General features: G+C 45.6%; 1 protein-coding gene across 1 annotated transcript; it reads left to right on the top strand.

Annotated features, from left to right (window-relative positions):
• Positions 1-12073: 12073 nt before the first annotated feature.
• On the top strand, positions 12074-52318 carry RLIM (ring finger protein, LIM domain interacting). The gene is made up of 4 exons (XM_044305954.1): positions 12074-12174; positions 40954-41152; positions 46782-46862; positions 48245-52318. Exons 2-4 carry the CDS (start codon positions 40984-40986, stop codon positions 49996-49998), a joined length of 2004 nt encoding a protein of 667 aa, XP_044161889.1. The 5' UTR covers positions 12074-12174; positions 40954-40983; the 3' UTR covers positions 49999-52318.
• The last annotated feature ends 19771 nt before the right edge of the window (positions 52319-72089 follow it).

The raw sequence follows: 72089 nt of genomic DNA, 5'->3' as shown, positions 1-72089 counted from the left end.
TTCTCAAAAAATTAGCATATTGTGATAAAGTTCATTATTTTCTGTAATGTACTGATAAACATTAGACTTTCATATATTTTAGATTCATTACACACAACTGAAGTAGTTCAAGCCTTTTATTGTTTTAATATTGATGATTTTGGCATACAGCTCATGAAAACCCAAATTTCTATCTAAAAAAATTTGCATATTTCATCCGACCAATAAAAGAAAAGTGTTTTTAATACGAAAAAAGTCAACCTTCAAATAATTATGTTCAGTTATGCACTCAATACTTGGTCGGGAATCCTTTTGCAGAAATGACTGCTTCAATGCGGCGTGGCATGGAGGCAATCAGCCTGTGGCACTGCTGAGGTGTTATGGAGGCCCAGGATGCTTCGATAGCGGCCTTAAGCTCATCCAGAGTGTTGGGTCTTGCGTCTCTCAACTTTCTCTTCCCAATATCCCACAGATTCTCTATGGGGTTCAGGTCAGGAGAGTTGGCAGGCCAATTGAGCACAGTAATACCATGGTCAGTAAACCATTTACCAGTGGTTTTGGCACTGTGAGCAGGTGCCAGGTCGTGCTGAAAAATGAAGTCTTCATCTCCATAAAGCTTTTCAGCAGATGGAAGCATGAAGTGTTCCAAAATCTCCTGATGGCTAGCTGCATTGACCCTGCCCTTGATAAAACACAGTGGACCAACACCAGCAGCTGACATGGCACCCCAGACCATCACTGACTGTGGGTACTTGACACTGGACTTCAGGCATTTTGGCATTTCCCTCTCCCCAGTCTTCCTCCAGACTCTGGCACCTTGATTTCCGAATGACATGCAAAATTTGCTTTCATCTGAAAAAAGTACTTTGGACCACTGAGCAACAGTCCAGTGCTGCTTCTCTGTAGCCCAGGTCAGGTGCTTCTGCCGCTGTTTCTGGAATGCGGCACCTGTAGCCCATTTCCTGCACATGCCTGTACACGGTGGCTCTGGATGTTTCTACTCCAGACTCAGTCCACTGCTTCCGCAGGTTCCCCAAAGTCTGGAATCGGTCCTTCTCCACAATCTTCCTCAGGGTCCGGTCACCTCTTCTCGTTGTGCAGCGTTTTCTGCCACACTTTTTCCTTCCCACAGACTTCCCACTGAGGTGCCTTGATACAGCACTCTGGGAACAGCCTATTCCTTCAGAAATTTCTTTCTGTGTCTTACCCTCTTGCTTGAGGGTGTCAATGATGGCCTTCTGGACAGCAGTCAGGTCGGCAGTCTTACCCATGATTTCGGTTTTGAGTAATGAACCAGGCTGGGAGTTTTTAAACGCCTCAGGAATCTTTTGCAGGTGTTTAGAGTTAATTAGTTGATTCAGATGATTAGGTTAATAGCTTGTTTAGAGAACCTTTTCATGATATGCTAATTTTTTTAGATAGGAATTTGGGGTTTTCATGAGCTGTATGCCAAAATCATCAATATTAATACAATAAAAGGCTTGAACTACTTCAGTTGTGTGTAATGAATCTAAAATATATGAAAGTCTAATGTTTATCAGTACATTACAGAAAATAATGAACTTTATCACAATATGCTAATTTTTTTAGAAGGACCTGTATATATATATATATATATATAGCAGAAAAGAAGATTTGGCGGCACCAGTCTGTTGGCTCAGGTGCTATGTCCAAAGGAATGAGCTTTCCACCTTGTAATATATGCAGAGAATCGGACAGCACTCCAAGACTTGAAAAAAGTAGAAATCTTTATTCACCCATGTGAAAAATAATTGCAACGTTTCAGCTCACAATCGAGCCTTTCTCAAGCAATGAAACACAAGACTGTGCATGTCTTATACAGCTTTTTCAAAAATCAGACAACCAATGAATTTTACAAATCAAGACATGTGACTAGTGAACATGTGAAAGTAGTTCACCTCATTAGATCATGTGAACAATTACTTATGCAAAGTACCATACTGCTGGATACACAGGGATGTGTCCATTAGTGTTGTATCCAAGCTTGTAACATTTAAATAATGTATACTACAAAGTGCATATGTGCATAAATAAAGTGCATGAAGATACAAAAAAATTAAATCATGTATTAATGTTTAAAATCATACACCACAGAGGCTGAGGGAAAACAGTGAAGGTTTGATCATGTTCGACAAAACCGCATGTTCATGTGAATACTGGCCAAAAACAGCCCTGTTAACTAATACTGTCAAAACCACAGCATGTCAAAGACAAACCTCCACCCACAGTGTGCGCTCGCAACTGCGCTCCAATATATTCTCGGCAGCCAGATATCATACTTTTGCCGTGTGGGAGCTATTGCATACGCACAATGTGACATTATTAAAGGCATCGTCTTTGTAGCAAGGCGCTTGACACTGTATATGCTTCACTGTCAGGACCAATCAGAGAGGGATCCAACCTTCCGGGTAGATCAACCCCTCCAAAGTTATGGTCAGGTAAGGGGGACACCACATGCAAATGTAGTGCACCCCGAACCGTCCCATTATAACGGTCCATAGACAGTGTAATGGGGATCTCCCATATAAATCACTTGATAGCAGAAAATTGGTTTTGACACATCGTGGATGCAGTAACAGAAAAAATTCTATCCAGTTAAATTCATACACATAGAACATCACAAGCTGTCGCATGTATCCAAACTTCTATGTTCACTGTTTCCGCATCAGTCTGTGTGGTGTCTAAAAAACAAATAAGAGAAAATTACTCATATGCTTGTGAATCTTATCTAAATTCCATCATCACAACAGGGATCATGCCAGAAAGCATAAAAAGTAGGATATCAGGCAAACAGTAATCTAGAAGCATCCAGGATTGTATTCCACATTTAACCCTTTAGGTTTTAGGCTATCTAAAGTGTAGATCCACCACATTTCTTTGTTTTTCAATATTTTTATTCGATTGCCCCCTCTCCTGGGGGGAGGTACATGATCTACAATCCAGCATGTTAATTCACGTTCTGAATGTTTCTGCTCAGAAAAATGCTTCGGTACTGGTAAATCATGTCGTTTTTGGCGAATTGAAAATCTATGGTTATTTAACCTGGTTTTCAAATCCGTGGAGGTTTCTCCCACATACAGAATTTTACATGGGCAGGTTAACACATAGATTACAAAATTAGAATTGCACGTCAAATGAAAATTAATAGGATAAGTTTTACCAGTGGCAGGATGTATAAAGCTGCGTCCCTTGCCTATGTATTTGCAATTTACGCAGCTTAAACATGGGAAGCTGCCCAATCCATATTTTGACAATTTCATTTGACGTGCTCGCTGCCTTGAGCCACAATCTGCTCTCACCAATTGGTCTTTCAGACTGCTAGCTCTCCGGTATGAAAACAGGGGAGGCAGTCTAAATTCTTCAATATCACTAAAGGTATTGCCCAGTATACTCCAGTGTTTTCTAATAATCTTGCTGATAGCTGCACTTTCCTCCGTATGAGTAGAGATAAAAGGAATCCGACGTTGGGGATTTTCCTTATCTTTCCTCACTAAGGTCGACTCTCTATCCATCTCCAGAGCCTTATATTTATGTGTCTGTAGCAACTTTGGCGGATAACCCCTATCTTCAAACTTCCTTGACATATCCTCAAGGGCCTCCGTCAAATTGCTCTCCTCTGATGTTATTCTACGCACCCGCAAAAATTGCGAGTACGGTAAATGCCTAACCATATTTTTCGGGTGATTACTATCATACCTTAATATGGTATTCTTGTCAGTAGGTTTAGTGTATAATTTAGTAAGGAACTTTTCCCCAGACCAGACAACCGTGGTATCAAGGAACTGTACCTCAGTGTGTGAGAAAACCAAAGTGAATTGAAGATCACTATCACTGCTATTCAAATACATGTGGAAGTCAATTAGTTCCTTCTCCGTGCCAGTCCAAATGAGGAAGACGTCATCGATATAACGCCACCACCGCAGAACATGTCTGAAGTGGTGTGAAACATAGATGACGTCTTCCTCAAATTTTCGCATAAAAATATTTGCGAACGTTGGGGCCACATTCGACCCCATCGCTACTCCCCTTAATTGCTTATAAAAGGAATCTTGAAACAGAAAATAGTTCCAATGTAGAACAATGCGCAAGAGAGATAAAATGAAATGTAAAGCTGATTCAGTCATTGAGGAGAGTGCCAACATACATTCAACAGCCGTTATGCCCAACGTGTGGTCAATTGAGGTGTAGAGAGAGACTACATCGAAAGATGCAAGAATATATGTCTGCTCTCTATCCACCTCAATTGCGTTGAGTTTACACAAAAAATCGGTCGTGTCTTGAATGTATGAGGTCGCCCCTGTCGCAAAATTGCGAAGTATCTTGTCCAAAAAAATTGCAATGTTGCTGAATATTGACTCAGAGCCAGATACTATCGGCCGGCCAGGGGGATCAACCAGAGATTTGTGGACCTTGGGAAGCACATACATCACTGGTGTGACTGGATGTGTCACCACAAGGTACTCACAAAGATCCCGGTCGATCACCCCCGCCGCCAATGCATCAGTGAGACACTGTCCAATAATCCTAGCAATCTCAAATTTTGGGTCATAATTAATCAACAAATACACATTTGTGTCACCAAGCTGACGTTCTATTTCCGCAATATATTTATGTTTATCCAGGATGACTACCCCCCCACCCTTATCGGCAGGTTTAATTACCAAATGGGGATCATTCCTTAATTGATCTAAGGCGGCTATTTCAAATTTCGTCATGTTGGGACGGGTAAATCTATGAGTAACAGATGATTTCAGAGCGGACAAATCCTTTTTAACCACATTCATAAAGGCCTCCAATGCAGGGTTGTCAACCACTGGTGTGAAGGTACTTTTCCCTGGTAGACTGAGTCTCCTCATGCAAAACTCGCTCGCAGGAGGGGAGTCAGTCTGCACTTTATTGTGAAACCATATTTTTAATTTTATAGATCTAAAAAAACCACACATATCTGTCTCAAGATTAAACCAATTAACATGTGCATTTGGACAATATGATAATCCCTTAGAAAGTACACTCACTTGAAACGGTGTGAGTAACTTGGAGGATAAATTAATGACAGTCATTTCTTCCTTTGCTGCGGTTTGTTCTGTGGTCGTAGCTTGCTGTTCCGGGTTTTTATGCCGTCTGTGTCTACGTCCTCCTCTTCGGGTCCGGTTCCGTTTACAGATGCTGTTTCCTTCCCTAAAAAAGGGGCGCGAGAAGATGTGGATGTGGACAACTGTGGCAATCTCTTCTTTCTTTTATTATCATTATAATTCACATTAGGATTTCTGGTATCCGTCTGCCAGGTATAAATATTCCCTTTCTTATAATCGTCCAAATCTCTGTTCCATTTGGAACGCTTGATTTCCTCCGCCTCGACTTGGGTTTTTAGTAGCCATGCGGCTGATCTTTCAAAAAATGCAGTGGATTCTTCAGATGTCAGAAGAGTTATCAAGCGTTCCTCTGTCTCACTAATTTCTACCGACAAGATGGAAAGTTCGGTTTGTAAAAACTGTATATTCAACAAAATAAAGTCCAGTGAGTATCTGGTGGAGAGTGCCTCAAACTTTTTGCAAAAAATAGAGTCATTTGTAAACAGATTGGGGCGTAGGTTGGATCTCATGCCCCGAGGTATGCGTTTGACTTTATAATATTCGCCCAATGTAGTCATATGAAGACGTAATGCAGTAGATTTCTTTGTTAAAAGGTCATACCTTTTCTTCAGCTCCTTAGTGGAAGGGATGTTTAGAAAAGCTGCATCTCCATCAATCCCACGTATAATACTCTCGGCCTCCTCCTGTGTGAAGGTGGATCCACATGTTGGATCAAGTTCCATGGTGAAAAATTATAATATAAAAAATTTTTTGTTGTATAAATAGTTCGCTGTGCTCTGCCAAAAAAGCTGTATACGTATAGCAGAAAAGAAGATTTGGCGGCACCAGTCTGTTGGCTCAGGTGCTATGTCCAAAGGAATGAGCTTACTCACTGGACTTTATTTAGTTGAATATACAGTTTTTACAAACCGAACTTTCCATCTTGTCGGTAGAAATTAGTGAGACAGAGGAACGCTTGATAACTCTTCTGACATCTGAAGAATCCACTGCATTTTTTGAAAGATCAGCCGCATGGCTACTAAAAACCCAAGTCGAGGCGGAGGAAATCAAGCGTTCCAAATGGAACAGAGATTTGGACGATTATAAGAAAGGGAATATTTATACCTGGCAGACGGATACCAGAAATCCTAATGTGAATTATAATGATAATAAAAGAAAGAAGAGATTGCCACAGTTGTCCACATCCACATCTTCTCGCGCCCCTTTTTTAGGGAAGGAAACAGCACCTGTAAACGGAACCGGACCCGAAGAGGAGGACGTAGACACAGACGGCATAAAAACCCGGAACAGCAAGCTACGACCACAGAACAAACCGCAGCAAAGGAAGAAATGACTGTCATTAATTTATCCTCCAAGTTACTCACACCGTTTCAAGTGAGTGTACTTTCTAAGGGATTATCATATTGTCCAAATGCACATGTTAATTGGTTTAATCTTGAGACAGATATGTGTGGTTTTTTTAGATCTATAAAATTAAAAATATGGTTTCACAATAAAGTGCAGACTGACTCCCCTCCTGCGAGCGAGTTTTGCATGAGGAGACTCAGTCTACCAGGGAAAAGTACCTTCACACCAGTGGTTGACAACCCTGCATTGGAGGCCTTTATGAATGTGGTTAAAAAGGATTTGTCCGCTCTGAAATCATCTGTTACTCATAGATTTACCCGTCCCAACATGACGAAATTTGAAATAGCCGCCTTAGATCAATTAAGGAATGATCCCCATTTGGTAATTAAACCTGCCGATAAGGGTGGGGGGGTAGTCATCCTGGATAAACATAAATATATTGCGGAAATAGAACGTCAGCTTGGTGACACAAATGTGTATTTGTTGATTAATTATGACCCAAAATTTGAGATTGCTAGGATTATTGGACAGTGTCTCACTGATGCATTGGCGGCGGGGGTGATCGACCGGGATCTTTGTGAGTACCTTGTGGTGACACATCCAGTCACACCAGTGATGTATGTGCTTCCCAAGGTCCACAAATCTCTGGTTGATCCCCCTGGCCGGCCGATAGTATCTGGCTCTGAGTCAATATTCAGCAACATTGCAATTTTTTTGGACAAGATACTTCGCAATTTTGCGACAGGGGCGACCTCATACATTCAAGACACGACCGATTTTTTGTGTAAACTCAACGCAATTGAGGTGGATAGAGAGCAGACATATATTCTTGCATCTTTCGATGTAGTCTCTCTCTACACCTCAATTGACCACACGTTGGGCATAACGGCTGTTGAATGTATGTTGGCACTCTCCTCAATGACTGAATCAGCTTTACATTTCATTTTATCTCTCTTGCGCATTGTTCTACATTGGAACTATTTTCTGTTTCAAGATTCCTTTTATAAGCAATTAAGGGGAGTAGCGATGGGGTCGAATGTGGCCCCAACGTTCGCAAATATTTTTATGCGAAAATTTGAGGAAGACGTCATCTATGTTTCACACCACTTCAGACATGTTCTGCGGTGGTGGCGTTATATCGATGACGTCTTCCTCATTTGGACTGGCACGGAGAAGGAACTAATTGACTTCCACATGTATTTGAATAGCAGTGATAGTGATCTTCAATTCACTTTGGTTTTCTCACACACTGAGGTACAGTTCCTTGATACCACGGTTGTCTGGTCTGGGGAAAAGTTCCTTACTAAATTATACACTAAACCTACTGACAAGAATACCATATTAAGGTATGATAGTAATCACCCGAAAAATATGGTTAGGCATTTACCGTACTCGCAATTTTTGCGGGTGCGTAGAATAACATCAGAGGAGAGCAATTTGACGGAGGCCCTTGAGGATATGTCAAGGAAGTTTGAAGATAGGGGTTATCCGCCAAAGTTGCTACAGACACATAAATATAAGGCTCTGGAGATGGATAGAGAGTCGACCTTAGTGAGGAAAGATAAGGAAAATCCCCAACGTCGGATTCCTTTTATCTCTACTCATACGGAGGAAAGTGCAGCTATCAGCAAGATTATTAGAAAACACTGGAGTATACTGGGCAATACCTTTAGTGATATTGAAGAATTTAGACTGCCTCCCCTGTTTTCATACCGGAGAGCTAGCAGTCTGAAAGACCAATTGGTGAGAGCAGATTGTGGCTCAAGGCAGCGAGCACGTCAAATGAAATTGTCAAAATATGGATTGGGCAGCTTCCCATGTTTAAGCTGCGTAAATTGCAAATACATAGGCAAGGGACGCAGCTTTATACATCCTGCCACTGGTAAAACTTATCCTATTAATTTTCATTTGACGTGCAATTCTAATTTTGTAATCTATGTGTTAACCTGCCCATGTAAAATTCTGTATGTGGGAGAAACCTCCACGGATTTGAAAACCAGGTTAAATAACCATAGATTTTCAATTCGCCAAAAACGACATGATTTACCAGTACCGAAGCATTTTTCTGAGCAGAAACATTCAGAACGTGAATTAACATGCTGGATTGTAGATCATGTACCTCCCCCCAGGAGAGGGGGCAATCGAATAAAAATATTGAAAAACAAAGAAATGTGGTGGATCTACACTTTAGATAGCCTAAAACCTAAAGGGTTAAATGTGGAATACAATCCTGGATGCTTCTAGATTACTGTTTGCCTGATATCCTACTTTTTATGCTTTCTGGCATGATCCCTGTTGTGATGATGGAATTTAGATAAGATTCACAAGCATATGAGTAATTTTCTCTTATTTGTTTTTTAGACACCACACAGACTGATGCGGAAACAGTGAACATAGAAGTTTGGATACATGCGACAGCTTGTGATGTTCTATGTGTATGAATTTAACTGGATAGAATTTTTTCTGTTACTGCATCCACGATGTGTCAAAACCAATTTTCTGCTATCAAGTGATTTATATGGGAGATCCCCATTACACTGTCTATGGACCGTTATAATGGGACGGTTCGGGGTGCACTACATTTGCATGTGGTGTCCCCCTTACCTGACCATAACTTTGGAGGGGTTGATCTACCCGGAAGGTTGGATCCCTCTCTGATTGGTCCTGACAGTGAAGCATATACAGTGTCAAGCGCCTTGCTACAAAGACGATGCCTTTAATAATGTCACATTGTGCGTATGCAATAGCTCCCACACGGCAAAAGTATGATATCTGGCTGCCGAGAATATATTGGAGCGCAGTTGCGAGCGCACACTGTGGGTGGAGGTTTGTCTTTGACATGCTGTGGTTTTGACAGTATTAGTTAACAGGGCTGTTTTTGGCCAGTATTCACATGAACATGCGGTTTTGTCGAACATGATCAAACCTTCACTGTTTTCCCTCAGCCTCTGTGGTGTATGATTTTAAACATTAATACATGATTTAATTTTTTTGTATCTTCATGCACTTTATTTATGCACATATGCACTTTGTAGTATACATTATTTAAATGTTACAAGCTTGGATGCAACACTAATGGACACGTCCCTGTGTATCCAGCAGTATGGTACTTTGCATAAGTAATTGTTCACATGATCTAATGAGGTGAACTACTTTCACATGTTCACTAGTCACATGTCTTGATTTGTAAAATTCATTGGTTGTCTGATTTTTGAAAAAGCTGTATAAGACATGCACAGTCTTGTGTTTCATTGCTTGAGAAAGGCTCGATTGTGAGCTGAAACGTTGCAATTATTTTTCACATGGGTGAATAAAGATTTCTACTTTTTTCAAGTCTTGGAGTGCTGTCCGATTCTCTGCATATATATATATATATATATATATACATATACTATATACACACACTATATTTTTTAAGACTATTAGACGCATCGGACTATAAGATGCACCTTGGATTTGGAGGAGGAAAATCTGCAAAAAAAATAGTTTTAATCAGAACTCAAAGCAAATGCCTAATCCTCATCAGACCCCCAAATCAGACTTCCATTCTTCATCAGACCTTAGATCAGACCTCAGATCTGACCCTCAGACCCCAAGCTTCATCAGCCTCAGATCAGACCCCCAAGCTCCATCAACCTCAGATCAGACGCCCCAGCCTCCATCAGCCTTAGATCAGACCCCCATCCGCCTTAGATTAGACCCTGTCAGACCTCAGATCAGATGTTAATAAAGAAATAAATGCACTTACCTCGCTTGCTCCGGATGGCGCTGCCTCTCACTTACCGCTCCCTGGTCTTCTTCCGGCCTGGGCTGCACTGTGACCGGACGTCGCACAGCATCAGGTCATAGTGCGCGCCTACCTGCACTACGCCCTGGTGCTATATAAAGTCAGTAAATGGTGCAGAGCGTGGCCCGAAAGAAGACCAGGGAGTGCTAGTACAGCTGCACAGAGCTTCCCTCAATGCTCCCTGCAACTCCTGCATGGTGATGACCGCTTCCATAATGGAAGTTCACCTTATAGCCCCAAAAAGAAAAAAAAAATGCATATATATTTTGTTTTTTCTTTTTTTTGCCATCAATGTCCACACATAAGCCAACGCTTGAGGCTGCACTACTGAAAGATTCTGATGAGATGTCACACTGCCCGGAGAAAGACATGACGTAGATATTATATAAATGTTGCATTGGGGCCCAGGAGTCTCAAATGACTCCTCTGAGAACAGTGACACACCCTGTGTAATTGGAGGGCCACACTGCCAGCAGTGGAGTGGAGAAGGCAGCCCTCCATGCTTAGGAGACTTGCCTACACTTCTGGGCAGGCTCGGACTGGCCCACAGGGGTACAGGGGAATCCCCCGTGGGCCCCTGAGCAAGGTGGGCCCCTAGTCTCCCACCCCCTGCACAAGTGGCACATAACACAGTAGACTTACTGCACTGCACACATATATTCAGTGTACAGCACCTCCACCAGCCGACGTTCATATAAAAAACCTGATAGATTATAAGAAACTCCCCAGTTTATTACTATAGACACAATCAGATCCGAGATGACTTCTAGGTATAGAGGAAAGCTGCCAGTGTCCTCTTCTTCCCAGGACCTACCGTCTCAAAGCTGCTGCAGGGACCCCCATATTCAGTCATCCGGTAGCATCTTGCTGCTGTGTGAGCAGGTCACATCTGAATTTATCCGTACAGTGGGCCCTAGGCACCCCAGTCCGACACTGCTTCAGGGAATCTTTGAGGTTCTAAAGTGTAGTCACAGATGTGGACCTGTTCACTTGAATGGCACCGCAAATCCGGAGATGCGGTGCAGAACGGAATGGAAGCACGGAACGGAACCCCACAGAAGCACTACGGAATGCTTCTGTGGTGTTCAGTTCTGCAAAAAGATAGAACTTGTTCTATCTTTTTGTGGAACGGATGGATCGCAGACCCCATTCAAGTGAATGGGTCTGCGATCTGATGCAACCGCCCCATGGTCGGTACTCGTGCATTGAGGACTGCAATTTGCGGTCCGCAGCACGGGCACGGAGCCCTTACGTTTGTGTGAAAGAGGCCTAACTCTGATATAGATCCACCACAATATTTATTCTAAAACCCACAGGAAAAAATAATATAAAATATATTTTCTTCAAAGCAGGGAAATGGCCTCATGACCAAACCACAAATCCGTGAAATAAGGATCTGCATTATTATCACTCCCATCATTAGAAATGCCTAGGAAAAGTTCTATAATCTGCGGAACGACCACACAGATGACATGTGCTGTCCATGTTTTTGGCGGACACATAGAAATGAAAGAGTCCATGTTTGATCCATAAAAAATGCATATTGGACGTGGAACAAAACTGCAGTGGAGTTACATGAACTCTGAACGGGTTTTCTGAGACTGATGTCCAAGCACACAGGGCAGGATGCATAATTCTCTCCTATTCTTCCACATGGCGTTGTTACAGCTACACTGATGATGACTAAACACTAGATGGCGCCATACCACGTTGTCCCCCGGTTTTACTGCCACAACGAATATGGCGCCTGGAGACTGACGTGACGTAATAAATTCGAAATAATCACGCGTTCTATTGCGGTGTTCCACCATCCTGTGCTGAGGCCACGCCCCTTCCTCTCACTTCCGGGCTGCCTTCGTAACAATGGAGAAAATGGCGGAATAAGGAGAGGTCTGGGCGGAGGAGCCGGAATAGAGCGGATACCGGAGCAAGAGGGCTCTCCTTAAGGTTTGTATGTGTTGAAAATGTTTATGGCGAGCGTGGGATACCAGACAGTGGTCATTGTTCCTGTCCGGTAACGTATACCGGGCCTCCGACGTGTAGCGAACTTTCGGCCTGGAAAGTACGAGAGGCCGAGGCTTTTCCAGAGGTGACTAGGCCCAGTGTCTTCCGGGCGGGTATCCGACAGTCGAGGTCGTGTGAAGCGGCAGTATGGCGGATTATGGCGTAGGTTTTGTGTCAGGCGTTTCTTATGTAATCCCCGGCGCCTTCCCCCGCTGCATGTGCTGGAGTGTGATGTCACCCCCGGGGCCCTGTGCTGGAGTGTGATGTCACCCCCGGGGCCCTGTGCTGGAGTGTGATGTCACCCCCGGGGCCCTGTGCTGGAGTGTGATGTCACCCCCGGGGCCCTGTGCTGGAGTGTGATGTCACCCCCGGGGCCCTGTGCTGGAGTGTGATGTCACCCCCGGGGCCCTGTGCTGGAGTGTGATGTCACCCCCGGGGCCCTGTGCTGGAGTGTGATGTCACCCCCGGGGCCCTGTGCTGGAGTGTGATGTCACCCCCGGGGCCCTGTGCTGGAGTGTGATGTCACCCCCGGGGCCCTGTGCTGGAGTGTGATGTCACCCCCGGGGCCCTGTGCTGGAGTGTGATGTCACCCCCGGGGCCCTACGTAGGATTGCTGCTCTGGGGACATGCCTACTTGGGAATACATGCTGTGACCAGGTGCCCCTCCTCAGTCCTGTTCCTGCAGGCTATCATCAGGCCCATTATCTAATGGACCTTTGGGTCCAGTTCAGGATTTATCTTTTAGGTGATAATCCCTCTTCCACTTATACGTGCGCTGTACCAGATGAGTGAAGGTGTCTCCTCTCCTCCCCCCCCCCCCCCCAATCACCTTGCAGGCTTCATGTTTCCTAAACCTTTTAAAGAAATGTGAGCTGGGACCTGATTGGTTCTTCTAGGTGACCCCTGTCTGGTAGACATCCTCTTCAGTTCCTTGACGTGTTCTTTACAGAACATGTATGAGCATCTCATTAGTGTTGAGTGAACTTGTGTTTTAAGTTTGGCATCTAAGGTTCGGGTTATCGAACATTTGCGTTATGGATTCCACTACCACGGACTAAGTTATCGTCCGTGGTAGCGGAATCCATAACGCGATTCTTCGATAACCCGAACTTTAGACGCCGAACTTAAAACACAAGTTCGCTCAACACTACATGTCACCAGTCTCATGGTGGGACCTTGTTCATGTGGACTAAATAAACCCATTTGAAATTGGAAGCGGTATGTCAGTTCTTGATGTGGAAACCCCGGCTGGAATCTGTCATGGTTTCAGCGCCAAGACAGGCTGCAAATCTATGGCTGAAATCTGAGGGACAGAATTTTTGGTGTGAATTCTACGTCAGATTTTTTTCCAGCATGTAGCTTCAACCGTGTGATTGCACTGTTGGGTTCTGTTCACACTGCAGTGTAATCTCTATGGTTCATGCACACGGCCGTAACTGTTCGGTCCACAAAAGCGGATACCGGCCGCGTGCGTTCCGTATTTTACATCCTGCCCTTTGTAGAAATGTCCTTTCCTTGTCAGTAAAACTGCCAGGAATAGGATATGTTCTATATTGAAGTGAATGGGGCTGGATACGGACAAACGGTCGTGTGCATGAGCCCTCATGGATTTAATTTTTTTTTTTGTGTGTGTGCGGTTTTCAGTGTTTCCTCACAACCTGCGGATTTGGCCCAGATCTTACCTGCATTGCAAAGGGTGAAATCGGCACTGAACATCCCCATAGACATGTGATGTGGGTCAATTCCAGCACCGTGTAGACGAGATTCAGGAAATGTCATCTACTTAGTTGGTGCCGTATTATCTACACATTATTCCCATTCATAGTCAGTGGGGACAAAACGGAGCACGCCGGATGGGAGGCCGCAGAACATGTTGCGTTCCCATGCCGGACACAAAACCGCTGCAAGCATGGGAAAGTGATCAAGACCGATCCGGCATGAAACGCATGACCTCTGAGACATACAGTCCGTGAGCGGGCCATATGTCCTGGAGCAGCATACATCGTGCGCATGGGAGCGCACAGTATCGGGACGCCCATGGGACTATTGAATTGCTATAGAGAGTGCGGGGCAATAGCCCCGCGAGCGCCCCTGTGCACGCAGCATCATAGTAACCTATGATGCCGTGCGCATGATATATGCCTCTCCGGGACATATGGCCCGCTCACCGACTGTATGTCTCAGAGGGCATACGGTCGTATACATGAGCCCTAAGTCAGTGGTGCTGGAACAGTTTTTTTCGGATCTGTCTTTTTCATTTTAGAGATAATACAACCGGATACGTTTTTGCTGGTCTCCTGCTGGATCCTGCAAAAATGCAGATGTGACAGTAGACACACGCGGTGTGCTTTCCGTGCAGAAAATCTGCAGCATAATACAGTATTGACAAGCTTAAAGGGCATGTACAGCGCTAGTATATTGATGCTGCCTCCTCAGGATAGGTCACCAATATCGGATCGACGAGGGTCTGGCTCCCGGGGCCTCCACCAATCAGCTGTTTGAATATGTGGCGTTTGTACGTCTAAATTGTAGCGGCCTTGTGGATTTTAAAACCTGCAGCATGTCTGTTTGTGCTGATTATCGGTGCACATTTCACCCATGTCAGAACCCGCAACTGCGCAAAAATCCAGGTAAACCGTACTGCTGTGTCCTTGTAGCCAAAGTGCAAATGCACATGATCAGGATTGCATACGGATTTGCCTGCAGAAAATCCGCACCGTAGGTCGTGTAGATTGTATTCTTTGAGAATTTGAAATTCTCATGCACACGATGCAGATGTTTTCTGTGCGTATTTTTACCTACGGTTAAAGTCTTAAGCATGTCAATTTATTTTATTTTTCCTGACTCCATTTACTTTAATGGGGAGAGTAAAATCTGCTCAAATTGATGCGGATTGACCGTACAAGTTTACCTGCGAATACCTGCGGATTTCAGTGCATTTAGCCTCAGTGCGGATTTGCTGCGGTATTCACCACTTACAATGTAGCAGGAATGAAAGGGTCCAGTCACGCATCCGTATCCATTCTGCAATTTTGTGAAACTGGTGCGGACCCATTCATCTTCAATGAGGCAGGAATGTGCTCTTCGGATCTGCACTTCGTTCCGCCAAAAATTAGAACATGTCCTATTCTTGTCCGCAATTGAAAACAAGAAAAGGCATTTTCTATGAGAGTGCTGGCGATGTGCAGCCCGCAAAATGCGGAACGCACATTGCCGGTGTTTGTGTTTTGCAGATCCGTGTGAATGGACCCTAACGCATTCACATCTGCCTTTTTCATTTGTCATCCAGGAAAAGGACGTTGTGGATCTGTTACACGGTGGACACCAGCATTGCCTGGCGGACGCCCTTGTTCACACCCCCGTCAAGCAGATCTGGCCATGCTGTCTGCATGCAACGGTTTTTCTCCAGCCGAATATGGCGTGTTTCGACCAGATCACCGCCAGACCTCACTACAGTCAATGGGGATCCGGTAGTGAACTAGAGAATCCAGCTTGATGGAGATGTGAACGAGACCTCACTGGTTTCCATCATGTCCGTCACTGTACTGGAAAACATTTCTGAAATCTATCACTGGACCTTTTTTGAAGGGCTCCAGTGTAATGTGCCCCACACCATGAGTCCCTAGGCTGCGGGCTTACGTTAACTAGTTTAGAACTGGGCCACTCCCCCCCCCCCCCCCCCCCCCTTTATGACCAGAAACATTTATTTTTATTTCAGTATGTGCAGCTTCAAAGGCTATTTATATATTTTTTTTTTCTTCTTCTTTCTTTCTTTGATTATGGCCTCATGCACACGACTGTGTCTTGCGGTCCGCAAAACACTGATGGCGTCAGTGTGCGTTCTGTAATTTGCGGAACGGCACGGACAGCCATTGATATAACTGCCTATTCTTGTCCGCAAAACGGACAAGAATAGGACAGGTTATATTTATTTTTGGCAGACCACGCAACGGAGCAACAGATGCGGACAGCATCTTTTGTGGCCCCATTGAAATGAATGGGTCCGTATCCAAGCTGCAAAAACTGCGTATTTATTTTTGTCTCCTTTCCATTTCCATTATGGCAGTTTACTGTCGCCAGGGTCGGGCTTGAAGCTGCAGGTAGCCTGGTGGTGGCGCTCTTTTTATTTTATTTAAATATTGCTTTGTATTTTTTATTTTACATGTTGTGCCCTCTTAAAACCCAACAACATTGGGGGGGCATTTTTAACATATTGCGTCTTATATATATTTTTTTTATTGCTGTTTTCTCCTCTAATTTGGTCTGATATATTAGCCCTTGTTCAGGTCCCCGGATGAATCGCTGCCCTGCGTATACAGTGATAAACCATGTCTGCTTACTCTATGTGGGGCCTGGCTGTCAATGACTACTGGCTCCCCCACTCGTGCACGTGTTGCCGTCTTGTTGCATTTATGTGACCGCGCTGTTGTCGAGGTCCACCACATGAGCTGCGGTGGGCGCTTTTTACACTAATTGGAACCACCCTGGGCTTGTGCCAAGTACGTTTGCAAGTTATCCCCTTTCCTTAGGATTGGGGGTAACTAACTGGCCATTGGGACGGTGGGACCCACATGAACCTGAGAACAGGGATCCTTTTCCGACCCCCATCTGGAGCAGCAGGATGAGCACACGCCCAGCCGCTCCATTCATTCTCTACGGCACTGTCGGAAATAGCTGAGTGCGGTACTTGGCTATCTTCTGACCTGGGTCAATTCCTACAAGTGATTTTTCCCCACGAGATATAGGTCCATCCATTCGGAGAAAAATCCAGCAACAATTTTCACATAACTTATTCACTGAAATGGGTCTTTAAAAATAAAACCCCAAAACTTCTTGTGTGTCTGCAACCATTCTGTGGCAGGCTGCATTATTCTGGTGAAAGAGGACTCTGCCACGAGGGTGTACTTGGTCAGTGTGGCACTGCCCGTGTGATATGGCTCCTGGCTGTCATAGCCAGCATTAGGTTGTGTCTGACTTCTTGCCACAGTAAGGGCTCTTTCACACTTGCGTTCTTTTCTTCCGGCATAGAGTTCCGTCGTCGGGGCTCTATGCCGGAAGAATCCTGATCAGTTTTATCCTAATGCATTCTGAATGCAGAGAAATCCGTTCAGGATGCATCAGGATGTCTTCAGTTCTGGACCGGAACGTTTTTTGGCCGGAGAAAATACCGCAGCATGCTGTTCTTTTTGCTCCGGCCAAAAATCCTGAACACTTGCCGTAAGGCCGGATCCGGAATTAATGCCCATTGAAAGGCATTAATCCGGATCCGGCCTTAAGCTAAACGTAGTTTCCTATCCGACGTTTAGCTTTTTCTGAATAGCGTGTCCATGCAGCCATGGTAACCAAAGTCCTGGCAGCCATGGTAAAGTGTAGTGGGGAGCAGCATACTTACCGTCCGTGCGGCTCCCGGGGCGCTCCAGAGTGACGTCAGGGCGCCCCACGCGCATGGATGACGTGATCGCATGGCATGTCATTCATGCGCATGGGGTGCTCTGACGTCATTCTGGAGCGCCCCGGGAGCCGCACGGACTGTAAGTATACCGCTCCCCACTACTACTATGGCAACCAGGACTTTAATAGCGTCCTGGCTGCCATAGTAACGCTGAACGCATTTTGAAGACGGATCCGTCTTCAAATGCTTTCAGTTCACTTGCGTTTTTCCGGATCCGGCGTGTAATTCCGGCAAGTGGAGTACACGACAGATCCGGACAACCCAAGTGTGAAAGTGGCCTAAGTGAAGTACAGACACCCAGCCATCGACCTGATGTTAAAGAAAATGTGATTCATCAGACAAGGCCCCTTCTTCCAGTTCTGATGCCCTCAGAGGTGGGCAGGGCTCAGCATTGGCGCTCACACCCCAATATGTAGCCGCTGTGACCCTTCTATCATAACCAGCATTAGATTTTTTTCAGCAGTTTGTGCTATAGTATACAGGTGGCTTTATGGCAACACATGATGACTGCGTGCTGCCTTGGTCCTTCCAGTATGTTGGGAATAATCTACATCATGGAAGCACACCATGTTATTTTTATTTTTTTTCTATCAAATTTGATGGGAATGCATCTGAAAAACCTTCTTTTAAAAACCGAATTCTAGGTGACGTTGAAGCCCCCCATCATCTTCTGTGGGTCCTATATTATGGCTCCGTTCACGACTGAGCTGCATCACGTCTCTGCATGAAAGCTCTTTATACTAGAAAACCTTGATGTTGGTCAGTTCTGCTCTTGGATACAACTTATAGAACGGGTGCATTTTATAATAATTCTCCTAGAAATTGTATCAATGACAGAGAAAGGACTAAAAGCTGAATAATATTGGATGAGTATAAACTGTGGTGCCTTGAAGTTAGAAGACCTAACGGCTCGGCTGACATGTCTGCTTTACGAAAGGAATGACCATTCTGGATCGTCATGTCTCATAATTGTGGTGTTCCTGTTATACATTCACCACTGGCTGCTTCCAGTCCCATTGTCGGAGGTATTCTTACTACGTAGTCTATCTTGATCCGAATTGGATGAAGTCTGTTAAAGGAAATGCACCCAGCTGGTGACACCTACTTGTCAATTTATTTAATAAATATCTGGGAGGAATAACAGAGGAACAGCACAACACAGAGTTTGAAGAAAAGATGCTCCAGAGTTATTTATGGGTATTGGGTACTAAAGACAGACGACAGGTCCTCCCTAAAGGGGTAATACAATACTATAAAAATGTCCTCCATGTGCTGGGCCGCTCACAGGGAATATACTGGTCCCCACACAGCCGCTGCTGCTTCTCCCTTAGCACAGATGAAAACATCCGGGGGGGCTGCAATGGCAGGTGGTGATGGGGACAAGACCCCCTAGCATTGTGAGTGACACTAGGGCGGCTTGTCACCAGCTGCCCGCAACACCACCCCTGAAACCGGATATTTTCATCCGCGCATGGGAAGAAGCAGCTGTGCGGGGACCAGGAGCAGCGCAGGTTAAGTATATTTACTGTGAGGGGCCCCTTTAGCCCCTTCCTGGCCTATGATGTGTATACTCATCATGGAGCACTGCTACTTGACGCTCCATGACGAGTATACACGTCATGGCTGGCTGTTACGGATTATCACAGCTAGCTGGCCTGGGACCTGTGGGAGCGCACACACAGGTCGGCGATCACTGTGATAGGTCCATGAAGTCTCATGGACCAGTCAGCGCTAGTTTTTTGCGCAGGGAGGTGGGGCTGTATCGCAGACTGCAGCGGTTCTCCGTCCTACTGCTATAGAGGCTCTAATGGTCCCTCCAATAGACCGATCAGAGAGGGAAGGAATTGCTGCTGTCATGGCGCTTTGACAGCCATCCCAGACGCCGATGTGTATATGAACCTATCTCCATGTAGGTGGTGACAGAGCTGTGATTGGCAGCTGTCACAGACGGCTACCAATCAGTTTGCCAACCTAGGGCCAATCAAGATGGTCTTAGGTTGGCCAATCGGGAGACAGGAGTCTGGGTAGCTGACTTCACCCCCACTGGTCACCTCAGTTCTGTCAGAGGTGATCAGCGAGTTATTGTCGCTCAAGGTTGCACCAATTGCTATACACACCCCATTACTTTTCATATTTTACTGCTCCCATATTTGTTTATTTTTTTTTTATTTTTATTTTTTTTTCAGAGCAAATATTTTCCCCCCAATTATATGTATGTATATTTAGTGTTTAGTTTTATAATTTTGTTAGTGGCCCTTTATTTCCCCCATCATCATCCTCACTGGCTAGCATCCACCAGTCCCTGACCCACTGAGCCCTAGTACACCCAGTGCTCCTTCTAGTCCCACAAAGCACTACATATTAGAGTTGCAATACCAAATTTTTTATTCGATTTCGATACCACGCGAAAAAAAAAATGCTAAAAAAGCCACGTGCATTCCACATTTAAAAAAAATGGTGAATCGCGCATTATTTTTATTAATTTTTTTCCTTTTCAGGCGTTCACCGCATAGATTTTTATATTTTAATAGTTTGGACTTTTTGGACGTGGCGATATGTAATATTTTATTTATATATTATGTTTAAAATTGGGAAAGGGTGATTTATACTTATATTATATATGTATGTGTGTGTGTGTGTGTGTGTATATATATGTATATGTGTGTGTATGTATATATATATATATATATATATATATATATATATATATATATATATATATATATATATATATATATATACACTTTATTTTGATTTGATTTTTTTTATACAGTTTTTTTTTTAACTATTTTCCCCCTTAGGGGCTAGAACCTGGGATCTTTTGATCCCTTGTCCTATTTACCCTAATAGATCTCTATGAGGGTGAATAGGGCTTCACACTGTCCCTGCTGCCCTGTGCTTTGTGCACATGGTAGCCAGGGCTTCAGTAGTGTCCTGGCTGCCATGGTAACCGATCAGAGCCCCAGAATTACACTGCTGGGGCTCCGATCAGAAGCTGCCACTGCCACCAATGAGTGGGAGGGGGGGGACTCTATGGCCACTGCCACCAGTGAGAAGGGGAGGGACCTTGTGGCCACTGCCATCAATGATTTTAATACTGGGGGGTTAAGGGGGCGAGAGCACTGCGCCACCAATGATAATTAACCTTTAATACAGGAAGCGGGTACTGGCAGCAGATCAGCGGCAGTTAACTGCTCAGGTTCCGCATCTGAGGGGGTTAACTGCCGCTGATCACAGCTCCCTTTCAGAGGTAGGGTGCCGGCTATGTGATTCTGCTGCCGGCACCTGCCTCCTGTATTAAGTTAGAGAACCTTTTTATGAGCAGGCTACATAGCGCGGCGCCCATGGATGTCCCTGCAATTACTATTATTCCTGGGTGCTGCTCCGTTCGCCTGCTGTGCCCCCGTTAGTCTCCTGCTCCGTATGCTAATTACTAATATCGGAGCAATAGACAGGAGACATCAGCTTCTCTCTTGGGCGTTCCTTCTCCATGCTGTGAAGTTCTGCGCTGCGATTTTACAGAGCTACAATCAGGGAGAAGGAACGCCCAGTTGAGAAGCTGATGTCTCCTGATTGCTCCAATAGTAGTAATTAGCATACGGAGCAGGATACGGTAACGTGGGCACAGCAGGCGAACGGAATAAGGGCTCTTTCACACCTGCGTTATCGGGCCTCTATGCCGGAAGAATCCTGATCAGGATTATCCTAATGCATTCTGAATGGAGTGAAATCCGTTCAGGATGTCTTCAGTTCCGGAACGTAACGTTTTTTGGCCGGAGAAAATACCGCAGCATGCTGCGCTTTTTGCTCCGGCCCAAAAAACTGAAGACTTGCCGCAAGGCTGGATCCGGAATGAATGCCCATTGAAAGGCATTGATCCGGCCTTAAGCTAAACGTCGTTTCGGCGCATTGCCGGATACGACGTTTAGCTTTTTTAGAGTGGTTACCATGGCTGCCGGGACGCTAAAGTCCTGGCAGCCATGGTAAAGTGGAGTGGGGGAGCAGCATACTTGCCATCCGTGCGGCTCCCGGGGCGCTCCAGAGTGACGTCAGGGCGCCCCAGGCGCATGGATGACGTGATCGCATGGCACGTCATCCATGCGCATGGGGCACTCTGACGTCACTCTGGAGCGCCCCGGGAGCCGCACGGATGGTAAGTATACTGCTCCCCCGCTCCTACTATGGCAACCAGGACTTTAATAGCGTCCTGGGTGCCATAGTAACACTGAAAGCATTTTGAAGACGGATCTGTCTTCAAATGCTTTCAGTACACTTGCGTTTTTCCGGATCCGGCGTGTAATTCCGGCAAGTGGAGTACACGCCGGATCTGGACAACGCAAGTGTGAAAGTGGCCTAATAGTAAGTGCAGGGACATCCCTGGGCACGGCTCTATGTAGCCTGGTAACTTAAAGTCTGGGCCCATTTTAAATCCTCTTATCATTGACGCAGTGTGCCTGCCCCTTTCTCTCCTCACTGGTGGCAGCGGCACAGTGGGGAGGGAGACGCTGCTTCCTTCTCCCCTGTGCTGCTGAGGGAACATGAGTGCGCACTCAGCAGCGCGCTCATGTTCTGTGATACTAGACTGTGCAGCTCAGTATTGAAAAAAATGGAAATCCCGTTATCGTATCGATACCAGGACAAAAGTATCGAAATTTTGATACCCGCAACAACCCTACTCTATAACACAGTTTGTGTTTTATTTTAGTAGGTACGCCCAGCACCCTATCAGTCGCATCAAAAACGACATATTTTCTAGGGGGTCTTCCCCTCACCCCCCCTTCCCATTGACATCTACATTGGCTAATGGCCATCAGTCACTGACCCAGTGAACCATAACCCACTCCTATATAAAATCTCTTTTTAGTTAGTTTTTCAGTTATTTTCTTGGGTACACACAGACCTATTGCCAGAGTTACACCAAGCAATACATATTCTCAGTGGGCTTTTTTTTCCGCCATAGACACCAACCAGTGAGCCCAATTCCGCTCCTATTTTTTTTATTTTGGAGCAAATTTGCTTTATAAAAAATATTTCAGTTAGTACCTTTTTGAAAAACAAAAAACTTTCAGCTTCTACAGTTACTGGCCTGTTACATCGTTTACTAAAATTCAAATATGGCGCATCAGAGGCGGTTTACTGCAGAGCAGGTGTACGCCATGATTTGTTCAGACACGGAGTCTGCAAGTGAAGGTGAAATGAATTTTATTGCAGCATCATAATCTTCAAATGAATCCGATGGCGCCAAGGGGTTGATGATCAGTCATTAACCCAATCAAGTGCACCTATTTGGGCACCCCCAGATAACTGGCCCAGGTACCCGACTTTACTGCTGATGCAGGTATACATGCTAATACAACTGCGTTTAGTAAAGGTGGTTTTTTTTTCTTTTTTTTTTTTTCTTTACTGATTTTAATTTTATTGATGGTTGTGCAAACCAATTTATTGCCATGAATCCTACAACATTTCATGCCCAGATATGGGCCCCTACCGACACTGGGGAGATGCGTACATTTTAGGGCATTTTTATTAAGTATGGGCCTGGTAAAAAAAAAAAAAAAAAAATCTATAAGGGCATACTAGAGTACAGACTTGGGCCTCTTTCACACGAGCGTGGCGTGTGAGGGCCCGATAAGATGCGGATGCGTTGCGGTAAAATGCGTGATTTTTCCACGCGGGTGCAAAGCGTCTTAATGCGTTTTGCACGCGCGTGAGAGAAATTGCCATGTTTGGTACCCGGACTTCATCACTGAAGTTCAGGTTTGGGTTAGGTGTGTATAGATTTTATTATTTTCCCATAACATGGTTATAAGGGAAAATAGCATTCTTAATACAGAATGTAAAGTAAAGGGATGGAGGGGTTTAAAAAAAATAAGTTAACTTACCTGCTCCATAGCTGCCGGTCTCTGATCTATCTTCAGGATCTGGCAAAATACCTGTAGTGACGTCACTGCACATCACATGGTTCAACACCATGGTGAGGGACCATGTGATGTGACGTCACCACAGGTCCTTAGCCGACAGCTCAACATTACAGAAGACAGAGATCCGCAACTACGTGATCACAGGGCTCCAGACTAAAAAAAATACCTAGTAGCCATTGGCTCCTGAACTGAAACATTTAGGAGCCAAATTAAATTTTTAGTCGCCAAATCGAAACCGAATGAAAATTTTGGTATCGTGACAACGCTACGTCGGTCAGATCGGCGTAGGATTGTTTCAATACCAAAATTTTGATTTGCTTTCTTCACCATAAAAAAGTATTGCGATACTCAATACCATGCAAAAAAGCCGCTTGCATTTCGCATTTTATGAAACGTTCGGCCCATAATAGAACAGTCCTATTCTATTTTTCCCATATCATCACCATGACGGCCACAAGGAGAGATTGACCCATGACCTCTGTGGGGGCAGGAACAGAGAAGAGGTTAAATTGCCCCCTCCCACCACCACACCTCAGTGTTCCTGTTCCCACTGTGGCCAGGGTCAGAAGAGTCTCCCTGCGGTCGGCAGGGAGATGAAGATGGGAAATCGTCTTTTCCTTCTCCAGGAGGGTCCGAGGACGGTCTCCTGGTTACCTGAAGCTCATCGGAGCTCCCCCAGTCCGCTGGCGGCCGTGTGCTTATGTTGGGCTGGGGGGGTATCGGGAGGACTCGCTCCGGCTGGTCTGGAGCCTGCTCCCGGGCCGTCCTCCTCCCTCCTCCTCCGTCGGGCTGGTAGAGGCCGGCGTGTGCGCACGCTGACGCCGGTGACGTCACTTCCGGGTTCGGTCATGTGACGCAACCCGGAAGTAAAGCGCAGGAGGACAGAGCAGTTTGAATAAAAGGCGGGACGGCCATGGAACGCTGATCTGAGGTCTGTGAGTACTGTGATTGCCGTTCTATTTTCAGAATGTCAGGTCCTGAATTGCAAACTGTTCTGGAGCTTGATGCTCCCTCTCTGCCTCCTGTAAGTATCCCTCTGGGGGTCTGCTTTTTAATGGCACAGATTTTTCTGCTAGGCATATTTTCTGATGCCTCTATTTCATATATATATTTTCAGGCTAAAGAGGCTCAAAGGTTAAAAAAAAACCTCCTCGCTGCATCTCTTGTGCTAAAAGACTGCCTGACAAATATGGAAAGAAGCTTTGTAAGGAGTGTATTTCTGATGTGATCCAGCAAGAACAATCGTCTCTTATGGAGAATATCAGATCTGTGGTTCAGGAAAGAACTTAGGGCCGCTAGAGTTGCTCCGTCTGATTCCCAGGGCGAGCCCTCTCGCAAGCGTCCGCGTTCTAAGATCATTACCTCCGGATCTGAGGATGCTGACGATAAAGCTTCAACTTCCGTGAAGTTTTATTTTTCCTCAGAAGAGATGGGTGACTTATTAACTGCCTCCGGACCGCATAACGCAGATGTGCGGTCCGGAGGCGGCAGCCCTGCGCACGACGACTCATATACGCGTCATCTCGCGAGGGCCGGGATTTCCTGTGAACGCGCGCGCGCTCACAGGAACGGAAGGTAAGCGAGTGGATCTCCAGCCTGCCAGCGGCGATCGCTCGCTGGCAGGCTGGAGATCTGATTTTTTTTAACCCCTAACAGGTATATTAGACGCTGTTTTGATAACAGCGTCTAATATACCTGCTACCTGGTCCTCTGGTGGTCTCTTTTGTTAGGATCGACCACCAGAGGACACAGGTAGGTCAGTAAAGTCGCACCCAAACACTACACTACACTACACCCCCCCCCCCCCCCCCGTCACTTATTAACCCTTTATGAACCCATGATCACCCATGATCACCCCATATAAACTCCCTGATCACCCCCCTGTCATTGATCACCCCCCTGTCAGGCTCCGTTCAGACGTCCGTATGATTTTTACGGATCCACGGATACATGGATCGGATCCGCAAAACACATGCGGACGTCTGAATGGAGCCTTACAGGGGGGTGATCAATGACAGGCGGGTGATCACCCATATACACTCCCTGATCACCCATTGATCACCCCCCTGTAAGGCTCCATTCAGACGTCCGCATGTGTTTTGCGGATCCGATCCATAGATCCGTAAAAATCATACGGACGTCTGAATGGAGCCTTACCAGGGGGGTGATCAATGACAGGGGGGTGATCCGGGAGTCTATATGGGTGATCACCCCCCTGTCATTTATTACCCCCCCCCCTGTAATGCTCCATTCAGACATTTTTTTGGCCCAAGTTAGCGGAAATATTTTGTTTGTTTTTTGTTTTTTCTTACTAAGTCTCATATTCCACTAACTTGTGTCAAAAAATAAAATCTCACATGAACTCACCATACCCCTCACGGAATCCAAATGCGTAAACATTTTTAGACATTTATATTCCAGACTTCTTCTCACGCTTTAGGGCCCCTAAAAAGCCAGGGCAGTATAAATACCCCACATGTGACCCCATTTCGGAAAGAAGACACCCCAAGGTATTCCGTGAGGGGCATATTGAGTCCATGAAAGATTGAAATTTTTGTCCTAAGTTAGCGGAAAGTGAGACTTTGTGAGAAAAAAAAATAAAAATCAATATCTGCTAACTTATGCAAAAAAAAATTCTATGAACTCGCCAGGCCTCTCATTGAATACCTCAGGGTGTCTTCTTTCCAAAGTGGGGTCACATGTGGGGTATTTATACTGCCCTGGCTTTTTAGGGGCCCGAAAGCGTGAGAAGAAGTCTGGGATCCAAATGTCTAAAAATGCCCTCCTAAAAGGAATTTGGGCCGCTTTGCGCATCTAGGCTGCAAAAAAGTGTCACACATCTGGTATCGCCGTACTCAGGAGAAGTTGGGCAATGTGTTTTGGGGTGTCATTTTACATATACCCATGCTGGGTGAGAGAAATATCTTGGTCAAATGCCAACTTTGTATTAAAAAAATGGGAAAAGTTGTCTTTTGCCAAGATATTTCTCTCACCCAGCATGGGTATATGTAAAATGACACCCCAAAACACATTCCCCAACTTCTCCTGAGTACGGCGATACCAGATGTGTGACACTTTTTTGCAGCCTAGGTGGGCAAAGGGACCCACATTCCAAAGTGCACCTTTCGGATTTCACCGGTCATTTTTTTACACATTTTGATTGCAAAGTACTTCTCACACATATGGGCCCCTAAATTGCCAGGGCAGTATAACTACCCCACAAGTGACCCCATTTTGGAAAGAAGACACCCCAAGGTATTCCGTGAGGGGCATGGCGAGTTCCTAGAATTTTTTATTTTTTGTCGCAAGTTAGTGGAATATGAGACTTTGCAAGAAAAAAATAAAAATAAAAAATCATCATCATTTTCCGCTAACTTGTGACAAAAAATAAAAAGTTCTATGAACTCACTATGCCCATCAGCGAATACCTTAGGGTGTCTACTTTCCGAAATGGGGTCATTTGTGGGTTTTTTCTACTGTTTGGGCATTGTAGAACCTCAGGAAACATGACAGGTGCTCAGAAAGTCAGAGCTGCTTCAAAAAGGGGGCCCAGATATGGGCCCCCTTCTCAAAAAATTTGCATATTGTGATAAAGTTCATTATTTTCTGTAATGTACTGATAAAAATTAGACTTTAATATATTTTAGATTCATTACACACCAACTGAAGTAGTTCAAGCCTTTTATTGTTTTAATATTGATGATTTTGGCATACAGCTCATGAAAACCCAAAATTCCTATCTAAAAAAATTAGCATATTTCATCTGACCAATAAAAGAAGTGTTTTTAATACAAAAAAAGTCAACCTTCAAATAATTATGTTCAGTTATGCACTCAATACTTGGTCGGGAATCCTTTTGCAGAAATGACTGCTTCAATGCGGCGTGGCATGGAGGCAATCAGCCTGTGGCACTGCTGAGGTGTTATGGAGGCCCAGGATCCTTCGATAGCAGCCTTAAGCTCATCCAGAGTGTTGGGTCGTGCGTCTCTCAACTTTCTCTTCCCAATATCCCACAGATTCTCTATGGGGTTCAGGTCAGGAGAGTTGGCAGGCCAATTGAGCACAGTAATACCATGGTCAGTAAACCATTTACCAGTGGTTTTGGCACTGTGAGCAGGTGCCAGGTCGTGCTGAAAAATGACATCTTCATCTCCTAAAGCTTTTCAGCAGATGGAAGCATGAAGTGCTCCAAAATCTCCTGATAGCTAGCTGCATTGACCCTGCCCTTGATAAAACACAGTGGACCAACACCAGCAGCTGACATGGCACCCCAGACCATCACTGACTGTGGGTACTTGACACTGGACTTAAGGCATTTTGGCATTTCCCTCTCCCCAGTCTTCCTCCAGACTCTGGCACCTTGATTTCCGAATGACATGCAACAGTCCAGTGCTGCTTCTCTGTAGCCCAGGTCAGGCGCTTCTGCCGCTGTTTCTGGTTCAAAAGTGGCTTGACCTGGGGAATGCGGCACCTGTAGCCCATTTCCTGCACACGCTTGTACACGGTGGCTCTGGGTGTTTCTACTCCAGACTCAGTCCACTGCTTCCGCAGGTCCCCCAAGGTCTGGAATCGGTCCTTCTCCACAATCTTCCTCAGGGTCCGGTCACCTCTTCTCGTTGTGCAGCGTTTTCTGCCACACTTTTTCCTTCCCACAGACTTCCCACTGAGGTGCCTTGATACAGCACTCTGGGAACAGCCTATTCCTTCAGAAATGTCTTTGTGTCTTACCCTCTTGCTTGAGGGTGTCAGTGATGGCCTTCTGGACAGCAGTCAGGTCGGCAGTCTTACCCATGATTGCGGTTTTGAGTAATGAACCAGGCTGGGCGTTTTTAAAAGCCTCAGGAATCTTTTGCAGGTGTTTAGAGTTAATTAGTTGATTCAGATGATTAGGTTAATAGCTCGTTTAGAGAACCTTTTCATGATATGCTAATTTTTTTTAAATAGGAATTTTGGGTTTTCATGAGCTGTATGCCAAAATCATCAATATTAAAACAATAAAAGGCTTGAACTACTTCAGTTGTGTGTAATGAATCTAAAATATATGAAAGTCTAATGTTTATCAGTACATTACAGAAAATAATGAACTTTATCACAATATGCAATTTTTTTTTAGGAGGACCTGTATTAGAGAAATGATTTTGGAAAAGTGGTCGGAACCAGAAAAACTACTTGGAATTTGCAAGGAATTCAAAAATCGACTATTGTTTGACCCCTCTGTCTAAATTGTTTGAGACCCCTAAAATAGACGTGCAGGTGGCAAAGGTTAACAAAAAAACTGCCCTGCCGTTTGAGGATGCCGCTCAATTGAAAGATGCTATGGAGCGGAAGGCAGACGCCCTTTTAAGAAAATCTTGGGAGGCCTCCATGTTTAACATTAAGACCAACATCGCAGCAACGTCTGTTGCTAGGTCTATGTACTTATGGTTAGGAGAGCTTGAGAACCACCTAAGCAGTAAGACCTCTAGCGAAGAAATCCTGCAGTCCATCCCGCTACTTAAATCAGCTACGGGATTCCTGGCAGATGCATTGGCTGAATCTATTAGATTCTGTGCTAAGGAGGCGGGGCTTTCCAATGCGGCTCGTCGGGCTTTATGAATGAAGTCTTGGTCGGGCGATTGAATTTCTAAACGGAAGTTAGTATCTATCCCCTTTTCAGGAGAGTATGTATTCGGACCGGTCCTAGACAAGATTCTCGAGAAAGCGGCCGACAAGAAAAAGGGATTCCCTGAGGAAAAGTCCTTTAGAAGGAACCAGTCCGTTTCGGTCTTACGGTGGATAAAACAAGGCTGTTAGGGGGAAAGGCAAGTCAAGCCGCTGGTCTTATCCAAAGGGGGTAAAGGCAGAGGCTTCCTTCTTAAGCCCCAATCTAAATTCGAAGATAAACAGTGATGCCATTGTAGGGGGGAGACTGAAGGATTTTCTAGGTCCATGGGCACTAACATAAAAAAAATCCTTGGGCCTTGGATATCATTCGGCAAGGTTACAGGATCGAGTTCACCTCTCTCCCCCCTCCAAGATTCGTCGTCGCAAAGATGCCTGCCAGATCCTCCAACCTGAATATTTTCCAGGGAGTCCAGGACTTGGTGAAGAAGGGCACAGTAATCCCAGTTCCCGTGTCTCAAAGAGGTCGAGGGTACTATTCAGCCCTATTTTTTGTAAGAAAGAAGGAAGGAGACTTCCGGACCATTATAAAGTTGAAACTACTGAACAAGTTTTTCTTTACAGGAAGTTCAAGATGGAGTCTCAAATCCATAGTACCTCTGATAAAGCTAGGAGCATTTATGTGCTCTGTCAACCTGAAAGACGCTTATCTGCATGTCCCCATTCACCCAGATCACCAGAGGTATCTAAGATTTGCGATCCTAGACCATTCCAATCGGATTCTCCATTTCCAATTCATAGCGCTACCCTTCAGGATTTCAGCCGCTCCAAGGCTTTTCACCAAATTGGTGATAGAAATGATAGCCCCACTCAGACAGGAAGGGTTAAATATAGTGCCGTATCTGGACGACTTTCTAATTATAGCAGACTCAAAAGAACTCCTGCTGTCAGACTTGGAAATATTTCTAATATTTCTGTCTCAGCTGGGATGGATAGTGAACGAACCCAAGTGAATGTTGGTTCCATCCACGAAGGTGAGGTTCCTGGGAGTTACACTAGACTCCGTAACTCAGTCAACCTTCCTACCACAGAGCAAGATCCAGTCCCTGGTAAACAAGGTGAGGCACTTCCAACACCGGAAGAGATGCTCAGTGAGGGAAGCAATGAGCCTGCTCGGCTTCCTAACCTCCTGTATACCTTCTGTCGAGTGGGCGCAGGCTCACTGTCGAGTAATACAGAATTGGCTATTGTCCCACTGGAGCAAGAAGATGTGTTCTCTGGACTCCAAGCTTCCGATCCCAGGATCAGTAAAGAGATCTCTCTCATGGTGGATGAAGGAGAGGAATCTTTCCCAGGGAGTTCCATGGATCAAATCGCCTTCAATTACGATCTTCACGGATGCCAGCCAATCTGGTTGGGGAGCGAAAATCGACAGAGCTTATTTCCAGGAAACGTGGAATCATCTGATAGCTATCCAATCTTCAAATTTCAGGGAGCTGTATGCGGTAAGAGAAGCTCTACTTTCCGCCAGACAGCTGATAGGACTTTCATGTGCTGAGCTCTTATCGGACAACATAACCGTGGTCTCCTGCTTGAAACAATCAGGGAGGTACTCGATCAAGGAGACTCCAGAGTATCTCAGAGGAAATTTTCTCCTTTGCAGAGAGAGAACTAAAATCCATCTCGGCAATGCACCTGAAGGGATCCCAGAATCTAGAAGCTGACTTTTTGAGCAGACAAGTAGTAGATCATACAGAGTGGGCACTGAATCCAGAGGTCTTCAATATGCTAACACAGAAATGGGGGCTTCCTACACTAGACCTGTTCGCATCAAGGAAAAATACGAAAGTACAAACATTCTGCTCCCTAAATGCCAGACATCATCCCTGGAGAATAGATGCCTTCTCCCTAAAATGGTGCTGGGATCTAGGGTACGCATTGCCTCTCATCCCGAGGGTCATTCAGGAGGGAAGAACCACAGTAATATTGATCGCCCCGTTCTGGCCGAAGAGAAGTTGGTTTGCTCCTCTCTTAAAACTGGCAATAGACGAACCAGTGAGACTCCCACTCAGAGGGGACATCCTATACCAGGGTCCTTTGTTACATCCTTATCCGGAGTTCCTGAAACTCACGGCTTGGATCCTGAGGTCTCCCTCTTAAAGTCTCAGGGCCTGTCGGACGAGGTTATAGCCACCTTGAGATGTTCTAAGAAAAAAGTAACGTCTGCGATATACCTGAAGATCTGGAAAAGGTTCTGTTCATGGTCAGGTGAAAAGAATCCAAATCTTGAAGGGCCTAACATTCAGAAAATTCTGGAATTTCTACAAAAAGGTCTGGACACATTTCAAAAATCGCGCGCCTGTGTTGATTTGGCGCAGGCGCTCTGAGATGAGGAGGCTCGTCTCCTCAGCACTCCCTCAGTGCGCCTGCGCCGATGACGTCTTCTATTTCGGTGGTGTCATCGAGGCGCACTGAGGGAGTTCTGAGGAGACGAGCCTCCTCATCTCAGAGCGCCTGCGCCGAATCAACACAGGCGCGCGATTTTTGAAATGCCGACAGGGCTGGCCGGAGGAGGAGATCCCGGCTGGCCCTGTCAATCAACACGACGAGGGGGCGGATTTCTGCAGCAGCTACCAGCAAGTAGCCGCCCTACTTGCTAGTAGAGACCGAATTTACATATTATAAAACTTCGTTTTTTGCAGAAACTGCTGGATCAAAGTAAGTAACACAATTATATTGTCATATATCGCAATATAACTAATTTCAGTAGCCCAAAAAAAAAAATCACTTTAGTGGGGTGACAGAAGCCCTTTAAGTGTCTTCTTTGATGCCGACCTGGCAGACCATAGATGGATCAAACGATTCATAAGAGCTGCCCGTAGACTTAGACCCACGCTAAGATCCCGCACCCCAACCTGGGACTTAAATTTAGTACTCGACAACCTTATGTGTTCCCCATTTGAGCCATTGGAGAGCTGTTCAATTAAATTGCTTTCATTCAAAACTGCCTTTCTTATAGCAATTACCTCTGCCAAGAGACTAGGAGAGATTCAAGCCCTCTCTATTAGGGAACCATACCTTACCATCACTGACGATAAGATTGTCCTTAAATTAGACCCAGGTTTCCTGCCAAAGGTAGCCTCAGACCGCAACAGAGGCCAGGAGATCCTCCTCCCATCCTTTTTCAACAATCCCAAGGATCAGGAGGAAGAGAATTTTCATTCCCTTGATGTTAGGCGTACAGTTCTTAGATACTTAGAAGCCACTAGGGACTTCAGGAAGTCTGACAGCCTGCTTGTCCAATTTGCTGGAAGAAATAAGGGATCCAGGGTCTCAAAATCCTCCATTGCAAGATGGATAAAAGCTCTGGTAGAATGTGCTCTAATATTGGAAGGAGGATCCAGATTTTGATTCTTATAGCATATATGCTATAAGAATCAAAATCGGGATCCTCTTTCCAATATTAGAGCACATTCTACCAGAGCTGTCTCCACTACTTTTGCTGAAAGAGCAGGGGCCTCCGTGGAGGATATATGCAGGGCCGCCTCCTGGTCTAGTATTCACATGTTTGTGAAACACTACCGCTTAGACTTATCTGGAACCTCTGGCCTCTCCTTTGGTCGGAAAGTTCTTCAGGCGGTTGCCCCACCCATAAAAATTTTTATAACTCTCCTTGTGGCCGTCATGGTGATGATATGGGAAAACCGGAATTGGACTTACCGGTAATTCAGTTTCCATGAACTCACCATGACGACCCATATATTCCCTCCCCTTCTTTTGTTGAAGTTTTTTTTTTCACCGGTATTTTCTGGTATGATGTTAATACTGGGAAATACTAATACACTTCTGGCACTTTATGTCTTTGGAACACTGAGGTGTGGTGGGAGGGGGCAATTTAACCTCTTCTCTGTTCCTGCCTCCACAGAGGTCATGGGTCAATCTCTCCTTGTGGCCGTCGTGGTGATTTCATGGAAACTGAATTACCGGTAAATCTAATTCCAGTTTTTGGGGTGATAAGGTGACAAAAAAAATGGCGAATGCTCACCGCATAGGAGATATTTTTTTTAATAACTTAATAGTTTGGAATTTTCGGACGCAGCGCTATGTAATATGTTTGTTTATTGTATATATTTTTTATATGTAAAGTTGGGAAAGGGGGGATTTAAACTTAATATTTTAGAGTACTTTCACACTAGCGTTTTTCTTTTTCGGCATAGAGTTCCGTCACAGGGGCTCTATACCGGAAAATAACTGATCCGTCATATCCCCGTGCATTCTGAATGGAGAGTAATCCATCCAGGATGCATCAGGACGTCTTCAGTTCAGTCATTTTGACTGATCAGGCAAAAGATAAAACCGCAGCATGTTACGGTTTTATTTCCGGCGAAAAAAAAATGAAGACTTGCATGAATGCCCATAGGAACGTATTGGTGCCAGATCCGGCATTCAAAATACTGGAATGCAGGATCCGTCCTTCCGGTCTGCGCATGCCGGTAAAAAGATACAAGATGGATCCGTCTGTCCGAATGACAAGCGGAGAGATGGATTCATTCTTGCAATGCTTTTGTGAGATGGATCAGCATCCGGATGCATCTCATAAATGCTTTCAGTCACATCAAGATCGGTGGATCTGGCAGGCAGTTCTGACGACGTAACTGCTTGCCGAATCACACTACCGCAAGTGTGAAAGTAGCCTTAGTGTTTTATTTTTACTTACTATTAGCCCCCTTAGGGGCTGGAACCCTTGTCCTATTCACCCTTAGGCCCCTTTCACATGGGTGAGATTTCTGCGCGGGTGCAATGCGTGAGGTGAACGCATTGCACCTGCACTGAATCTGGACCCATTCACTTCTATGGGGCTGTGCAGATGAGCGGTGATTTTCACGCATCACTTTTGCGTTGCGTGAAAATCGCAACATGCTCTGTTATGTGTTTTCATGCAACGCAGGCCCCATAGAAGTTAATGGGGCTGCGTGAAAATTGCAAGCAAGTGCGGATGCGGTGCGATTTTATTTTATTATTTTTTTCTTCTTCACGCTTGGTTGCTAAGATGAAAGTCTATTCACTGTTATTTTTCCTTTATAACATGGTTATAAGGGAAAATAATAGAATTCTTTAATACAGAATGCTAAGTAGAAGGTCAATATAATAAACATTATATACACCCCAGTATAATAAACATTGGTGGCGGAGTGCGCTCCCCCAGTATAATAAACATTCAGTGGGCAGTGCCAATGAGGGTTAAAAAAATAAATAAAAATTAACTCGCCTCCTCCAATTGATCGCGTAGATGCCGGTCTCCTGTTCGTTCTTTAGGACCTGTCGAAGGACCTGTGGTGACATCACTGTGGTCATCACATGGTACATCATATGATCCATCACCATGGTAATGGACCATGTGATTAGCTCATTGACGTCACCACAGGTCCTGAAGAAAGAACAGGAGACCGGCAGCTACGCGATCAATTGGAGGAGCACTCGATGTTTATTATACTGGGGGGGGGGGCGCACTCAATGTTTATTATACTGGGGGGGGGGCGCACTCAATGTTTATTATACTGGGGGGGGGCGCACTCTGTTTATTATACTGGGGGGGGGGGGGGGCGCCACCAATGAAGATAACTGACGTGTTAATACAAATACAGGAGGCGGGTGTCGGAATGAAATAGCCGGCACCTGACCTCTATGACAGGGAGTTGCGATCAGCGACAGTTAACCCCTCAGGTGCCGCTCCCTGTCAGAGGTCGGGTGCCGGTTATTTCATTCCGGCACCCGCCTCCTGTATTTGTATTAACACGTCAGTTATCTTCATTGGTGGCACAGTGGCCACAGCCCCTCCCCTCCTCCCATCTCTCTTCTTATTGGCGGAGGCACAGGGGGAGGGAGAGACTCCTTCTCCTCTGCGCTGCTGAAAAGAACATCGGTGGCGGCGGGGCAGAGAACGATCAGCTCCTGTGCCCCGCCGCTGTATTCAGAGCTGCGGCGGCCGGTCTAGTCGCAAATGGCGACAAGACTAAAATCTTGTCGCCATTTGTAAATTCTAAGTCACATTGGCGACCATTTTGGTCGCCATCTGGAGCCCTGGATCAAGTGGACTCGGTGAGTTAATATATATATATTTTTTTTTAACCCCTTCATCACTATTTTACTTTGCATTCTGTATTCAGAATGCTATTTTCCCTTATAACCATGTTATAAGGGAAAATAATACAGATCGGGTCCCTAGCCCAATCGTCACCTAGCAACCATTCGTGAAAACCGCACCTGCTTGCGGATGCTTGCGATTTTCACGCTGCCCCATTCACTTCTATGGTGCCTGCGTTGCGTGAAAAACGCAGAATATAGAGCATGCGGCGATTTTCACGCAACGCACAAGTGATGCATGAAAATCACAGCTAATGTGCACAGCCCCATAGAAATGAATGGGTCTGGATTCAGTTCGGGTGCAATGCGTTCACATCGCGCATTGCACCCGCACGGAATACTCATCCGTGTGAAAGGAGCCTTACTTTACTACACCCCAATGTACCATGCAGCCATGTCTAGAATGAGATTTGAAGCAATCATGAAATTTATACACTACAATGATAATACCAGAAGCCCACCCCAGGATGTATAATCACCCATTTCAATTCTATGTTTAGAGAAATATAAATGCATTTTCGACAGTACTTGCCTAACAAGAGGGCAAGATACGGCATCAAAATTTCTAAATTATGTGACGGTGAAACTGGTTACACACATCACTTTAAAATCTGCGAGGGGAAGGATTCTAAAATAGAACCCCCAGAATGCCCCCCCCCCCACCCTTGGAATATGAGATTTGGTTCACCCACTGCTGGATCAAGGATACCACCTGTACCGTGACAACTTTTATTCCATTATATCACTTTTTAAGTGCCTTGCTAACAGAAGTACGGTGGCATGTAGCACAATAAGGCCCCTTTCACACGAGCGAGTATTCAGTGCGGGTGCAATGCGTGAGTTGAACGCATTGCACCCGCACTGAATCCTGACCCATTCATTTCTATGGGGCTGTTCACATGAGCAGTGATTTTTCACGCATCACTTATGTGTTGCGTGAAAATCGCAGCATGCTCCTCTTTGTGCGTTGCTGTGCGATAATCCACGCAACGCAGGCCCCATAGAAGTGAATGGGGTTGCGTGAAAATCGCAAGCAAGTGCGGATGCGGTGCGATTTTTCACGCATGGGTTCTAGGTGACAGTCTATTCACTGAATTATTTTCCCTTATACCATGGTTATAAGGGAAAATAATAGCATTCTGACTACAGAATACATAGTATATTAGTGCTGGAAGGGTTAAAAAAAGAAAGTTAACTCACCTTATCCTCTTGTTCGCGTAGTTCGTTCCCGGTCTGTTCTTTGCTAGCTGTGGGCTTGGGCTAAAGGACCTTTGATGACGTCAGATCACATGCTCCATCACCATGGTGATGGACCTTGTGATTGGAGCATGTGATCTGACGTCACCACAGGTCATTCAGCCCAAGCCCACAGCTAGCAAAGAACAGACCGGGAACGAACTACGCGAACAAGAGGATAAGGTGAGTTAACTTTTTTTTTTTTTTTTAACCCTTCCAGCACTATTATACTATGTATTCTGTAGTCAGAATGCTATTATTTTCCCTTATAACCATGTTATAAGGGAAAATAATACAATCTTCAGAACATCAATCCCAAGCCCGAACTTCTGTGAAGAAGTTCGGATTTGGGTACCAAACATGCGCGATTTTTCTCACGCGAGTGCAAAACGCATGACAATGTTTTGCACTCGTGCGGGAAAATTGCGCATTTTCCCGCAACGCACCCGGCTCTTATCCGGGCAAAAAACATGACACCCGTGTGAAAGAGGCCTAAGAGAACCAAAAACTCTGCTGGGGCAAATGCTTAGGGTGGGAGAGAGCAGAGCACTTGGTAGAGAAAATGTATTGTGCGTTAAATATGAAGACAAGAGATGTGCTTATGTTAATCACGATACATCCACGGGACAGCACTTCCCCAGTTAAATTTCTCCCACGGCAAAAAAGAGCAAGCCGCTAAAGCGTTGCCGTGTGTATTACAAAAATGGTATAAGAAAGGAAACCAGCTATCAATGTGAAACATGTCCATCAAAACCTGGCCTTTGTATGAAAAGGTGCTTCAAAATTTACCCTACTACTTTTGATGTATAATTTTATACTCTTTACTTTCATGAAACCCTTTTATTCTTTCCTGTTGCCCAGTGAGAATTTTATAATTTTGAAAAATCTTAGTCCACCTTTGTCTAAATTTTATGTACACATTATAATGAAACTAAAAATCCACCACACCTCTAGATGAATACCTTAGTGGGAGTAGTTTCCAGAATGTGGTCGCTTATTGGGGGTTTACCCCTGTAGGGTTACCTCCAGGATCTATTCAAGTGAAACACTGTGCCTAAAAACCATTCCGGCAACATCTGTCCTCCAAAAACCATATGGCGCTCTTTTGCCTCTGAACCATGCTTTGTGCCAATATATTAGTTTACGAACAAGTACAGGGTGTTGCCATATTCAAGAGTAAACTGTTAATAAATTGTGGGTGCATTTTCTCCTTTTGCCCCTTGGGAAATTTAAAAATGTGGGCCTAAAGCGACGTTTTCATGAAAGTTTTTCTTTTTTATGGCCAAGTGTTTCTAAATTCTAGGAAACGCCTGTTCGGCCAAAGTGCTCACTACTCCACTTTAAAAAAAAAAAAACTCCTTGGGGGTTTAGTTTCCAAAATGGGGTCACTTTTTGGGGGTTTCCACTGTAGGGCCACCTCAGGGTCTCTTCATATGCGACATAGCTCACAATTACCATTCCAGCTAAATCCGCTTGCTAAAAGCCATATGGGGCTCCTACTCTGAAGCTTGCCGTGCGCACATACATAATTTTCTGAGCACAAGTGGGGTGTTGTCGTATTTTGGGGGGAAATGGGGAACCAAATTTGCAGGGCATTTTGTCCTGTTACCCCTTGTGAAAATGAAAAATATGGGTGAAAAATTTAAATTTTTTTCATTTTCACAGCCAAGCATTTCCTAATTCTGTGAAACGCCTGATGGGTCAAAGTGCTCACTACCACACCTTGACATATTCCTTGAGGGGTGTAGTTTCCAGAATGGGGTCACTTTTTGGGGGTTTCCACTGTAGGGCCACCTCAGGGTGTCTTCATATGAGACATCGCTCCCAATTACCATTCCAGCTAAATCCGCTCGCCAAAAGCCATATGGTGCTCCTTCCACTCTGAAGCATTCCGTGCGTCCATACATCAGTTTTTCAGCACACAAAGGGTGTTTCTGTAAACTCCAGATTTAGGATAATAGATGAGTTTTGTTTGGCTGTTAACCCTTGATGTGTTTCTATGTAGTTTCTAAAATGGGGTGATTTTATAGGTGTTTCTAATATGTAAGCCCCAGAAAGTGGCTTCATAACTTAACCGATCATGAAAAAATTGGGGTTTGGAAAAGTTCTTAAAAATTTTAAGATTTTCTTCTAAGCCTTCTAACGTCCCCCAAAAAATAAAATGTCACTATCAAAATGATCTGAACATGAAGTAGACACATGGGGAATGTAAAGTAATAACTAATTTTGGAGGTATTACTATCTATTAGAAAAGTAGAGGAATTGAAGTTTCGAAATGTGCTAATTTAGCTTTTTTTTGTAAATTTTGACTCCATTTTACCACTGTCTTGAAGTACGATATGTGACGAGAAAACAATCTCAGAATGGCCTGGATAAGTACGGTAAAAGCTTTTGAAAATTACTACCACATAAAGCGACACCTGTCAGATTTGCTAAAAAAAATGGCCTGGGCAGAAAGGTGAAACATGGTTGGGTCCTGAAGGGGTTAAAGGGAATCTGTCCCTTCCAGCAAGTCCTAAAATGTACAGTAATGCATGTATAAAATCCCTGCCTCTGGATCAGTAATTTGTATGGTGATATGCACCCGCTATTTCCCTGCTCCGCACCCACCATCAGCCATGGAACGCACTTAATGGAGAGGACTCCAGGGGTGCTCTCTCCACATTTCATGGCAGGTTTGAGCGCATGGTGGAGGAATGAGGGTGCAGATCGACATACAAGTGACTGATCTGGAGTCGGCAGCAGGCGATGTATTATTGTACTCAGTAGGGCTCTCCAGAGGGGACAGATTAAAGCTAACATGGGGGTCTGTTATATGGCTGTCAGTGTGCCTTCCACCCCTCCCCCAGAACGTATCATTAGGGACACAGCTCATTAGTTTGCAATCGCACACGGCAAGTTTTGTCGCCAAAATTTCTGCTACTGAAAACCTGTTCCATTCATCTAAATTTTGTTGTCAAGCTCATGGATTTCTCCAAGACCCATTCAGTGGCAGAATTGCTTAGTTTCAGTATTGCTGTAGTGACACCCATGATCTTCAAATACTACCTGTGTGGGGTTTGTCTGGCTTCTTCCATAGCTAAGGCATTGCTGTTTCTGCTCTCTGAAGCCTGCCATACATCAGCATTTTCTTCTCAAGGCAGCTTTTTTTGTGGCATGGACAAGTGTCAGGCACCCGCAGAAGGCAGATACTGGTTAGAAGATTTCAGTACGCCCCGTCATAAATTAGGCGCCTGCTGGCGTAGATTTCAGTATTCTTTTACACTAGAAAAATGGCGTAAAAGATAAATGTGCTGGGGCCTCAGGGCCTGGCCCCTCCCTACCCTTGCCGCATTCCCTTTTCGGGAAAGTGTCAAGGCTGGTGGAGGGACGCTGTGTAAAAAAAAAAAAAGGATAAGGATAGGGCATAAGTAACTGATCGGTGGAGTCCAACTGATGGAATCCCCCGAGTCCTATTCCAATGTAGCGGCAGGTCAAGCATCTTATGCATGCAATTGGTATTCTTCTAGCTTGTTTAGGAAAAATAATTATGTAGAAAAAGTTAATGCAAGGCACTTACTAATGTATTCCGATTGTCCATATTGCCTCCTTTGCTGGCTGGATTCATTTTTCCATCACATAATACACTGCTTGTTTCCATGGTTACGACCACCATGTATTCCAGCAACGATGGCTGTGCTTGCACACTATAGAAAAAAAGCTCCAGCCTATGTGAGCTCTCACGGTGACAGCCACCAGAGAGAACAACACTTTTTTTTCTTTCTATAGTGTGCAAGAACGGCCACCACTGCTGGATTGCAGGGTGGTTGTAACCATGGAAACAAGCCGTGTATAATGTAATAGAAAAATTAATCCAGCCAGCAAAGGAGGCAATATGGACAATCACAGCACATTAGTAAGTGCCTTGTATTAACTTTATCAACCTGATAAATGCCCCTTAAGTCACACAATCCCTTTTCTGAAGAAGAAAATCCAAGATTTTCATTTTATTCCAGATCGCTCAGGCCTACTTCAGGGTGGGCCATCCACATATGATTGCTGGGAGTCTCTCAGTGCTACTTGAAGGGCAGACTATTGTGTAAGTGTTGCAGCCTCTTTGTTTGCATTAGTCTGTTTACTTGAATGGGGAAAGCAGCAATATGCTGCACCGCCGCTACAAAGTAGACAGACCTATCTAAACAGTGTCAGCTGACCAACAGTGGTGTTGAGACCTGGACACCCACCGTTTTGATGGCCTGTGCTGATGACCCCTTTAAAATTAATGTAGGGGAATAAGGAGAAAAATCAGGGATTGTCGCATACTGTTACATAGCTGAGCTGGTTGTGTTGCTTCTGTAACTCATCTCTTCTTAACTTTCATCCTTTTAGATAGTTTTATCTTTACATCCACCAGTCAACATGGAAAGTACCGATTCACCTGGGAAAGGAAGTTCTGAACAGTCCGATTCTCAACGCCAGAGTCAGATGGACCGCCTAGACCGAGAGGAAGCTTTCTATCAGTTTGTGAATAACCTGAACGAAGAGGACTACCGGTTAATGAGGGATAATAATTTATTAGGAACTCCAGGTACAGCTGTGATCAACCTCAATTGTGGCTAAAATCATTTTTAGCAACCTTTTAGGCCTAGTTCACACTTCAGTGTTTTCAGTGCTTTCCATTAATGATTGTGATCCAAAACCAGTTGCAGGTCAAAAACGCACGTCAGGGCAAATCTTTCCATCAGGCCTCATGCACATGACTGTGGTTTGGGTCCACATCCGAGCCACATTGTTGCGGGTCCGATGCGAACCGATTTAATTTCAGTGGGGCCACAAAAGATGCGGACAGCACTCTGTGCTGTCGGCGTCCGGTGCAGAGCCCTGCAAAAAAAAAAAAAAATAGAACATGTCCTATTCTTGTCTGTATCATGGACTAGGATAGGACTGCACTATTGAGGGCCAGACATTCCCTTGCGCAATATGTGGAATGCACACAACGGGCATCTGTGTTTTGCGGTCTGCAAAAGGGACACGGTCGTGTGCAAGAGGCCTTATACCTTATCTCTGTGTCTCCTCCACTCCTGGTTTGGGCTAAAAATTGCTAATGGAAATCGCTGACCAAAACACTGATGTTTGAACTAGGCTTTATGTAATGTGTTCAGAATGTTGCAAATCAAAGAACTTCTTTTTTTTTTTTTTCCCTCAAGTTTTTTATTTTTTTTCAATGGAGAACATTCAGGGCATAATTAAAAAGTGATTAAAGCTGGACAATGCCTTTTAAAGCAGTTTTGAGTGTGTTGTTGTGTTTTTTTTACTGTGACCCCCGCAGATCAGCTGTTTGAGAAGGCAGGTGCGCTTGTAGTAGCGCTTCGGCCTTCTCCAGCTTTCCCTAGGCCAAGTGATGACACGTTTATCGGTCACATAGCCTAAGAGCAGCTCAGCCCCGTTAAAGTGAATAGGGTTGAGCTGCCATACCAAGCACAATTGCAATACAAAGTACAGCCCCGTGCTTGCTGAGCTGGAGAAGGCCGCGGTGCTACTGCGAGCGTCAGGGTCTTCTCAAACAGCTGATTAGAAGGGATCCCGGTGGTCAGACCCACACTGTTCAGATACTGATGACCTATCCAGAAAATGGGTAATCAGTTAAAAAAAGAAAATCTTGGAAAACCCCTTTAAGGCTGAAAAGTGATACAATTGAAACTTCAGTTGATACCAGGCTTGTAGACAGGGGGTGATCCTAAGGGTACAGCTTTTAATTAGTTTAAACATGCATAAAAAAAAAAAATATTTAAGCCAAGTTGTTCCAATGAGAAAAGCTTGTGTGTGTCCTCATGCTAGCATCTCCTGCGCTCTGGGTTCATTGTTCTATCATACAGACATTTAGAATCTAGCCAGAGCATTCTTTTTTTTTTCATCTAGCTAGAAACTGTTGATACAAATGTGTTTGATGGATGTGCCTCCTTTGTTGGCGTGATCCATTTTTCTATTGTATTATACTCTTCTCACTTCCATGGTTACGCAATCCAGCAGTGGCGGTCGTTCTTGCAAGCTATAGGAATAAGTGTTGGCCTATATGTACTCCTGCAATCCCAACTACCAGAGAGGCCTGCACCTTTTCCTATAGTGTGCAAGCAGGGCCACCGCTGTTGGATTGCTGGGTGGTCATAAACCCTGGATATGAGCAGCCTATAATGTGATGGAAAAATGAATCCAGCAATATGGGCAATCACAATACATTAGTAGGTGCCTTGTATTAACCACTTCAGCCCCGCTAGCTAAAACCCCCTTCATGACCAGGCGACTTTTTACACTTCTGCACTACACTACTTTCACCGTTTATCGCTCGGTCATGCAACTTACCACCCAAATGAATTTTACCTCCTTTTCTTCTCACTAATAGAGCTTTCATTTGGTGGTATTTCATTGCTGCTGACATTTTTACTTTTTTTATTAATCGAAATGTAACGATTTTTTTGCCAAAAAAATGACATTTTTCACTTTCAGCTGTAAAATTTTGCAAAAAAAACGACATCCATATATAAATTTATCGCTAAATTTATTGTTCTACATGTCTTTGATAAAAAAAATAATGTTTGGGCAAAAAAAAAAAAATATGGTTTGGGTAAAAGTTATAGCGTTTACAAACTATGGTACAAAAATGTGAATTTCCGCTTTTTGAAGCAGCTCTGACTTTGAGCACCTGTCATGTTTCCTGAGTTTCTACAATGCCCAGACCGTAGAAAACCCCCACAAATGACCCCATTTCGGAAAGTAGGCACCCTAAGGTATTCGCTGATGGGCATAGTGAGTTCATAGAACTTTTTATTTTTTGTCACAAGTTAGCGGAAAATGATGATTTTTATTTTATTTTTTTCTTACAAAGTCTCATATTCCACTAACTTGCGACAAAAAATTCTAGGAACTCGCCATGTCCCTCACAGAATACCTTGGGGTGTCTTCTTTCCAAAATGGGGTCACTTGTGGGGTAGTTATACTGCCCTGGCAATTTAGGGGCCCTAATGTGTGAGAAGTACTTTGCAATCAAAATGTGTAAAAAATGGCCTGCGAAATCCGAAAGGTGCATTTTGGAATATGTGCCCCTTTGCGCACCTAGGCTGCAAAAAAGTGATCAATGACAGGGGGGGTGATCACCCATATAGACTCCCTGATCACCTCCATCATTGATCACCCCCCCTGGTAAGGCTCCATTCAGACGTCCGTATGATTTTTACGGATCCATGGATCGGATCCGCAAAACACATGCGGACGTCTGAATGGAGCCTTACAGGGGGGTGATCAATAACAGGGGGTGATCAGGGAGTGTATATGGGATGATCACCCCCCTGTAAGGCTCCATTCAGACGTCCGCATGTGTTTTGCGGATCCGATCCATGTATCTGTGGATCCGTAAAAATCATACGGACGTCTGAACGGAGAATGACAGGGGGGGTGATCAATGACAGGGGGGGTGATCAGGGAGTTTATATGGGGTGATCAGGGGTTTATAAGGGGTTAATAAGTGGCGGGGGGGTGTAGTGTTTGGTGCGACTTTACTGACCTACCTGTGTCCTCTGGTGGTCGATCCTAACAAAAGGGACCACCAGAGGACCAGGTAGTAGGTATATTAGACGCTGTTATCAAAACAGCGTCTAATATACCTTTAGGGGTTAAAAAAAAATCACATCTCCAGCCTGCCAGCGAGCGATCGCCGCTGGCAGGCTGGAGATCCACTCGCTTACCTTCTGTTCCTGTGAGCGCCTGCATGCGCGCGTTCACAGGAAATCTCGGGTATCGCGAGATGACGCGCCGATGCGTCCAGGAGGAACAAATCAACCACCTCCCGGACGCATCGGCGCGTTAGGCGTTCGGGAGGTGGTTAAAGGGGTTGTCCGAGTTCAGAGCTGAACCCGGACATACCTACATTTTTCACCCCGGTAGCCCCCTTGACAGGAGCATCAGAGCAGTTCATGCTTCGATGCTCTCCTTTGCCCTGCACTAAATCGCGCAGGGCAAAGACACTTCTTTTTTTTTTTTTTAAGATCCGGTGACCATGGGGCTGCCAGGAAGCCCGGTGACGTCACCGGCACTGATGGGCGGTATTAAGCCCTGCCATAGCCAGTAAAACGGCTAGGGCAGCGCTAAAGCCTGCTCATCAGAGCCAGTGACGTCACCGAACACACTGCTGGGCTGAAGTTTCCGCCAGGCAGTGTGTTATTGAAAACAAAAGAGCCCGTGCCCTGAAACCGGACAACCCCTTTAACTTTCTCTGCATGATAAATGCCATTTGCTGAAGTGAGACAAAATGGACAATATAGTGAGACAACATAGGGGGGTCTACTGAATTCTGTGTTTTCTCATATACATACATACATACATACATACATACATACATACATACATTCTGTTACCTTTATTTTTTCTTAAAGAAAACCTGCTATTTCTGACTGAGGGGCCCCTTGTGCCACATAAGACGACACTGGTATTATAGAAAGTGCATGCAGGTCAAGTTACACTTCTGGCTGGAGGGAATGGGTTAGGTCAAGAATTCGGCTATGTGCGTCCCTGCCCCTGGCCACAATGCACTGAGTGAATAGGGGCCCAAGCTGAACTCTTGCACCAGGCCCCATGAGCCTTTAGCTACGCCCTGGCACTGGAGTCAGAAAGAGCAAAGATTTTAAAGGAGTTATCCCCCAAAATGCCAGAGTCCCTCATACAGAGAATACTTACCTGGTACCTGACGCTTGTGTCCTTCTGGATCTCTCCACAGCTTCCGCTGCATCTCCCCATCATGCAGATCACAACATCCAGGGGGGGTGGGGGTGCAGCCGATAGCAAGCCGTTATGGTGACTTGCTCTCCTAGCGTCATGAGTAACATCACACATGATTCAAGGGGGCAGCTCACCATTGCTGCCTGCTATTGGCTGCACCCCTGCCTTATCGCTGGATGTTGTGATCTGCAGGGAGATGCAGTGGCGACCATGCAGGTATCGGGGACCAGGTAAGTATTCGCTGTATGAAGGACCTGGCATTTCGGATAATTCTTTTAATGTATAAATTACAGGTTTTCTGAATCTTTTCACATAAAATTATACATCAATCTGCTCCGCCCCTTCTGCGCTGTAACATGCCTGCAGAATGCTCTGCATTTCATGGTGACAGGTTCCCTTTACAGTTTTTGTATTAGGGCTGAAACGATTGCTCGATTGAATAGAGTAATTCGACACCAAAAATCCTTGCAGCAAATTTTTGCATCGAGGATTTGTTTGAGTCATGTGACCACGGAGTGGGAATGAAGCGCTTGCTATTACTTACTGCTCCATGGTCAACCGCTGGCCCATGCCGCGCTGCACTGGATCCTGACACATCGTCAGGTCATAGTGTATGTAAGCGCGCACTATGACCCGACGCTGTCTGATGTCAGGATCCAGTGCAGCACGCGGAGATGAAGTGGAAGGAGCTGTGAAGCGGTGCCACTACAGGAAAGGTCAGTATTTTATTTCCCTGGCGCTGGGGACATGGCACTGAAGGGGGACAGATGTCAATGGATGGCATGGAGGGGCAGATGGGAGTGGGAAAAAAATGGAGTGGCTGACTGATGTGAGTGGGGGCACTGGGGGGCTGATCGCACAATGGGGAACGAAGAGTTTTGGGGACTGATGGTCTGAGTTTTTATAAAGGAAAACAGTCTATTAATGCATTTTATTCTCATTAGAGTACTCAATCGTTTACTGCAGCCCTATATTGTATCAACTGAATGTAGGTCAGCTTAATTCTTGTCAGTGTGTGTATATGTATATGTGTGTGTATGTGTTTGTGTGTGTGTGTGTGTATATGTGTGTATATATTCTCTATATCCCTGCATTTTGCCAGTCCTCTATTCTTCCTAGAAATATATTCCATGGCACTTGTGAAAGGGCTGTGTCCCTGTACAGTCTGGCAGTATCAGTGTGACAAGATGCATCCCAACTGGTAACATCCAGTTGTCAGTTTACTCCTGCATTTCTAAGAGGAGTAATAGAGGTACATCATAACATAGGGTTCTGAGAAAAGATGCTGCTTTCAAGGGGAATACAAGCATTTACAAAACAGATGTTTCTGGAGAAGTGACAGGTCTTCTGTACAGGAAAATGAAGAACTCAAATCCTTTGGTTGTTATATTGCAGATTGTTAGCTTGTGTTTGCTCATTCGATTTATTTTATATTTCTTGGCACTTAGGGGAAATTACTAAAGAGGAGCTGCTGAGAAGATTGCAACAAATCAAAGAGGGACCACCTCAACCGAATGCTGAAAACGAAGGTACTTTTCACACAACTACCTGACTTGCTTTATGAATACCAAATGCTAATATGGAAAGAATATTTCAAATGTGTCCTCTTTGTGTTAGGCTACATGCACACGACTGTTTGTATTTTGTGGTCCGCAAAATGCGAATACAGGTGACGTCTGTGCTGCATTCGTTTTTCTTGCGGATCCATTTTAACAATGCCTATACTTGTCTGCAAAACGGACAAGAATAGGACATGCTCTATATTTTTTGCTGGGATGCGAAACAGACATACGGATGCGGCCCAGTTTAAATGAATGGGTCCATATCCTATTTGCAAAAAAAAAACGGAACGGAAACAAAATGATTGTGTGCATGAGGCCTTAGGCTGAGGGTACAGGCAGGATTCGCTTGTCACTCATATTTGCATCATATATTTGTTTTGCAGCAGTTGTGTGTGTACAGATGACTCTTGGGCCACTCTTGTTCCATACGTGTCATCTGTCACATTGCCAAATACATTTCTGTGTAGATGTGTATGAGTAGCGGTTAAAGGGATGTCTGCCAATTCTGGAGGGTGACATTTTCATTATCGCACTTCACAGTTCTAATTTTCACCACTGATGGCATGATTGTGCTTTAGGGTGCATTCAGATGACCGTATTTTTGGCTCCGCATCCGTTCCGCAATTTTGCGGCACAGGATGCGGACCCATTCATTTCAATGGGGCTGCAAAAGATTCGGACAGCACACAATGTGCTGTCCATCCGTAGATCTGTTCCACGGCTCTGCAAAAAAGCTAAATAGGACATGCTCTTCCGCAGCCGCGGACAAGAATAGGTATTTTTTATCATAGGGCCGGCTACATTCACCCGGCCGGTATCCAACATACGGTCATGTGAATGTAGCCTTAAAGGGGTTGTCCAGTTTCTTAATGAAATCAGACAACCCACTGGATCAAGCTTCAGTGAAGAATGAGTAATTACTTACAGCTGATAAATGCTTAAAGGGATTGTCTCATCTTGGACATTAGTGGCATATCACTAGGTTACAGGTTATGCAACCAATGTAAAATAGGTGTGGGACCCACACCCATCTCTACAATGGGGCCTCCAAAGTGGCCACCCTCCATTTACTTCTGTTGGGTTTTTGAAAGGTGCTGGCTCGGCTATTTCCGGATGGCCATGTATGTGCAGTGCGCTCTTTAATCACTTCTGTGGGAGTTCTGAAAATAGGCACATTCGGCTATCTGACATTGGTTGCATATCCTATATTCTATCAGATTAGACAGCCCCTCGACTCCATGTCTTGTGCGCTAAGTGCATTCAGAATCAATATTTACAGTGTTTTGTTAATTTTAGTTTTAACCCTCTAGTTTTAACAAATTTTTAATTAAAAATCCTTGTGTTTTAAGCTTCTACAGGGGGGACACCTGAGGACTCTTCCAATGGAGATTCAATAATCGACTGGTTGAATTCGGTTAGACAGACTGGAAATACAACAAGAAGTGGTCAGCGGGGCAACCAGTCTTGGAGGGCAGTGAGCAGAACCAATCCAAATAGTGGTGATTTTAGGTTTAGTCTGGAAATAAATGTGAATCGTAACGCCGCTAATCAGAATATGCCTTCAGCTGAGCAGTCATCAGAAACCAATGGAGCTGAAGATATGGAAGTCAGTAGTCAGGTTGAGGGTGAACCAGAGACTGAGCCTGAGCCTGAGCCTGAACCTGAACCTGAGCCTGAGCCTGAACCTGAACCTGAACCCGAACCCGAACCTGAACCTGAACCCGAACCCGAACCTGAACCTGAAATTACACCCCCTGTTGTGGTACAAGAGCAAGTAGTTACCGAGGAGCCAAGTCCTCAGAGAGGTCAAAGGAGGCCAAGAAGTCGTAGCCCAGACCAGCGAAGGATCAGGGCAAGGACTGATAGAAGCAGATCACCTCTAAATCGACCTGTGGAGCAACCAACTCGAAGGGCTCAACATAGTCCAGTACAGACTGTTAATGCTCCTCCCGCTGTTGAGGAAGCAGAGGGTAGCTCTAGAACCAGGCAGCTTGTAACTGCATACCTGAGCAGTTCTACTTCTGAGGCGGAGGGAAGTTCTAGAACTAGACAGCATGTAACTTCCAGACTACAAGCACTTGCTACCGAATCTCAGAATCCCAGTGTAGTGCTTTCAAATCCAGAGCCAGGAGCTTCTCCCCAGCCTCCTCCCACAGAGACTCCAGAAAATGCAGAACCTACAGGCACCGGTCAAAGGCCACCAACCATAGTTTTAGATCTTCAGGTTAGGCGGGTACGTCCAGGGGAGTATCGTCAAAGAGATAGCATTGCAAACAGGACACGCTCACGCTCTCAGACCCCTAACAATACAGTCACTTACGAGAGTGAACGGGGGGGATTCCGTCGCACGTTCTCACGGTCAGAGCGAGCTGGCGTCAGGACATATGTCAGTACTATCAGAATCCCAATCCGTAGGATACTAAACACAGGCCTGAGTGAAACCACCTCTGTTGCTATCCAGACCATGCTACGGCAGATAATGACTGGTTTTGGGGAGCTAAGCTACTTTATGTATAGTGATAACGATGCAGAGCCTGGCACTCCTGCAGCTGCCTCTCAACCAATAGCCGTGGGGGTGGAAACCCAGAACATTGTTACACCAAATGCCAGTCCACCTCCTCCTCCACCGCCGCCGCCGCCACCACCACCACCGCCGCCGCCGCCGCCTGTACCTGAGCCTCCTGTAGAACCACCCATCCCTGTTGTGGAACCTGACGATGCCAATGCAGAAATTGTGTCAACTTCTGGGGGTAGGAGGGAAGTTCGTAACAGAAGATCTGTCACCTTCGAAGAAAGTGGATCTCTGCCATTTCTTAGGCTGGCTCAGTTTTTTTTGCTTAATGAAGATGATGATGATCAACCAAGGGGACTCACCAAAGAACAAATTGACAACCTGTCAACTCGTAATTATGGTGAAAATGATGCCCTGAAAACTTGTAGCGTGTGCATAACAGAGTACGCAGAGGGGAACAAGCTCCGCAAGCTCCCTTGTTCACATGAGTACCACGTCCACTGTATTGATCGCTGGCTGTCTGAAAACTCTACTTGTCCAATCTGCCGCCGAGCTGTTCTGGTGCCTAGCAACAGGGAAAGTGTGGTGTAAACGGCTTGCTATGAACTGTCTACTAAGCAGCTACCGTTTTAGGCCCGGAGAAGGAGAAAAAGATGCTTTTTATGACCACTTTTTGAGTGGTGCTTAAAGTAGGATTTTTGGCTTTTTGAGTGAGTTGTCATGTTGAGATGAAACATTTCTATTTCTCCTCCCTCACAAAATCTCAATGATTCAAAACCTGTTAAGAAATGTGGTCCATGAGAAAAAGTAACTTTCTAAAAAAAAATATTCCATTTCACTACGGTCAGAACATCTACTTTGCAAGGACAGCATTCCTTACATCCCCTGCTGAACCTTACACGCTCAGTGCTGGTATGATCCCTATGAAGATCACCTCAGTACTTGGTAACTAGACTTTTCAAGCGGGATCATTGTGAGAATCACTTGTTTTAAGTCAAGGTTTAATTACAGGAGTAGCCTTAAATATACGCAGTGGTACATTTTATGCTTATTGTCATTGCTTACAGTTTTTTTTTTTTTTTTTATTTGTATGACAATTTGTGATGATTAGACTTCCTTAAATTCTCTGGCCATAGGAGGGCCTTGCCAGTGTAGCACATACTTGTATATAGGCACCAGTTAATTGCTCACATTGTGCTTTTCTCGGTTCTAATGGCATTATGCATGCATTTAACCTATAAGAGATACCTTCTAACTGCAGGGTATTGGCCCCACACCCACCTGTTATCCAACCAGTGAAGCTTGGAGCTTCCACAGTTTCAAAGTTCATCTGATCATTGAAAAAAAATAAGGATTTAATTTTTATGTATTGCCATTTTCTATACTTAAGGTGAAGGTAGTGCTTTAGTAAAACCACCTAGCTGATGTACACAATAGCTTGAAGTAGCAGGCATCAGCAATTGGTTCAAGCTGAGAATGTAATGCATCGCAAGATTAGATTCCCCCCCCCCCCCCCCCTTGAATAGTCAATTATTTTTTTTAGGTTCCAGAACCATGGGTTCCACACATGCTTTAGGACAATACAGTATTGGAATATGAAAGGCGTGGGGTCTGCAGTCATCCCAACAGGCAGGAGAAAGTGCAGACCTGGTCAGAATCTGACTCTGTCAGGAAGGGGGGGGGGGGGGGGGGTTGGACCTTCATCTGTCAGCTGTACCCTGGACAACCTACAATGGTCGGTCATCTAATCACTCCAGCAGCATGGTAGGCATTGGGCTGGATCAGAAACCTTTTGAAAGTAACATTGGTTACTGGTATCTGGATCCATTGTGCTAAGCACTTATAAATTACTGAAATGGTATTCGGTCATAGTCCACACACTATTTTTGTAAATCCATTTATTACTATGGGAGTTAAATGTTCTTTTTAATATTTTTAAAGTCCTTTTTTAGGGTGTGACAACTCACTGGTCAGTTAGTGCCACTCAGACTTCTCAAAGTACCCGCCATATGTTAATAACTAACTCTGTTTAAGAGTTGATTATTTTAACGCCAATTGACCTACGGCTTTCTGTCATGCGTTGAGGGTCTTCCTGCACTGCAGCATGAGACGTTGAATGCGTTTGTGCCTTGCATTCGAGATGTTACTCTGTGTGGTAGTGAGTCTTCACTTGGATAAGAATCAGTAACACAGCATAGCTTTATCTAACAAGTGACATATATATATATATATTATTTTTTTTTTTTTATTTTCATCGAAAGAGGGTTTTTGTTGCACAGAATTTATTCCCTTTTTTTTATTTTTGTATATAATTCAACTTCTGGGGGGTGGGTGGGTGGGGATGGATTTGGGGTATTCCTGTTGGGAGGTTAAAAATAAAGATCGTTCCAGCACCAAAGGGTGAAACAGCCACAAAATGATTCTAAATAATGTCTGAGATTAGTTTGGTGAAAACCCGAGGACGACGTATCCGTGTGTAAACTCACTTTAGGATCTCTGTAAATAAAGACACTTGTCAGATTCTTCTCATTCTGTATGTCTGAAGGCCCATTTTAATTGACATACTGTAGAAATTGCTGATTTAGTTTCAATTTGGAATATTTATCTTGTGAAATATAACAAATGTTTATGCTTGTTGAAATAAAAAAAGGAAAAAAACCCTTTCTTCGAAATGTATAGCTTTTTGTAGCCTCAGCAGCTCCATCCACGGTCCCTGCACAGTGTTAGTATTGTGTAGCAGACAAATCTGTCTGACATGACGCTTGCTCATTCTCCACGTGTACACATGGCTAGCCGCTTACAGATTGCAATTGTCTGACCGCGAAACGGGGGCGTAGTTCTTGTTTTTAATATGTGAAATATAAACCTGAGGCTGCTAACATGAAATGAGAATAAAAGTTTTAAACCTGAACCATGAGACAGGTCCTTCTATTTCTTGTCCAGCTGTTCCATTGTATATTAGTTTGCTATCGTTCCTTGTTGGGGGTTTTTATCCCCTTTTCATTTGTGTTGAATGATTTCATTACACATTTCCCCATTTCAAAAGGCAAGCATGAATAGTGTTGGCGAGAGTAACGTGTTTATAGCTGTATGAAGCTTTATTCAAGGCGTGCAAGTATTATAATAAATGGTGACATTATGCTGTGCCGAGATTCCCGTTTGTTCCCTTCCCCCATTGATGGCATTTTATTTTTAAAGGGGTTCTCTGCTTTTGCCATATTGATGACTAGGGCTGAGCGAATAGACTTCAGATGTTTCATCCGAAGTCTATTCGCATAATGGCTCGTTTGAATACTGTACGGAGCGAGCGTTCTGTACAGTATTAGAATCTATTGGCTCTGATGGTACCTCCTGAACCAGAGTTCAGGAAATGGTTTTCTTACAGTAGAAATTTGGAGTCTCGAGACTTTGTGAAGTAATAACTTTGGCTCATCTGAGCAATACATTCTAATAGTGTACAGAGCGCTCACTCCATACAGTATTCAAACTAAGTATGCAAATCCACTTCAGATGTTTCATCCAAAGTCGCTTCACTCATCCCTATTGATTACCTATCCCCTCAGGATAGGTCATCAGTATAAGATCAGTGGGGGTCTTACTGCCGATTAGCTGTATGAAGAGAACGCAGTGCTTGTATGTGTGCCTGGTCATGGTCGATATTGCAGTGTCAAGCAATGTATTGCACCTCCGCCATCTCATTCACTTGAATAGGAAGGAGCAGTTGTTGCACTCCTTACCACTCAAGTGAATGAGACTGAAGCTGTAATTACACTGCTTGCCACTGCAATGTCTACTGTGAACAGCTAAGAGACCACAGCTGACTGGCGGAGGTGCTGGCAGTTCGGCACCCTGCTGATCTGATATGAAAGTCCTGTCCTGAGGAGAGGTCATCAGTATAGCAAAAGAAGAGAACCTTAATGGTTATACAGATTGCAGCAAAGGGGAGGTTTGAAAACGTATATGCCTCTTTTGGAAACTTCCCCTCCCTAGTGCTAAGGTTCACTTCCTGGACCGTAAAAGAGAATATCTTGTGCACACTGGAACAAGCTCCGAGTTGAATGACGTTTTAAGGTCCAAAATTTTGAAAAGAACATAAAGTACTAGTAATAACGCCTGCTTTCTGTAAAGCTTTAAAATGCAATGGTTAATAAGGTTGTTGGTAGTCTGTAATTTGCTTTATAGAACCAGTGTTTAGACCTTATTCATAATCAGTCACAATACACACTGGGGCAAGGAAGCATACCATTAGTGACTCTTCCACCTGTCTGACTGTAACCAGACTTACTGATAAGTAGAACATATTTGTATTAGATTGTCTATCCCTGTATGGCAGTGATCATTGTCTGCTCTATCTATAAAAAGTCTGAAGAGGGTGAAAAGTAAAAAACATGGAGGTTATTGACAAGGTCCCCTGCCAATCCATTGATTTCTGGCAGTGCAGAAATCAACCCAATCAACGTGAACAGTGCAGGGTGCTGGCAGAATGAGCACAACATTGTCTTGGGCTTAGGAATGCATAAGAGCAGGAATGATACTCCTTAAGGTCTTCTGGGAAGTGGCTAATGTGTTGCGCCTCCCCTCCCTCCTGTCTGTAGTTGTGAGTTATATCCTCCCTTCTGATCCTCAGCTACTTTAGGTCACCAGCAGTCTGCCTTTTCAACTGACAAAGGACAAAGTCAGTTACTTTTCTAGTCATTCCTATGACACTGAGGCTTCTACTTTTATTGACATTCCCATAGGCATACATTGAGAAACTGGTTTCCTGTTCACACATAAGATGCTGTGCTAGTTGGGGAGGCAGTGTGTTGGTCACATGTCACATCTAAGGATCAGAAGGGAGGTTATATCTCGCAAATACAGTCTGGTAAAAAGATTACCTTCACTACAGTTTACATTGTGTACCTATCTAATGAGGGGGCACGCAACTTTAAATAAGGTATACTGCTTGGTACGGTTCATCACCTCAGTCTCACCTTTGCATTAATCTGTTTGACCCTGTAATAATGTGCGATCTGGCACAATTTGGGCACATGCAGTAATAATGTGTTCAGCGTGATGTCAATGGCAACAGGTGACAGGGACGAGCCTTCCTAGCATCGCGGGTGACGCTAGGAAGGCACATCCGTGCCTGTCATTAGCTGCTTCTGTGAACGGGCACCAGGTAAGTAGATCCAGTGTGAGGTGCCCGGGCATATGGGGGACATTTTTTAGTCTCTGATAACCCCTTTAAAGGGAACCTGTTACCTGGATTTTGGGTATAGAGCTGAGGACATGGGTTGATAGATGGCCGCTAGCACATCCTCAATATCCAAAAACCGATTTAATAAGTATGCAAATTAACGTGAGCTGAGTCAGGGACAGGACACAGCTCAGGTTAATTTGCATATGTATCAAATGTTTTTTTTTTACAAAAAAAAAAAAAACACACCCAGAGCTATGGGGACTGGATATTGCGGATGTGCTAGTGGCCATCTAGCAACTCATGTCCTCAGCTCTATACACAAAATCCCGGCGACAGGTTCCCTTTAAGTCTGTCCCATGCATGTTCTATAAGGTATTCTATTTTCAGGTTGACCAATAAGAATGGCTGCTGAGGGGCACCCCTTTACATTATTATCTACAAGCTACTGAATGTAGAATTAGTGACCTCCTATAAAAGCAGCCTACCAAATGGCCTTATGGACATCAACTATGGATTTTTATTACTGCCAAAAAAAATTTATGTTCCTTTGACTTCTGTGGGATAAGTACCGCTGTTCATAATGGAGAATGTTGTGTACTGAAAGATATGAAATTTGAGTAGGACTATCAATGAAAAACATTGGCATGTGAGCATGGGTGTGACTGAGGCAGAAGTGTCCTGCAGAAAATACATGCTGCTAGTTGGGAGCTCATTACTTTTGTTGGAGGTTACCTGGTAGAAATGTAGGTCAGTGGAACGGGATGCTGCTCATGAATGTACACTTTGTCCTGTTCTCTCCATGTGCCAATATAACTGCAGCAGCAGTGTAAACACGAATCTAGTTGGGTGTGCCCTTGCCATGTGACCTCCTCCCTGATGAATGCGTTCTTATGAGTGAAGGTCATATGACAGGATGTCCATGCACTGAATAGTGACATCACTGCAGCCCTTGGCTCTGGAGAGTCCTTAAAATATGTGCGCCATGTGACACCCCTCTGATTACCTGGACTAGAAGTGCAGATAGATCTTGGATGGATTGACAGTAGAAATTACTTCTAACAGTACTCCATGAGCTAAGACTGAATGGAAGCTGTTACTACCACCCCAGACTGATGGAGGCAGGATCTGGTCTTGTATGTTATGCCTCCTTCCCCCGGCATAGTCCTGTGTGTTGGCAATCACAATACCAGCAGGGGTAGAGGAAAATTGGGACAGTTACTGTAATAACCCATCTGGGACTATCCCCAGGGGGGGCAGCATATCTCAATAGTTTTAATATAAGCAAGCACTCAGATATTTATGTTCATTAACACTCAACCAGAATGGATGGTATGAGATTAATCTGAGACATTGTATCCACTGGTATACTGACAGCGCGCAGTCAGCAGGGAGATTATGTATCCATTCTATCTATGAGACAATAGGAATATTCACTATCTGGATAGGGTAAACTGAGTGACTAGCTAAAGCTTTAAATAATTTTTCTAAATATCTGACTACTAATAGTAAAATAAAAGTTAAGTTTTAATGTTATAAAGGTGTAGGAACAAGCAGTGTTAAAATGAGTCCTCACGGACACCAGTAGTAGTAATACTATAAGTTTAAACACTGCATCCTCCATCATAAGGGAAAAATAATCTCTGTAGCTCTGGCGCTTTCTAGTGGTCAGCATACGTCATTGACATGCTCTGTGCACTGCAATGTTGACAGTGCTCTGTAGCTTCGGTGCTGACTTCTGGCAGGGTGCTGGACCCCCTCTAAGGAGCAAGCGATACCCTCTCTTGAGGGGAGGTCATCGCTGAAAAAAGACTGGACAACTACTTTTAACGTGCATCTGTCACAGTGATCATTCCTGTTAAACTATATGAACACCGCCTGGTAGGGTTGATCATGATAAATAAAATGAGTCCTCTATTGCAACAGATGTATCATTGCAGCATTATTTAAGTTTTATGCAAATGAAGTGAACAGAGCACAGATGGGCTGGCCTAGCTCCTTGGAGCCTGCTTCACAGCCTCTTTTCCCCTACTTCACTTCATGGCCTGATTGACAGGGCCAGCTTCTGCTGGTGAGGCTTAAAGGGGTATTCCTATCTTGCTAAATCGGCCTGAGCTGTAGTTACAGCAGAATTCACTTCCTGGTTTTCTGCGGCTAAGGCCCCATGCACACGGCCGTGTGCGGGCCGTGGAACCGCGGCCTGGATCCCTTCCTGTGAGCTGGAGCGCACGGCGTCACTGGTTGCTATGACGCCGTGCGCCCCCTGCTGCTGCCGCAATACAGTACTACACTGGTATGATCTATACCAGTGTATTACTGTACTGTGCCGGCAGCAGGGGGCGCACGGCGTCATAGCAACCAGTGACGCCGTGCGCTCCAGCTCACAGGAAGGGATCCAGGCCGCGGTTCCACGGCCCGCACACGGCCGTGAACAACGGCCGTGTGCATGGGGCCTAAGGCTGGGCAGGCTTGGGCTAGAGTGAAGGCTGGCCACGCCCCCTTATGACATCACACTGAGAGCTCAGTCATTGCATGTGAAGAGTATGACTCGTCAGTCTGGCAGCCTGCAGTGTGTGAGAGGCCCCTCCCCCCGGCTGGGGAATCAGCCACGTGAAGTGAGCTCAGTGTACAGTAACACGTGGCTGTTCTGCAATTTTACACACAATATCTCTGTCTGATCTTTTACAAACCCATTCTGTGCATCAAAAACATTCAAAGAAATTCCATATTATACATTAGCTCAAAAGCTTGACCAACCCCCACCAGCACTGTTGCAGATTTGTTTCCATTACAGCTGTACTCTAGTTGTGTATGAACCTTACACTATGTATCTTTATAGATGCATATACAGCTCAGCTACATGTGTCTTCTCCAGTCCCCTAACATCACTTTGGCTAAATGGCTTCCTATACAGCCCTGCTACATCTTTATTCTACTCCCCCACTAGCACTGTGTCTGAAAAGCTTCATATACAGCTCTGCTACATCTGTCTGTCTGTTTATCTCTTCAATCAGTACTGTCAGAACAGCTGCATATTCAGCTCTGCTACATCAGTTTCTCTCTTCCACCAGCATTGATGCTGACCCGCCACATATATAGCTCTGCTACATCTGTCTATTCCCTTCCCCACTAGAACTATGGCTGAACAGCAGCATATTCAGCTCTGCTACATCCATCAGCCCCCCCATATGCCTCCATCAGCCCCCCAAGTGCCCCCATCAGCCCCCAATTGTTGGTGGTGCATGTAGAAATAATACCCACCGCTTATGTCCTCTGACGCTGTCCGCACTGTCTCTTCACTGCACGAAGTGTCCTGGCAGCCGCGCATGCGCAGAACTATATTAGCCGCGGCTCAAAAGAATATGGATCCGCGCATGCGCGGCTGGCCGGCAACGTGCGCGCACACAGTGTCAGTGAGGAGGCCAGCCGCAGCATCACAAGAGATAAGAATGCGCAAGCGCGGCCCATGGATGCGAGCGGTGGCCGTATTCATGGACAGCTTGCATAAACAATGGGATATGCGGACTGCAAAACTTTTATACGGTTGTGTGCGTGAGGCCAAATACTGTCTGAAAGTATGAATCGAAAACTAGAGGTGGGATTGTGTATATAGACAAATGCAACAAGGAATGTATGAAGACAGTAGTAAAGCCTAGCTACAACTCTTGTATTCACTAAAGGATTAGTATGCCCCGTAAGATGGTAAGTTACTGTCCGCAATGCCGTTTGTGAATTGACAATGACGTGACTCTCCAGGAATGCTGGGAAGCTGTTCATAGGGATTTACCTGACGTTCAGGAATGGAAAGGCCTATTGTTTTTTGCAGTCAAGAAGTAGAGAAAATAAGAGATATGGTGGTATTACACCCATTGACAAAATATAATGCACCAAGAAGGAGTTTTTGGAATTGAATGTCACTTTCCATGTGTGTATGTAATGATATATGTACGTGATTACAATATTAGAGTGAAAGTATACGTTTATACTGAAAGGAGGCTGTAGGACCCCGTTGGGCCTCCTCTAGTCTAAATACAAGATGAGATACACCTGGGCATGGAGGTATACAGGTTCTGTATGGTATCTTGCCGCACATTTGCCCACAGCGGTTGCAGCTGGGCCTTTCGATCCTGCACATTTGTAGGTTGCTGAAGCTGGCATCCCAGCTAGTCCAATAATTGATCGATTGGTGATAAATTTGGTGACTGGGCAGCCAAGGAAGTGTTGTAATCAGGCAGAGATATTTCTGGGAAACCCTTGCTGTGTGTGGGTGAGCGTTATCCTGCTGCAGAATGCTAGTTGGAAGCCCTGCCAACAGGTGGCCGCAGGATGTCCTGCACAGGTCATTGAGCTGTTACTGTCCCTCCTATCACTACTAGCAGTGGGCCGTGTGCTTTTCCACAGCAAAGGCAGGATGTTATGGGATAACCAAGCAGAACCTGGATTCATTGCTAAAGACGATACGGTTCCAGTCCTTAGCAGTCCAGGTTTCTTGTTCTCAACACTACTGCAAATAAAGACCATAGTGGCTCTCTGTCAATGGCAAGAAAAGTAATGGGCACCGTGACACCAAATTTCCTTCTGCTAACCATCTGGAAATTGTCCAGAGAGAAACGGGAGTGTAATGAAGGTGCCACCTATATCTGAATGGAGCACGAGAAACTCTGGGAGCTGCTCATGCTTGTCGGTGGATCAAACTATCCTGTCTACTGGTGGTCTTTCTGGGCCATCTGGAACCTGTTGGTCGTGTGTGCCTGCCCTCACGTAACCACTGCTCCCAACACCGAGTTCAGAACGGCCTATATGGCAGGCAATTCGTCAAAACTACTATCCTGCTTCTCTCAGTCCAGTGATGTGCCCCCCCCTCAGAGTCCGTTAGCCGGGTAAAATGTATTTGATGGCATGTCTAGCAATCAGTGATCTCTCTCCAAGAGGTACACCACATATAGGTAGCCTTTGACAGCCTTTTTATAGGGCAGTGGTGGAAGAACTTTTATGCCTTATTGCACGCCCAGTTTTGCAATCTTACATTTCTGCCTGGGTGCATTACGTGTTTGGTCAATGAGTGCATACTGGCCGTGTGCGAACCGTATCACTAATGTGGACCTATTCACTTGAATGGATCCGCAATCTGGAAGATATGAAGCGGAGGCATGGAACAGAAGGCCACGGAAGCACTATGCATCCGTGGCATTTTGGTCTGTGCCTCTGCACCGCAAAGAAATAGAACATGCTCTATTTTATGCTGTGCGGACGGACCACAGACCCATTCAAGTTAAATGCGTCTGCATCCGCCAGCACAGAGATATGTTACCTTAAGAGAGGAAAGTTCTGTAATATGGCATCCTATAGAACAGTGTGCACAAGGAATACGGGGTTCTGTATTCCCCCAAATCTGTAGGACTATACTGTACTGTTCTATGCCTCTATATTCCATCTCCGTACAATTCTGTGTACGATATTTTGTTGCATTGGCATTTTTTCTCCATGGGAGTGGCAGGGGCTGGGTCAGGACTTCAGGCCTGACAAATGTATTATCTTTTACGCCTGGAAACAGGCATAAAAGAGGAGTGAAAACTACAGCAGTCAGAGGCTGGAATAGTTTTCACTCCAGGGACATGGACTGCCAGAGGTGCAGCTGCTAATCTATATATAAAGAAGGACTGATGTATGTATGTTGCGCGATCACTCAAAAATGCAACCATCGATTTCAACTAAACTTGTTATACACATCCCTTGCTACCTGGAATGAAATCTTCCAAATATTCCCCAAAAAAGGACCTGCATTAGCCCATACAAGCCTGCAAGTCTATCTTCATATCCCAACTGCCATACACACGGTCACATGTCCCTTATCAGCCAATAGAAGCTTGCAGGCCCTTAGTCTCCACATACACACAGTTTTTCTCCAGGTTTCCATAACAACCAGCCATTTTTCTTCACTGATGCAGGTCAGCTTTAAAGGGGCAGAGTGCTGTGGAAGACACTGATAAGGGATCGGAGTGCTGTGGAGGTCTCAGTTCAGGGGCAGGTAGGGTGGCCATTCAGGAAACCCCTCCCCCAGGTCCCGCTAAGTCACGCCCTCTCCTACTCCACAGCTGACGGGGATTGAATAAATTAATGTAAAAATCAACTTCTGTCCGCTGCAGGGGTGGGAGGGAGGGTGACTTTTTCCATGCAGCTTGTGCTCACACAGCACAGTGCTGCTGTCTGAGAGTGAGCTTTTCAATAGAAAGTCCCTGTGTCAGACGGAGGACAGGAAGTCTGAAAGCTGGACTGTCCTGCCTAAAACAGGACCTCTTACCACCCTATCGGCAGGCTGCTATGGAGGTCAGTGTTAAGTGGCAGATTGCTGTAGAGGCCACTGTTAAGGGTATGGGTACTGTGGAGCAGTGGCGGATCCAGAGCCTGGTCTCGGGAGGGGCACTTTCAGATTATTTTCTGTCTGCCGCCACAAAACAATGGTGCTTATAGAACAGACTACACAGTGTAGAGGTATACTGTATACTGTGTGGCACAGTGTAGCGGTATACTGTATATTGTGTGGCACAGTGTATGCTATAAAATACCCCTTCTTAGTGCCCCCCGTAGATGACCCCATAGTACTCCTCTCCCCCCTTCCCCATAGTACCCACCATAATGTGTCCCAGTATAAAATTGTACTGTACAGAGAGCCCATATAAAATACCCCTTCTTTGTGGCCTCAGTAGATGCCCCTATAGTGCCCCTAATCATGTGCCAGTAATAGCAGCCCCCCCGTGCCAGTAATAACAGCCCCCTGTGCCAGTAATAACAGCCCCCCTGTGCCAGTAATAACAGCCCCCCTGTGCCAGTAATAACAGCCCCCCTGTGCCAGTAATAACAGCCCCCCTTTGCCAGTAATAACAGCCCCCCTTTGCCAGTAATAACAGCCCCACTGTGCCAGTAATAACAGCCCCCACTAATAACAGCCCCTCTGTGCCAGTAATAACAGCACCCAGTAATAACAGCCCCCCTTTGCCAGTAATAACAGCCCCTGTGTGCCAGTAATAACAGCCCCCGCCAGTAAAAGTATTGTATATAACAAAAAAACCACATACTTACCTCCATGTCAGCGATGCGATGCAGGCCTCTTCCGGCCTGTGTCCCACACTGTATGGCTCAGGCAGCGCGATTACGTCATCGCGCCGCCTGCGCCGGCCTCTGATAGGCTGCCGGCCTAGTGCCTGCAGCCTATCAGAGGAAGGGAAAGGGACACTGTGGGGCTGTCTACCTTCTGCCAGTACTTTATGCAGTAACCTCACTTCCCACTATGTTTTTTCCTAGGGAGCTGATAAGAGGATAAATGACACTTACAGAAAAGCAAGAGGTTCCTGTGATGTACAACTGCAGTGTAGAAGTTCTTTTATCAGGCGCAAGAGCTCTGCTACCTCTGACCCCCCCCCCCCCCCCCCCCACACACACACTTCCCGTAAGCCACCTTCAGAGTCTTGTTACCAGGAATGGATCTTACCTGACAACAGGCAGGGACTGCCTCTGTGAGACCTCTAGTAGCCATGACTGTATAGCCTTTTTTCAGGTGGATGCAGTTATATATATTTTTTTAAATTAAGTGATTTCGACATTTGCTAGTTACAACATTCTCTATTAAATTAAATGAAATTGTGTGAAAGTACAGTGACTAAGAAAATAAAGATAAAATAAAATATGACATTAACTGGGCATTCCTGAGCATCCTCTGTACAGCGATACAGATGCCTGTGCTGCGGCAGGGGAGGGAGAGGAGTGTCCCTTTCCCTTCCTCTGATAGGCTGCAGGCACTAGGCCGGCAGCCTATCAGAGGAAGGGAAAGGGACACTCCTCTCCCTCCCCTGCCGCAGCACAGGCATCTGTATCGCTGTACAGAGGATGCTCAGGAATGCCCAGTTAATGTGATATTTTATTTTATCTTTATTTTCTTAGTCACTGTACTTTCACACAATTTCATTTAATTTAATAGAGAATGTTGTAACTAGCAAATGTCGAAATCACTTAATTTAAAAAAATATATATAACTGCATCCACCTGAAAAAAGGCTATACAGTCATGGCTACTAGAGGTCTCACAGAGGCAGTCCCTGCCTGTTGTCAGGTAAGATCCATTCCTGGTAACAAGACTCTGAAGGTGGCTTACGGGAAGTGTGTGTGGGGGGGGGGGGGTCAGAGGTAGCAGAGCTCTTGCGCCTGATAAAAGAACTTCTACACTGCAGTTGTACATCACAGGAACCTCTTGCTTTTCTGTAAGTGTCATTTATCCTCTTATCAGCTCCCTAGGAAAAAACATAGTGGGAAGTGAGGTTACTGCATAAAGTACTGGCAGAAGGTAGACAGCCCCACAGTGTCCCTTTCCCTTCCTCTGATAGGCTGCAGGCACTAGGCCGGCAGCCTATCAGAGGCCGGCGCAGGCGGCGAGATGACGTCATCGCGCCGCCTGAGCCGTATAGCGCGGGACACAGGCTGGAAGAGGCCTGCATCACATCGCTGCCAAGGAGGTAAGTATAAGTGTTTATTTATTTTTTATGTACAATACTGGTGGCTACTTGCAGATAATGGGGGGTCTGTCATTACTGGCACATGGGGGGGGGGCTGTTATTACTGGCACATTATTGGGGGCACTATAGGGGCATCTACTGAGGCCACAAAGAATGGGTGTTTTATATGGGGGGCTCTGTACAGTAGAATTTTAAACTGGGACACTTTATGGTGGGTACTATGAGGAAGGGGGAGAGGAGTACTATGGGGTCATCTACGGGGTCACTAAGAAGTGATATTTTATACTTGCAAATTATGGGGGACACTGAGGGCATCTACTGGGGCATTTTATACTGGTACATTATGGGGGAACTAGGAGAAAGGGGGGAGAGGAGCACTATGGAGGCATTTACTATATAGGGATATTTTATACTGGCACATTATGGGGGCACTATGGGGACATTAGCTCAAATGGGAGCATTACAAGGGGGTATTTTTTGCATTATTATAAGGAGAATTATTTCTACTGGGGGGCATTATGGTGGGCTTTATTACTCCCCCATATTATGAGCCCCTAGTAGCAGCACTAGCCTCTCCCTGCTCTGCTATTCCTCTGCCCCTTCTCCAAATCCTTATTATGAAATCTTTCTCATTAGGATAAAGCACAACATCAGCTCCGCCGAGCCCCCAGCCAACGTGTTCAAGTGGTGTCCGAGATCTCCAAGGTCCAAGCCAAGTAACTGTAAGTTTTCATGTGAAATATGTTTGCTATACACATATAGCATACACTGTGCACACAATATACAGTATACCTCTACACTGTGTAGTCTGTTGTATAAGCACCATTGTTTTGTGGCGGCTCTGGATCCGCCACTGCATGCAGATGGCAGGCGTCGCTCTTAGAATCACTGCACACTTCAGTTATTTGGGCAGTCACCGGGCCAAATAACTCAAGAGTGAACTCAGCCTTACAGGTCAATGTTAGCGTCAAGAAGAAGTGCACTCCTTTTACACTGGCGCCAGCTGATTCCACATAGATGTCTACAGAACCTGTTCTATTAAACTCTTATACAAGTAGAGCCCCCCCACCGACAGAGTGGAGAGGGTGTCAGCAGTAAGTTTGTGTTGACGTCACTGAATATTTTGCCCTTCCTCTGATCCGTCAGAACAATAACCCCCAAAAAAACGAATCATGTCTGTGGAGCATCCGCCTTCACTCGCTCAGAATTTGGTCAGTAATCCATCTGGATCCAAAACAGAGATGACATGTGAATAGAATATTTGCAAGTCTTCTGTGTTTTGTACCCACTCCTGCTTTTGGCTACCAAATCACAAGCCAATTGTGATGGGACCATACAGGCCTTACAGCTGCTACACAGACAGGATCCGTTGTGCGTCTCATTTTTTCCTTCCTTCTGACAGGTCAGAAGAAGGGTCAAATAAATGATGATGTCAGCCAGGCCGAAAGGCAAAATAGTGGCCCAGTCCTGAAGTGGGGAGGGTGGAAGCAGCATGAGAAGTCCACAGAGTGGCCCTATGACATAGTGGTGAGGTGGAAGCAGCATGAGAAGACCACAGAGTGACCTGGTGACAGAGTGGAGAGGTGGGTGGCACTAACAGTACCCGCTGACGATGGTGAGTGTAAAAAGGAGTACTTCAGATGTGTGGATGGCATCAGATGTGTGGCAGCATCAGAATAGTAGCTGAGGCAGGTAGCCAGAAGAATCCCGTCTCTTTTGTCAAAGTGTTGGTGTGGACCATGGATGATCTAGTCTGATGTATCAGGCATTGGTGGGTGGAAATCCTGGCTGATCCACGCCTGATTCATCTTGACATAGGTCAGTCTCTCCACATTTTAGGTGGACAGGCGAGTTCTTCTTGGGGTAACTATGGCCCCCGCCACACTAAACTATAGCCCCCGCCACACTACTGGCCGGGCAGGACAGCTTTTCCAGGGCAAACTCTGCCAGTTACGGCCACAATTCCAGTTTGGCTGCCCAGTAGTCCAGTGGATCTTCCATGTGGGGTGGCAGGGTGCTGTCCAAGTATGCCACCACCTGCTGGTTCAGGTTCTGCTCTATGTCTAGCTGAGTAGTTTCTTCACTATGCGGGTGAAGAAAGCTGCTCATCAGCGACCCAGGCTGCTGCTGATGGAGCTGGTGCTGCTCCTGCCACCCCACGCCTCCCCAGCAGCCATGGCAGTGGAACGTGAGTGCAGAGGGCCCCTCCTGTCAGACTTGCGAAAGGATGGACCCATGGCGCAGATAGGCAGCGGTCAACTGACTACATTGGATGTCTCTATAGTAGTTCAGTTTGTCTTCCCTCTCAGCAGGTGTAAAAAAGGCCCCCATTTTGGACCGGTAGCAAGGGTCCAACAGGGTGGAGAGCCAGAAGTCATCCCTCTGCCGAATGCTGACAATTCGGGTGTCACTACGCAAGCAAGTAAGCATGCATTGGGCCATTTAAGCAAGTGACTCGGAGGTACTCCCTGCCTCCATCTCCACAGCATACTGCCACGGTATGTCTGGGTCCTCTGCCTCCTCTTCCTCATTGCCCTGTAGCTCCTCTGGCTGCTCCTGCTCCTCCTCTCCTGTCATCTGTGTATAAAAAACACCCATTTCGCTACACATTGCTCGTGCTTCAATGTCCTCCTCCTCCAGTTCAGCCCCCACAGGGCTAATGTGGCTGTGAGATATAGGCGCCACGTCTCTAGTCCCCTGACCAGCATCTGTTCCAGGACATGAAGTGGAACGACATTGTTCATCCCGTAGTCCTGGTGTCTGACAAATAACGTGGCCTCCTCAAAGGGCCTGAGGAAACGGCAGGTGTCACACATGAGCTGCCACTGGCTGACAGTACTCCTGTCCGCTTGGATAATCAAGATATCATTTATGGCCTTTCTCTGTTCGTATAGTTGGTCCAAAATATGGAGGGTGGATTTCCAACAGGTGGAAATGTTGCATATCAGCCTATATTGGGGAATGCCGTTCTGCCGCTGCAGTTCAAGGAGGGTGTGCTTTGCGGTGTATGAGTGGTTGAAGTGCATGCAAAGTTTCCTGGCCATTTTTAGGATGTCTTGCAGATGGGTGGAAGATTTCAGGAACTGCTTGACAACTAGATTGTACACGTGTGCCATGCAGGGCGCATGGCTCAGCCCTCCTTGACGCAGCGCCGACATTATGTTCTTCCCGTTGTCGGTCACCATGGTTCCGATTTTCAGTTGTCGTGGAGAAAGCCAGGATTCAATTTCTTGATGAAGGACATGGAGCAGTTCCTCCCTTGTGTGACTCTGTTCACCCAGGCAAACGAGGTGCAGAACAGCGTGACACGGCCGTACCCTGCACATGTGGTATGCTGGAGGGGCACTGTGGTTAGTCCCTGCAGTGGAGGCTGAGGACACGGTGGAGGATGAGGAGGCAGAGGCAGACATTGTCGCAGGACCAATACCGTGAGAACATGGAGGTGGAAGCGGCATCACCAGGCCAAGTGGCTGGTGTGGCTGTGCAGGAACCACATTCATCCAGTGGGCTGTAAAGGACATGTATTGTCCCTGACCGTAGTTACAGCTCCACACGTCGGCGCTGCCGTGCACTTTGGCAGACACCGACAGGCTCAAGGACTGGCCCACCTTCTGTTCTACATGTGTGTGCAGGGCTGGTACTGCCTTTTTGGCAAAGAAATGACAGCTTGGGACTCTCCACCTTGGCTCGGCACAAGCCTTCAGTTCTCTGAAACGTGCAGAGTCCACCCTTTGGAAAGGGAGGGACTGCAGCACCAGCAACTTGGCCAGGAGCACGTTCAGCTTCTGCGCCTTTGGATGAGTGCATGCATATTGTTGTCTCTTGGCAATCGCTTTGGTGATCGATTGCTCACTGACTGATGAGGAGAAGGAGCGCGAGGAGCAGGAGCATCAGGACCAGCAGATGATAGGAAGGACAGACAGCTTCCTTCGGCTGAGATGGTGGAGCCTTGACTGCCTGATATCGGCTGCATGACACTGGGTGATGCAGCTGTTGCTGCTGCAGGCTCGACCACCACATTGGAGCCACAGTTCTCCCAGGCCACTTTATGGTGACGCTGCATATGTTGATGCAGGGCCGTGGTACCAACTAGTGATGGATGAACATCGGCCGGGACGATTCGTGAATGCGCGTTCGCGATCAAATTTTCGCGAACTGAGCATTCGCAGCAGGACCCATTTACTTTATTGGCAGGCGAACCTGAAAAACCTTCAGGTCATATTTGCAGCCAGCAAACACTTACTAGAAGTACCCAAATAGTCCCACAACATAGACAGTGATATACCAGAGGGGGGTCATTGGCCAAAATTCCCACAAAAAATATGTATTTTAATCAGGGGACATTTTTATGCGTCTTAAAGGGAAACTCTCAAAAATGTGCCCTGCTAGAGCTAGAAATGTTTTATTTCCTATTGGTTTGATGTATACAAATGTGCTGCACTCCACGTTTTTGTATCCTGCAGAGTCCATTAAAAAAATGCATACGTTAACGTAATTTTTTTTTTCTACCATGGAACTGTATGGTGAACGGACGCCACTGTACAGCATCAGTCTGAGGCATAAGTTAACGCATACATTTTTGGTATGCATTAAATGGATGGCAAAAATAGGATGTAAACCCAGCCCTAGTGTCAGAATAAGCACCAGTACACAGCAGAGCAGCGTGGCAGAGAGGGCAGGCCGCCATGTACTGACAGAGCGCTACCTGGTCCTGGTGGTCAGGGATGAGGACTGTGTTTCTCAAGGATCATTTCCTACTGGAAAATACAAAGGCACAGTATAATACGCTATAATCTATATACTATAAAGATATTAGCGCTACCCCCAAATAATAATACAATTAGGTCGTCATTTATTATATAGAAATACATCTATGTTAGACGTATTTCTGACACAGATTTTGGCGCAAAGGTCCTTAGCAGTGCAATCTGCATATTTTCCCGCTCATGCCAGGTCTAAAAAAGGATGGCGTGGGCAGGTAAAGGGATACACTTATGGCCATCCAGTTATTGGATACCACCGCCATGTTGTGACTCATGAATGGTATAAGAGGCACAGTACAGGGTATTACTAGGGGCACTGCACAGGGTGTGGTAAGAGGGCACGATGCAGGGTAGAAGGGGGCACAGTACGGGGTGGGGGGCACAGTCACATGACCCTGTGATATTAGAAGGTCCTTATGGTGAATGCGGTTCATACGCCACCATAATGAGAGACAGAGAAGTGAGACAGGGGTGTGATTATGTGGCTAGAGATAAAAAAAATAATAATAATAACTGTCGGCCAGTACAGGCCCCAAAAATTAGCCAATAGGCTTTCACTTGACAGCACAGAACTTTGGATTCTGTGGCTACAGATGCATTAGGCGGTCACAGGATAAATATGATCTCATATCCAAAGTGACCAACGCATCTTCAAACAGCCCTCTTTTTGCAGGTGTTCCTCTTCAAACACTGGAGCATGAAGGCCCCCATTTGCACTAAATTGGAAGCGGCGGAGCGCCCTGGCTCCTGCTCATCGCCCAGGAGAATGTCGTCCTCGCTCTCTTCCCCCCAGCCACGGACAACTCCAGGGATCCCCGAAAAGTTTAAAGCCTGCTCTTCTTGCTCCTCCTCCTCCTCCCGGCACCATCCTCCTCCTCTTCAGACTCCTGCTGTCTTGTCTCAGATGGAGTAGCCCCCCTGGGAATTCATTCAGCATTGCAACTTCCTCATTTTCCAGCTCCTGCTCCTCGACTGCTTGATCAATGACACGACGCAATGCACGCTCCACAAAAAAGGCGTAAGGTACGATGTCACTGATGGTGCCCTGGCTGTGACTCACCAGTTTGGTGATCTCATCAAATGACCGAAGAAGTCTGCATGCGTCGCGCATGAGCAGCCACTGGCACGGTGAAAAAAAACAAGCTCCCCAGAACCTGTCCTGTCCTGAGTTCGTACAGGTAGTCGTTAACGGCACGTTTCTGCTGAAGCAGCCAACAAGCATATAGAAGGTGGAGTTCCAGTGCGTCGGTGAGTCGCAATTCAGAGGTCTGACGGGCAAGTGGTGCAGCCGCTGAACATCAGCAAAGCGAGCTATGGCTGTGTAAGATCTTCTAAAATGGCCAGAGATTTTCCTGGCCTGTCGCAAGACGTCCTGGACCCCAGGGTATTTGACAACGAATCGCTGCACGACATGTTCAGGACGTGTGCCATGCACAGCACGTGTATAACTTTGTCCTGTTTCAGCGCGCTCAGCAGATTGGCACTGTTGTCGCACACCACTTTACCAACTGTCATATTGAGTGGGGTTAGCCACTGATCGGCCTGTGACCGCAGAGCTGAAAGGAGTGCAGGACCAGTGTGGGTCTTGGCTTCCAGGCACAACAGCCACAGCACAGCATGGCACCATCTCACCTGGCAAGTCAAATAGGTTCTGGGGAGCTTAGGGAGTGCAGAGGAAGAGGCGGTAGCAGTGAAAAAGGAGGAGTCAGCCGAGGAGGAGAGGGAGGATGGAGTAGGAGGAGGAGAATAAGAGGCAGACCTGCATCCACTCCGTGGCAGTAACAACAAATCCACACGGGTGCCAGGGGTTACAAGCTTGACGGCTGTCAGAAGGTTCACCCAGTAGGCAGTAAAAGTTATGCATCTTCCCTGCCCCTGTTTTCTAGACCACGTGTCTGTGGTTAGATGTATCTTGGCACCAACGCTGTGTGTCAGAGATATATTAACTTGCCGCTGAACATGGCCATATAGTTCAGGGATGCCCTTCTGGGAGAAATATTTCCTTCTGGGGATCTTCCATTGCGGTGTGCCAACGTCCACAAATTTCTAAAGGTCTCCGAGTCCACCAATGTATATGGCAGTAGTTGGCAGGCTAGCAGTTCCGACAAGCCAGTGGTCAGGGGTTGGGCAAGAGGGTTATCCAGCATCATCATTTTTTTACGATCTCGGAGTAGGCAGCAACAGCGGGGACCACCCTCCTTGGGCTGATCTGGGTACTGTCGTCGGACCACTGGGTATATAGCAATAGCACCCCTCAATTAGTATTTCGTGGAAGAAGGTATATAGCACCCCTGAATCAGTATTTGGCAGAAACTGGTATATAGCACCCCTCAATCAGTACTTGGCAGAAACAGGTATATTGCACCCCTCAATCAGTATTTGGTGGAAGCAGGTATATAGCAATAGCACCCTTCAATCAGTATTTAGTGGAAGAAGGTATATAGCACCCCTCAATCAGTATTTGGCGGAAACAGGTATATGGCACCCCTCAATCAGTATTTTGTGAAAGCAGGTGTATCGCAGCCCTCAATTAGTATTTGGTGGAAGAAGGTATATAGCAATAGCACCCTTCAATCAGTGGCTATATTGCACCCCTCAATCAGTATTTGACGGAAACAGGTATATAGCACCCCTGAATCAGTATTTGGCGGAAACAGATATATGGCACCCCTCAATCAGTATTTGGAGGAAACGGGTATATAGCACCCCTCAATCAGTATTTGGTGGAAAATGGTATATCGCACTCCTCAATCATGATTTTGTGGAAGAAGGTATATCGCAGCCCTCAAGCAGTTTTTTGGGGGGCAACAGGTATATCACAGCTGTTGCAATTAGTTACTCCAATAGCATTTGTCCCTCTATCTAGCTGCCGTATCGCAGCAGAACCGTACACAGTTGCTGCACTTTACAAATACACTATAATATAATTTCTATGTTAGAAAGTATATTAGAAGTATATCACACCCATCTATATCACACCTATCGATAGCACACCAATACCAGTCTTTAAAAGGACTTTTGTGGCCCTATTAGCTAGCGTTTGGTGTCCCTAACTTTCCCTGTTCCAAAATGCAACCTCTCCCTACACTGGCAAAACACATAATGTAAAATAGCTGCCAGATCGGGTTCTGTTATAGGGTGGGGGTGTGTTCATGTGCTGAAATGTCTCAATTGGCTTTCCTGTCCCACCTGATGGATGTGTCATGGGTCAAAGTTCGGCGCTATGCAAAAAAATATGGCGCGTGCGAATATCGCCATATGTTCGCATGTTCATTGCAAGGCTATCTCTAGTGCCAACATTGACACCCTGGCTATGCTTCACCTTCTGCCCACAGATTCTACATATGGCCATGATCACCTCCTCTGGCGGCTTAACAAAAAACTGCCACACCGCCGAGTAGGCAATTTTACCCCCAACTCTATGCGCTGACTGACTGCTACCACTGCTGCCTCCGTGAATCCGTGCACCGCTACTTCCCGGGCAGGTAAGCTCCTGCGAAGCGGGTGGTCTACCCCGGGCACGTTGGCTCCCGATCTCCCACTGCTGCCACCCTGCTGACTCGCGGCCACCCTAGCAAATTGCTGGCTCTGTTGTTGCCACCCTCTTCTCCCGATGATGATGAAGCCCCTTCATCACCCAACTCCCAAGTGCGATCAGCTACATCATCATTGAGTACTGTCTGCATGTAACTGATGTCCTCCTCTACTGTCTCTGGCTCAGGAGCCTGACCGCTTGCAACACCAGCTCCCATGCCACTCTCCTCATCACTACTTGCCTGCCTAGTGGAGGAAGCAAGGATGTCTCCTCCATATCTTGGCTTGCTAGTAGCTGCTGTCTTCTACTAGCTCGTCCTCACTGTATAATGGAGCTGAGCCCACAGCATACAATACTTCTCTGGCTTAGGGAATAAAAAAGGACAGAGGCAGATTGAGGACAGGTGATGGCACAGGGCCTGCTCCCGGGCCATGCCAACTAAGGGTTGTGTCTGATGAACTCACTGAAGATCGAGATCGAGTCAACCATTCAAAAACCGCTGGGTTGCTGGTCAAGACACAACCGCTAGCTGACACTGGGAGCTCAGGCCTCTGGAAGTGACCCCTGCTGCCACGGCCCCTTACTCTGCTGCGACCTCTGCCTGCGCCAGAAACATTTAGTCCTCTACTACTTCCTTGTGCAGGACCTGCCACTTCTCTGTCTGACATACTGTTAGATCAAATAAATAAATAGAAAGGA

Source organism: Bufo gargarizans, chromosome 9 (assembly GCF_014858855.1).
Source record: "Bufo gargarizans isolate SCDJY-AF-19 chromosome 9, ASM1485885v1, whole genome shotgun sequence".
Classification (NCBI taxonomy): domain Eukaryota; kingdom Metazoa; phylum Chordata; class Amphibia; order Anura; family Bufonidae; genus Bufo; species Bufo gargarizans.
The sequence above is the reverse complement of the archived record's forward strand: the minus strand, read 5'-3'. Positions and strand labels throughout refer to the sequence as shown.

Bases quoted from the DNA above. Each gene is read 5' to 3' on its own strand.
- RLIM (XM_044305954.1), top strand. From the start codon at position 40,984: ATGGAAAGTACCGATTCACCTGGGAAAGGAAGTTCTGAACAGTCCGAT. The intron at 41,153-46,781 runs GTACAGCTGTGA...CTTGGCACTTAG, and splicing joins TAATTTATTAGGAACTCCAG to GGGAAATTACTAAAGAGGAG. The intron at 46,863-48,244 runs GTACTTTTCACA...TTGTGTTTTAAG, and splicing joins ACCGAATGCTGAAAACGAAG to CTTCTACAGGGGGGACACCT.